General features: G+C 45.7%; 1 protein-coding gene, 1 long non-coding RNA gene and 1 pseudogene across 2 annotated transcripts; 2 read left to right on the plus strand and 1 right to left on the minus strand.

The window, feature by feature from the left end:
* Positions 1-8,313: 8,313 nt before the first annotated feature.
* On the minus strand, positions 8,314-27,097 carry LOC148686624 (uncharacterized). Its single transcript, XR_015948699.1, has 2 exons — positions 26,855-27,097; positions 8,314-8,619 (listed from the first exon to the last, which is right to left on the minus strand). It is a non-coding gene; the product is annotated as an uncharacterized LOC148686624 (long non-coding RNA).
* Positions 18,268-19,144, plus strand: LOC148686625 (uncharacterized; annotated as a pseudogene).
* Positions 27,098-47,926: 20,829 nt separating the features above from the next.
* On the plus strand, positions 47,927-51,258 carry IER5L (immediate early response 5 like). The gene has a single exon (XM_035114131.3). The coding sequence runs from the start codon at positions 48,093-48,095 to the stop codon at positions 49,416-49,418; it is 1,326 nt and encodes a 441-aa protein (XP_034970022.1). The 5' UTR covers positions 47,927-48,092; the 3' UTR covers positions 49,419-51,258.
* Positions 51,259-61,181: the final 9,923 nt, after the last annotated feature.

The raw sequence follows: 61,181 nt of genomic DNA on the forward strand, positions 1-61,181 counted from the left end.
ACTGGGAGACAGCAGAGGCAGGAAGAAGGACAGCCGCAGCAGCCTGGACGTGCCTCACTGGGGGATTTCGGGGATCCTCCTCAGCACCAGACAGGTGATCAGGACCTAGGACAGGGGTGCTCCGGTGTCCTGTCCTCCATAAGGAGAGAGGGTATTCTCATGGAGAGAGTCCTGATGGCCTGGCAGAAAGATGTGTTGGGCTTAAGGTTAGCCCCCAAGCCTGAGCTGCCACACTCCTAATGAAAATGTGTAACTATGCTTATGAATACCAGTTGCTGCAAGTCACAGGACGGAAGAGTTATATTGTGCTCACATCCTGCTTTTGGGTTTCCCACAGACATCTGGTTGGCCACTCTGAGAACAGGGGGCTAGGCTAGATGGGCTTTTGGGCTGATCTGGCAGGCTGTTCTAATGTTCTTAACTACAGAGTTCTCATGCAGCTGGTATCCAGAAGCATTACTGTCTTCAACTGCGGAGCCAAAGCATAGCCATCATGGGTAGGAACCCTTGATAGCCCTCTCCTCCTCCATGAATGTGTCTAATCCCCTTTTAAAACCATCCAAGTTGGTGGCCATCACTGTGTCCTGTAGGAGTGACTTCTGCAATTTAAGTTTGTCCTGTGTGAAGAAGGACTTTGTTTTATCTGTCCTGAATTTTCTGAGATTTAGCTTCATTGGATGCCCGTGAATTGTAGTGTTTGGAGAGGAGAAAATATTTACTCTATCCCCCTTCTCCATGCCATGCATCATTTTATGAACTATCAGGTTGCCTTTTAATGACCTTTTCTCTGAACTAAAAAGTCCAGTGGCCCATCTAGTCTAGTATCCTGTTCTCACAGTGACAAGCCAGATGCTTGTGGGGAAAATGCATAAGGGACCCAAGCACAAGAGCCCTCTTCTCTCCTGAGGTGTTCAGCAACTGGGATTCAGAAGCATTACAGCCTCTGACCATGGAGGCAGAGCATTGCCATTGTGGTTGGTTGGTAGCCATTGATAGCCTTATCCTCCTCCATGTCAAATCCCCTTTTAAAGCTATCCAAGTTGGTGGCCATCACTGCCTTCTGTGGGAGTTTAACTACGTACTGTGTGAAGAAGTACTTTAGTCTATTCTGAATCTTCCTGTGTATGTTTTTAAGGAGGCGGGAATTCTCAAATGGCGCTTCATAATCCCTTCTAGATTTCTCAGCAGGCAGGTAGTAGGAGGACAGGGCAAAGCTACATGCCAATATAGCATTCTGTGGAGGGGGATATGGTGGCTCCTATTAGAGACTGCCAATCTTTCCATCTACCCAACCCCAAGAAACTTTCCAGTAAAGCAAAACCAGTCACCAAATGTAGAGATCCAGACTGGTGGAGTATTCCATTCTCTGACATCATTGTCCCGACACCATATAAAGCCCATGGGCAAAGAAAGCAATTCAGCACCATGGACAGCTCCTAGTGAGCCTCATGCTCCAACAAGTTGGAAATAAATGTGGGGGCACAGGAAGGAGCCTTATACCGAATCAAACCATTGGCCCACCTAGCTCAGTGTTGTCCACACTGATGGGCAGCTCTCTGCTGTTTCAGAGAGGCAATACATCCACAGCCCTCCCTGGAGACCACCCATGTCCCAACGCCTTCTGTTTTCTGCCCAGAGTCTCATAGTCCCTTGCTATACGTTGAAGGTTGTGTGTGGCAATATTGTTTGTACCCACACGAATCAGAAGGAAGAGGCTGTGGTTAATGGGCTTTATAAGACGTGGCAACTTCTCTTTCACATTGTGAATCTTTGTACCTGGAAGACTGCACACCCCCTGTGACATCCTGTTACCTCCACACACTGCTCCCACTCAGTAGAGAGTCATGTACTACCAACTATACATCTCTTCCTTCTCTGGGGAGTGGCAGGACTCATTCCGTTCACCATATGTTTTACAGCAACCTCAATGTATTATGAAGTCTGCAGCTTCTGTCATTCTCCTCTGGCCCAGACTCAGTGTCCAAGGTGAAGGCATGGAATCTATTTTGCAGTGACATTGACAGCATGGCTCCTGACAGTCCTGCTTCTTCGTGTCCTGTTCCTCCAGGGGTTCATCTCCTGCAATGGGTGATCTTCCTCCTCCCTAGGGGCACCCCACCTGCTGTTCCAGGACTGTCTACTTCACTCTATCGAGAAATTCCTCATCTTACCTTGTATCTTGAAGTGAGGATAGGCAGGCTTCAAGTTTCTGTACCTTCTCTTCCTGTAAGTAAGGCAACCAGCTTGCCCTTGCTGCAGGTGTATTTTAGCACATTCTCAGGCAGGAAGACAAACATGGCACAGGTGTTGCAGGTTACTGCAGCAGCTCCCACGCCGTATAAATTGTGGGCCCACTGGGTCCTCTTTTCATCAGAATATGCATTTTCATTTACCCCAGTACAGTATGTGCATTTTTGAACCCATTTCTCATCCAGAGAACAGCTTTGGGGTAATATGGAGAGAAGTGTGAATTGTGGAGGGTAGCTGCATTTTGATTCATGCATTGGTGCAAATAGGGCAACTCAGGTAGATTCCATTGAAGATATCTCACACACACACACACACACACACACACACACACACACACACACCCTACCAGACAACACTAGAACTCATGGACATCCAATATGGCTGGATGTTGGAAGATTAAGGACAGATAAAATAAAGTCTTTCTTCATGCAGCACAGATTCAAACTGTGGAACTCGCTCCCTCGGGATGCAGTGGTGGCCACTAACTTGGTTGGCTTTAAAATAGGATTGGACAAATTCACAGAGGAGAAGGCTTGTCAATGGTTACTGGCCACAAGGGCTGCACTCTGCTTCTGCAGTTGGAGCCAGCAATGCTTCTGAATACCAGTTGCTGAAAACCACAGGAGGGAAGAGGGGTGCTCCTGTACTTAGGTCCTGCTTGTGGGCTGGCCACTGTGAGAACAGTGTATACCGGACTAGATTGGACCTCCTGTGGTCTGTTCCAGCAGGGCTCTTCTCGTGTTCTCCTTCCATTGTTGGAAGCAGCAATGTTTCTGAATGCCTGTTTCTGGAAAGTACCGGGTAAGGGAGTTGCTACTGTGCTTATGTACTACTTGTGGGTGGCATGTGATTTGCCATAGTGAGAACAGGATGCTGGACTAGATGGGCTCTTTTTGTGTTGTCACCCCTAATATCATCTTGTGGGGCCCTGGCAGGTAGCAACGTCATCCTGGAGCAGCTTGTAGAGAGCGTGTGAGTCAGAGGATTGAGCCCCAAGAGGTTCCTCTTGCGTGATTTGCTTTTTTTTCCCTCCACCTTCCTTTCTTGGCTTTTCCAACGAAGTCTTTATATATATACACACACACACACACACACACACACACACACACACACACACACACAGTATTCCCAACTCCCATATTTCTCTGAGTCACCGACTTGGCATTTCACTTTGCTGGGGCTTGTAATTCTGCAGAGCTGCCTCTTGCTCCCTCCCCTCCCTCCCCTCTTCTCCTCTTGGGGCAGATGAATGGGAGACAGGAAGAGGGCGGGTGGAGCCGGCAATCAAAGACAAGCCCCAGCAGACAATCTGGAAGCTGGATAGGCTTTTGCACCTGAGACACCTGGTCTATCTTGTGGATTAGCCGTTTAGCTCACTCCAAGGATTGGTGAGGCGGATGGCGATGCTGATGCTGCTCGTGGGGAGAGATCAGCTTTGCTTGCTTTGTGGCAGCTGCTCTGTTGCTGTTGTTGTTTTTTTCAAGCTAAATGGAATTGTTCTGGGTCTTTGCAAAGAGGGGGGGGGTCTGGGAAACTGAGTGGTGGGTTCCAGGAGACACCCAAAAACTATCCAGCAAGAACAGGTGCAGGAAGGAGGAATTATCACCTTAGAACAGGTTAAAGAGTTCACCTATCCCCATGTGTGTGTTTGCACCACTGTTCTAGGCTAAGCTATGCAGTTTTAATTCTGCTTAGAAATATGTCAGAGGCAAGCTGCCTCTAGATTATACCAGTTGCTGAAAATCGCAAGTGGGAAGAGCGTTGCCATTGCACGCAGATCTTGCTTCAGGGCCTCCCTTTGGGGCAACCTGGCTGGCCACTGTGAGAACAGGATGCTGGACAAGATGGGCCATTGGCCTGATCCAGCAGCCAGGCTCTCCTTATCGTCTTAGCATTTTGCACAGCAAAGGTCCCTTGTCCAGTTCAGGTAAAAAAGATAGGACAAGAAGTGATTGGAGATAGATCTCTCTATGCCTGGGACCAGAGCTGAATAACCTTTTACAGTATGAGGGCCAAATTCCATCATAGACAACCTTCTGGGGGCCACATGCCAATAGTGGGAGGAGCCACAGGCAAAAGTGGGTGAAGCAATGAATGCAATTTTAGCTTTGTACACTGGGCTAGTTTGCACATACCTTCACATATCCTTCTCCATCCAGGTGTGACATTTTAACTTTGTGTAGTAAAAATAAGAGGGATGTACCCATATCCGTACCCAACACACCCATCTCTCTTTCTCTCCTCCACCTGGGCAAGGAGAGGCATTACACACACCCTTGCAAGAGCTGAAGTGCACATCCCAGCCAGGCAAAAGCACTCATGGAAGGTGAGAAGCAGGACCGGTGGGTGGGTATGGCCTGGAAAAAAGTCATGAGGGCTAGATAGAGAAGCCGGGGAGGCGGGAGGCATTCAATTCCTGAGACTGAGGTTTCCCACCTCTTCTTGAGACCCTAGAGAGCTGTTTTCAGTCCTTGTATACCAGTAATCTTCAACCTTAGGTCCTCATGTGATCATCATCCTTGATCACGGGCTAAGCTGGCTGTGATGATGGGAGTTGTAGCCCAACATCTTATGGGGACCCAAAGCTGAAGAACAATGGCATAGATGATACAAGACTAGAAGGTCCCACAGACCAACATGGCCAGCAACGTTATTGCATTTAGGAAGCTGCCTTGTATGTGGGAGCAGGCAGGCAGCAGGCCGGGCATCAACATGGGGTGTCCTTGAGCCCCAAGCAGCCTGATGGGGCTGATCACCGCATCTTCCATGGGTCCCCAGTTACATTACCTCCCACTTGGATGCTTCAATTTCTCACATTGCAGATGAAGCAGATGGGCCTTTTGGCCTAAGTCTGTGAACGCAGCATTGATTACCTAGGCAGTGAACAGTGGATACCTTTCAGGCTACCTGCTTCCTTAAAATAATAAGAAATAAATGCAAAATATTCCTTCTGTGTTTCTTCTTGATCCTGCTGAGCGGGGGGGGGGGGGAATGCAGAGTCTCCTCCTAGAGGGGAGGGGGATTTCTCCCCCCCCTGCCTGCTCTCTTTGCTTCCTCTCTTGATGGCTAGATAGGAAATGGAGCGGTGATTTGGGTGTACAATGACACCTGGTGTTATTAGACAGCGCAGGACATCTGGAAAGAATGGATCTCTTCTCTCTGTGTGTCTGCTGCTGTGTTACCCGTTTCTGCTGGCAGCTTCTAAAAAAATGTCTCTTGCAAAGACTAAGAACTTGCAGAAACAGATGGTCTCTCTGCATCTTTGTAAGTGACGGCTCAGGACCGCAACACTTCAAGAACTGACTCTCCCCCTATGAACCTACTTGGACCCTGTGGTCATCATCATAAGCCCTTCTTCATGTGCCTCCTCCACAAGAGGTCAGAGGGTGGCAAGATGAGAACAGGCCTTTTCTGCAGTGGCTCCCTGTTTGTGGAATGCTCTCCCCAGGGAGGCTCACCTGGAGCCTTCATTATACACTTTTAGGTGTCAAGTGAAAATGTTCCTCTTCAACCAGGCCTTGTGTTGATTAACATCCTATATCCTATATAAACAGGACATTGCAGGAGGTATGCAAAGATTCACAATGTGACAGAGAAGATGCCACGTCTTATAAAGTCCACTGACCACAGCCCCTTCCTGTGGGTACGAACAATTCTGCCATGCACAACCTTCAATGTAGCAAGGGACTATGAGACTCAAAAGGCCTTGGGACACAGCTGGTCTTTTTGTCCCTCCCTCCTGTTGACGTCGTGGATCGGGAAGAGAGAGGAAAATACTGGAAGTAAACCACTGGCTGCACAGGTGGTGTCAGGGGTGCCAACTTGAATAAAATATTGGGGGAGCCCAGGTAAGTGCTGCCCCACATAATTGATCACTTGTCATGGTACACGCACACCATTTGAATGGCAATACCTATCAACGGGGGGGGGGGGGCTGGCTCCCTCAAACATTTTATGTTGGCAAAGCCCGCCCTAGGAGTTGGTTCTTATGGGTGGAGTCATTAAGAAATTGGAGAACAAATTGGAGAACTGGGCCAAAACTAACAACATGAACTTCTAAGGTTTTACGCTCAGCCAGGAAGAACCAGCTGCACAAATATAAAGTGGGGAACAGTTGGTTTGCCAGTAGTACATGTGAAAGGGATCTAGGGGTCTTAGTAGACCACAAGCTTATTATGAGTCAATAGTGTGATACAGCGGCAAAAAAAAAAAACCTAGTGGGATTGTAGGCTTCATCAACAGATGTATACTGTCAGATGAAAGGTAGTGTTCTATGCTGCCTTGGTCAGGCCACACCTGGAGTCCTGTGTCCAGTTCTGGGCACCACAATTTAAGAAGGATATTGATAAGCTCCAACCAAGATGATAAAGGGTGTGGAAACCAAGCCTTACGAGGAACAGTTGAAGGAGTTGGGTATGTTTAGCCTGGAGAAGAAAAGACTGAGATATGACAGGCACCTTCAAATCCCCAAAGGGCTGTCACATGGAAGATGGGGCAAGCTTGTTTTTCCTGCCTAACTACTTTAAGTGAATTCAGATCTCCAGGACCTGATGAGCTGCATCGAAGGGTAGTAAAGGATGCAATCTCACAGGGCCTTTGTCTATAATTTTTGAGAATTATTGGAGAACAGGTGAGATCCCTGCAGACTTTGGTGGGCAAATGTAGTCCCCATCTTCAAAAGGGAAGGGGAGAAAGTCCAGGTAACTACCAACTGGTTAGTTTGACGTTTCTAAGCAGAGGTTGGAGGCCCATCTATGATGGATGCTTTAGTTGAGATTCCTGCATTGCAGGAGGTTGAACTAGATGACCCTCAAGGTCCCTTCCAACTCTACAATTCTGTGATTCAATAAATAAATAAATGGGGAATAGGGAAAATGTGCTACTCTGCATTTATATTTAACCCATCTGCAGACCCTGTCAGTTTTCCTTGATTACTGGGCTCTGGGAAGGAGGTGCAAGGGCTCAGACAGAATCCAGAGGCCAGTAAGGAAGGCAATGTCACAAGAGGGTTCTGGGAGTGTTCAGGGGCCCTCCCACAACTTTCCCTGCACCTCACTGGGGGGGTGGCAGTTCTGGGGGATCCTGACTTTGCATGATTTTGCCTTTGTGTGCAGACCCCTAAAACTGAACCCTTGTGTAAATAGCATACCAACTATACATGCATTGTATCAGAGGAAATGGCTTTGCGAAGTAAAAGTGCATGTTAGGCAAAATTGCACAACAAAGATTTTATGGGAAGTTTGCACTAAAATGCTGGTGAGTTTCCATGAGGATTTATTTATTTATTTTTTTAAAAAATGCAGACCGATGTGAAAGTGTAGGGAACTGAATTTAAGACTTGGGAAATGAGTAACCAATCTCTATAGCCTGTGGACTGCTTCACTAAATTGACAGATTCACCCCAAACTGATGGATTCACCTGAAATAGATAGATTTGCCCATCGCTGCTGCCTCTGGGGTGCTTCAGACACAATACTAACTGCTAGGGCCCTCAAGCTGATGTTTTCATTATCTCTCCATTTTATTTAAGCTAGGGGTGTCCAGTGTCTGTTGTCTCAGGGGAACAATTTCCTCTCCAGACTGCAGGCCAAGACCTTGGGCAGGAGCAGTCCGATCCATACCAAACACTGGCAAAGCTCAGCAGTATGAACTTTGCTGTAATGATACCTACCACCAGGTGCTCACCATTCACGATGCATTTCAAAGAGAAAAAAAGCCAGTAAAAATATGGCAGAGCCAAAAAAAATTGAAGACAGATTTTAAACAGGCATACATGATTACAAAGTTGGGGGATTGGCAGTATCTTTATTATAGGAGTGAAAAGTCTCAGTGGGACCTAGGTTTCTTCAGTGCATTCTAATGCTATTTTCACTAATGTGTTCGTTTTTAATGCACACCTTTACCCCAGTATATGCATTTTTGTACACATTACTCGGCTGGAGAACTGCATTGCAAAATTCGGAGATGCATGAATTTTGATGGATGGCTGGGTTTGGGTTTGTGCGTTGTTTTGGAAAGTGTAAATCCCCACCTCACCCCATATCCCAAAAACATAATAAAACATTTTGTTGTTGAGTTTTAAATCTATTTCAGACATTGGCTGGAACAAGCTAGCTGATGAGCAAAACAGGCCAATAAGCCCTGATGGTGTCTGCTGAACAAGCAACTGTGTGTCTCTGAATATTCTGAATATACAGTGTTTCTAATAACTTTAAGAAATCCCAGGGACCACTGAATGGCACAAGGCTCGTGCATCAGCTGTTCAGGCTTCTGATTTGCTATCCAGAATAGGACCTTGAGTATCACCCTGTAGAGATGTCTGTTGCTGGTCCATGGGTAGCCAACATAGTGCCCTCCAGATGTTTGTTTCTAAAAAAAAAAAAATTTTTTTACAAAATAAATAAATAATCAAAGCAGTTAGCAACAATGATATATAAAATTTCACCATGAAATTTAAAATCATAAATCAGCTAGCTGCCATGGAAATATGTCTTCTTAACTGCCTGCACAGACCAAGAGGAATATAAAAGTTTTCAGTGGAAGTTTAAAAGTTGGCAGAGAAGGGGCTTGCTGGATCTCTATCTGCAGAGGATTCCACAGGACTGGGCCAATGACACAAAAGGCTCCATTTCTTGTTGTCAAATGAGCCTTGCCCAATTGGGGAATGACCAGTGATGTTCCTGCAAATGATCTCAGTGATTGAGCTGGACATAAGAGTTCAGGCCATCTCTGAGGCACCCAGGACCTAAGTTGCTTAGAGCTTTATGTAGATCAGTACAGCGCTGCTGTGCCACAACTCCCATAATTCCTGAGTACCGGCTATGTAGTTGGGGCTGGTGGGAGTTCAACATCTGGAAGGCACCACGTTGGCGACTCAAACTATAATCAGATATCTTGCATCTTGGTATAGGTGAGATGTGGGGCCTCCTCTTCCCAACAATGAGTCAACATCCCATGCCCTTGTCACCCCCTACATCTCCTTCCGATGCTTCTGTTTTGTGTAAAGCTGGGATTGAAAACCTACTGTCCTCCAGATCTTGCTGGCCGACAACTCACATCATCTCTTTGCACTGGGTGAAGAAGTCCTTTCTTTTATCTTCCCTGTATCTTCCTGCATTGCAGGGGGTTGGACTAGATGACCCTCAGGATCCTTTCCAACTCTACAATTCTATCATTCCAACCTTCAGCTTCATTGGGTGGCCATGAACTCTAGTGTTTGGGAAGAAACTTCTTTCCTCTTTCCACTTTCTCCATGCCATGCATGGAGCTTTATAAGTGTCTATCATGTTGCCTCTCACTCAGTTCAGAGATGCTGCAACCTTTCCCCACAGGGAGTAGCACCTCAGGGTCTTGATGTGGTTGAGGTTTCTCCACCTGCAGTTTACTTTCTGAAAACCAGCCACACAATTTCTCTCATCTAGTTTGGCCTTAGTCGCACACTGGTCTCTCCTCAAATTTTGGCCTTAAGAAGCAGAACCCTGGAGCAGGAAGCTAAGCAGCTGTGTAAGAGCAGACTTGCTTCCAAATCACATCATTGCATTTCTCTCCCACCTTTCCCTCTAAAGCAGGGGTCGGCAACCTAAGGCCCATGGGCCACAAACAGCCCACGGGGGTCATTTGAACGGCCCACAAGCCACCCCCGAACTGAGCTGCCTGCTTGGCGAGTCCCCGCGTGCTGTGCTAAACCAGCACAGCACAGGGACTCACTTCTGCTGCACCAGAAATTGTGTCTGCGCATGTGCAGGTGCCAAAAAATCACGTCTGCACAGACCCGGAAATCCGGCCCACGGAGGGATCTCCGCTGGAGTGAACCAGCCCAGGCAAGGTAAACCTTGCTGACCCCTGCTCTAAAGAGCTCAAGGTAGTGGACACGGTCCTTCTTCTCCAAGATTATTGGGGCCAGGGGACTCCCTGCCCCTGATGCATCCTGGAATAACATCCTCTGACCCAAGGACTAACATTCATTCCTACACCACAAGGTAAAATTCTCATGGGCAGAACTATTGCAAGAAAGGCAGATCTTTCTCTCTACGTACCCCTGTGGTACGTAGACCCACACCAACATGGAGAGCCTGTGTGGTGTAGTGGTTATAGTGTCAGACCAGGAACTAGGAGATATGGGTTCAAATCCCCCAACTCAGTCATGAAGCTCACTGGGAAAACTTGGGCCAGTTGTTGCCTCAGCTTGTAACATACCTCATAGAGTTGTTGTAGGGATTAAAGGAGGAGAGAGTAAACCCATGGACACCACCTTGAGCTCCTTAGAAGAAAAGGTGGGCTATAAATGCAATAATAAATAATGGTTTGGGCTACAGGAGCGTATATTTAGGATTGGGATTGGGCATATGCCCAAAGAAGATCCATATAATAGGAAGAGGGAAGAAATCCGTTCTGCAAAACTCAGCTGCACTTCCAAAACCAATAAACAAACTGTAATAATAATAATTAACAACATGAACAATTTACTTGCCTTTCATTCCAAGGTCCCAAAGCAAGGTACAACATTAAAACACAAATGTGTCCACCCCGCAGAATTCAGTTTTCACTGTTTGGATTTAGCTCACCACCCCAAAATGCATGTCACTCTCTGCAAAAAGCAGCATGTATCTAGGAAAATTTCATATAAATATGTACATATTAGTGAAAATACAATGAAAAGCCTTGTATCAAGGGAAATTCCTTGCAAAAGCATGGAGGGCAATTTTTATCCATTTTACTCAGATGAGACCCATTGAAATTAACAGACCTGGTTTAGCCACACCTATTCGTTTCAACAGATCTGCTATGAGTGTCAGGAACACTGGATACATTAGTGCTGCAGCAATAAAACTGCTAGCACATTTAGAAAGCGAAGCAGGGTCTGTATGATTTCTAATTGGATGGGGAACCTCATGTTGAGATTCCTACATTGTAGGGGGTTGGACTAGATGACCCTTGGGATCCCTTCCTGCTGTATAATTCTAAGATTCCATGAAAAATGTGTGGATAAGGTGAATGGCACATGAAAATTCAAACGAAGCTTCCTGCAAAATATATATACATAAAACTGTAATGTTTTATGTGTTCAGTGTTTATTTTCTTTCAGTTTTAAAGACTTCACTGGGTGATCAGAACATTTTACAAAGAGCTAAACAAATAACCAAGTGGCAACTTGCAGTTACAGATCTGTAACCCCTGGTTAGAGATTACTTTGGAGCATCAAAAAAGGTGCAATCCATGATCAGTCAAGGGAATATGAATATCATTTTTGCAGGAGCACATGTGGGGTAGATTTAGGATTGTAAAAAAAGAGCAAAAATTGACATACCCAGCTATCCTTGACATGCATCCTTAACACACCCCTCTAAAAAAAATTTCCATTATTACTATTATTTTTAATTATCCTCTTCCCTTTGATTTATTACATATTTCTTTCCAGGTGCTCAAAACAGCAAGCACTCTCCCTGCCCCGACCCACCTCCCCATCCAGCAGCTGCTGGTCTCTCTCTCTCTCTCTCTCTCTCTCTCTCTCTCTCTCTCTCTCTCTCTCTCTCTCTCTCTCTCTCTCTCTCTCTCTCTCTCTCTCTCTCTCTCTCCCTCCCTCCCTCCCTCCCTCCCTCCCTCCATATATATAAACACACATATGTGATCTGGATTTCCTTAAAAAGCTTGTTCGGAAGATAACCTGTTGGGGGCAACCCTGATACCCGCTGCACGCACTGGGTCTTCCTTCTCTCCTTCCCTTCTCCTTACCCTCTCCTTTGTCTCATGCCCTGTCACTCTCAAATCCACCCTGCAAGCCGCGGCCCCTCCGCTGTCAAGTTCCTGCGCGATCCGGAGGGACTCGAATTTCTGGTTGCTCAAAGATGCCAGCTCCTACTATTCAACTTTGCCACCCCTCCCTACACACACACACACCGCAAAAGAGCTCCGGTAACCATAGAAACAGACACCAATCGAAGGGATTCCTTTGCAAAAAAATAAAACAAATTAGAAGCTGTTGCAGCGAATAAAAACCTAAGACAGGCTCATAGACAGGTAAGGAAAGGGGAAACTTCTTTATTTTGGCCATTCAACAGCTGCCCCCTCCCCAACACACAAAATGTAAAGGAAAACAAACAAAGGAACTTCTTCCCTCCCACCCATCTAGCCACCCCAGGGACATAGAGCTGAAAAATGGAACCAGGATAAGTACATAAATGTGTACTTATGAGCAAGCACCAGACTACGACCTGGAAGAGACCATGGTTCGAATCCCCACACAGCCCTGAAGCCCTGAAGCTCTCTCTGTGTGTCCTTGGACCAAGCACTGCCTCTCAGCCTAGCCTACCTCACAGGGTGGTTGTGAGGATAACATGTAGAAGAAGTAATGTGTACCAGCCTGGACCTTTTAATAAAAAAATGTGGGAAATAAATGCAACAAATAATTTGTGGGGAGGAGAATCGGGGTGCCCAGTGAGGTTCATATAAGGTTCATGGGGTGAGTTGAACCAGGTTCTTCTCAGTCCTAGTCTAGCACTCTAACCACTGCCCATTACTGTGGTTTGACTAACATTAAACCTGAAGAAGAGATCAGCCAAACTCAAAAGGCTTCTCAATACTTTGTGACATTTTGGGTGGTCCCCAAAAGGTATGTTTCTGTCTACGAAATATATAAAGCCCTTCAGATCTTGGGACCAGTTTACCTGTGAGATATCACCTACCCCCATGCACGCCTACTTGTCTGATCTGTGGAACTGTCACAATCACAGGTGCCATATTCCACATTTGTAACAAGTCAATCTTTTAGTGTGGCAGAGCACTCATACTTTGGAACTCCCCGCCTAGTGACACCAGGCAGGCCCCTTCATTGTACTCTTTGGTGCATGCTAAAAGCATTTTTGTTTAGGCAACCCTATCCAGATATGTGGAGTGTTGATATTTAATCTAGTGTTTATTTTAATTGTTTTTTGACAATAGGGGTCCCATCTAGTCCAGCATCCTGTTATCACAGTGGTCACATGGGAAGCACACAAACAGGACCTGAGTGCAATAGCACTCTTTAGTTGTGTTTTGCACCAGGATCGGCCTGCCCATGAGGCGGACTGAGGCTGCTGCCTCAGGAAATGGAATCTCACAGGGCAGCGCCTACTGTATCAATTACATTTCTATGGTACGAGTCGAGTCTTTCAACAAATACAGCTCTATGGTCTTAACCCATCTCATATGTTAACACACACTGTTCTTGGTAGTTATGTTTTAACTGCTAAATCTCCCACTGATCTTGTTGGAAGCCAACACAGTTGTACAACCCTAGTAAGCAAGGCTTCGATGGAGGAGAGGCTGTACCTTTCTGTTTTGCCTCAGGTGGCAAAATGGGACTTGCCACCCCTGTTTACCACCACCTGCTATTCAGAGGTAGACTCCCCTTGGGTATGGAGGTTCTACTATCACAGTAGACCTCCATATGGAGAACCCTGTTGGGTTGGGCCAAAGGCCCATCAAGTCCAGCACCCTGTTATTCCAGTGGTCAATGAGATGCCCCATTGGGAAGACCTTAGCCCAAAGCCCTAAACAAATATGGAGCATGTTACCTGAAATGTGGGACTTTTGATGGTGCACCTCTTTACACAGGTGTTCCCTGGATCTCTCCACCTAAATACCCTACTTTAATTGCTGTGGGATTTTAATGAGGTTGTTTCATAGTCTATTTTAATTATGCATACGTATACATATATTTTAATGATTGAATGGAATTGTTGTATTATGAGCGTGTATAAGTTAATATTCTTCACTTTCTAAATCTTTCTGCCCCAAGGGCAGGGCCGTCTTTACCTAGGGGTGCAAGGGGTGCGGGGCACCTGGGCGCTGAATTCTGGGGGATGCCAGGTACCCACCGCTGAAGCCGCCTAAGCTTTTAACTATCTGTTAATAATAATAAATAATAAGAATAATAAATAATAAATAATTTTGATCAAGCTAGAAAAACAAAATACATATATACCTAGGTATTACCGAAATGTATACCTACTGTTTCACTAAAGGACTTTCGACTTTGTGCACTCATTTACCAAAGACGCGCCATGCCAGCAGCAGCGCTTGTCATTCACAATGGCGGTGCTTGTCAGACTCAACACGAAATTAACTCTTACATCAAAATAATATGCGTAAGTGTGGTGTCTGACATAAGCATAATAAAAGTTAATTTGGGGGCTAAACTAAATTTGGGGGCTCTGGGCAGATCTTTGCACCCTAGTTAACATATGCTAAAGACAGCACAGCCCAAGGGCCATATTCCATTCTCAACCACCATCCAAGGGCCACATGATAGTAGTGGTGGGGCCAGAGGCAAAAGCAGGCAGAGCAATGGATATAAGTTTCACCTTTGCACAGCAAACTTTTTATTTTTATTTTATTTTTTTGCACTTGCTCATGTGGCCTTCTCCATCCAAACTAGGAAGAGGCATGATCAGAGTTCAAGGACACATTCATTTATAGATGATACGCATGGTTTGCTCCCCATCCTCATTTAATCTCCAGAACAACCCTGTGAGGTAGGTTAGGCTGAAAGGCAGTGACTGGCCCAAGGTCACCTAGGGAGTGCTTCATAGCCGAGCGGAGAATTTGAAATGGGCCTCTCCCAGGTCCTAGTCTGATGCTCTCACCACTACACCACATCAAGCCAGGCCAAAACACTTGACATACAAAGGGGACCCAGCTCTATTTGGGGTGCAGTGGTACGAGTGCATGACTAGGACATGGGAGACCAGGGTTCAAATCCCCCACTTGGCCATGAAGCTAATGGTGTGACCTTGGGCCGGTCTCAGCCTAACCTAACATACATTATTGCTATGATGATTAATTGTGGGGAAGAACCATTAATACCACCTTGAGCTCCTTGGATAAAAAAGGGGGATGGAAATACGATAAACAAACATTTAAAAACAAGATTTTCAAGGCAGAAGTGGATGTCCCTGACCATGCTTTTAAAAACAGGTGAAGGCTGAGATGGGTTTCCAGTGATCCAGAGAAATTTCCTTTTCTGTGAGTGAGCCTTGTCCCTCAAACCAGGAGTGAACAGAACCCTCCTTTGGCTGAACACCAGCACCACTCCCCTTGCTATGATGACATCCAAACCAAGCTGTTTTCTACCAAACAGGCAGGAGCCGCTGTGTTACTGCTCCAGAAGGACATGGGAAGGCAGCTGATGTCCCAAACAGCCTGCATGGTGGATAAAAACGGATCTTCAAATATTTGCTCCTCCTAACAAACTTCCCCCAGGGCTTGGGGGCTGGGGTGTCACAGCTGCTGCCTTGACCACACACAAGAAGCTTTCCCCCTGCCAATACTTTTTTAGTAGCCTGCTTGCAAGGCCAGGGCCAGGGGTGGGACATGGGTCTGTATACAGGCCAGTTTCAGAGGAAGCAGACACCTCTCTCTCTTGCTTTCTTCCTACTTAAATGAAAATGTAAAAATACAGGGAATGATCTTAGGGAAATGGCTGTAGCTCAGTAGTAGACTATCTGCCTTGCATGCAGAAGGTCCCAGGTTCAATCCCCAATAACAGCTCCACATAGAAGTGGGAAGAAATCCTGCCTGAAATGTCAGAGAGCTAGATGGATCAGTGGTCTGAACCAGTACCTATGTTTCTATTTAATTCTATTTAATTTGGAGAACTATCTAAATGAGAAAAGCATCCCCATAGTAAATGAAAGTAAAGCGAAAATATTAAATGAACCAATTACAATGATGGAAGTGCAACAGGCAATCAAAAATATAAAACTAGGGAAATGTCCCGGGCCTGATGGCCTGGCAGCAATACACTATAAAAAATTAGAAGAATCCCTGGCCATACCACTAAAATCTCTAATGAATAAAATAATGAAAGAAGGTAACATACCAAAATCATGTTTCTATTTAATTCAGCCTTTTATTCTGAACTATGATGACTAGAATCTTACTTTGTTTTTATGGGAAGGGCCATAGCTCACTTGCAGAATATTTGCCTTGCACACAGAAGGTCCCCGGTTCTTTCACCACATCTCCAGATAGGGCTGAGAAAAATTTCTGCCTGAAACCCTAAACAGCCACTGCCAGTCCGTGTAGACAGTACTGAGCTAGATGGGGCAGCAGTCTGAATCACTACAAGGTACCTTCCTATAGGTTGTCTCCAATGCTAGCCCTGCTCAGAGCAAACTCATGGAAATGAATGGCTACAACTCAGTTATGTCCATTGTTAGCTTATTTTTACCATATTTATTTGCTGCTGTTTTCCAACAAAAGCAAAGCTCGCAGCAACTTACCAAGAAATGAATATTAAGTGCAAGAATAAAACAGTATAAAATGCACGACAAATATATTTAAAAACAGATCCAGCTCCTGCTAAAATTAAAATCCACAGGGCTGGGTAATAACATTTTTAGCTAGCACCTCTTGGACCGTTTAAAGTTTCAGAGTCAACTCCAAGGGCAGCCCCATGAGGAATGCATTGCAGTTGTCCAGGTGCCCTACAATGCCAATGAATTTTTGGGCAGATTTTTTTTAAAAAAATGTAAATCAATGCAGAACTGTGGCAGACCAAACTTGAGACTGGAAAAGCGAGAAATTGGATGAAACTGAAATCAACCGTCCATCTTTATACTGGATTCTGGTTGAGGCAGCATGACCATGAACTTCTGCAGCAATGGTCAAAGACTTGAATGTGCTCTCTCTCTCTCTCTCTCATCTCTGGAGCAAAGTAGTAGTTGCCTGTTGTAATTGCTCTGATTGTGGTCAACCTTGATGCAGCCGCTCCATCTGGAAGGTCTCTTCCTCTTGGTGGCTGTGGGGAAGGGGAGGGGTGTGCCGAGGCAGCTTGTTTCTTGCTGGGGGGTGAAGAAGGCTACCTGCACTGCAGCAGCCCCCTAGTCACCAGAGGAGGAAGTCTCCCTCCACTTCACCCCAGAAACTGGATCCCACATGGACGTGGCAGACCAAGAAACAGCTGCGACCCAAAACTGGAGGGGGAAACCACAAACCCCCTTCCTTTTTACCCTGGGGTAATGGCCGGGATTCTTACACAACACCCTGTGCCCTCCAAAGCAGAACAGAGAAGGTTGCCCATATATGGAGTTGGACCACTGATCCAACTGGCCCAATATATCACCAACACTGACTGGCAGCAGCTCTCTGTGGTTTGAGTCTTTCCCTTGGCTTTACCCAGAGGAGCCAGGGATAGAAGCTGGGACTTTTTGAATTTGGGGAGTGTGTGCTCAAAGTATGCCCCTCCCCTAAAAATATAGCAAGATTCTAGTCCTCTTGGGTCTGAAGAGAGGTACAGTATGGATTACAGTACATAGTAACACAGGAAGAAGCCTCAGTGCTTTTTTTCCTTTATAAAAATGTTAGGGGTACTCTCATTTTCCTACTCATATTGAAATACTGCCCCACAATGAGGCCAAACATAGATGCACAAAATGTTTAGGGGTATGCGTACCCCTGCGTACCCCCAGAAAAAAAGCACTGAGAAGCCTTATACCAAGTCAGGCCATTGGCTCATCTAGTTCTGAAATCTCCATATTGACTTGGTGGTGTCATGTGGAAAATGTGGCTGTTCTGATTTGAAGGACCAGAGAAGCAAAGTGGCCGGTCTGAATTCAGGGATTGGGTGCCAAGCAAAGGAGACACACAAGTGTAATAGAGATCTCTCCCCACCCACCTACCCACCCCGCCACAGAAGGTTATGTGCCCAGGAAAAGAATAGATCCCAGAATCTGAAAATATTTTGCAGAAATTTTTATTTTACTTTTTTAGTTTTTTAAAGTTGTTTGTTTGTTTGTTTCCTGGTAGCCACAAGATGCCTGGCTTTGTTCTATTTTGAGAGGATTAACTCCCCACTCTTTCCTCTACCCTTTCCAATGCAACTAGACAGCAACTAGGCAAAAGAGCTTTATTTTCTTGTGGAGATTTTTGGTGCTTTATTCGTTTTATTTTTGACACTTTTTCCTGCCATCATTTTTGTTCTCTGGGGGATTCCCCCCCCCCCCGCCGCCGCCGCCGCCCATTTTTTTCATTAAAAAAATGAATAGCCAGAATTCCATAGCTGAACGAACTCCTGGACTGCCTAGTTTCACTCAGAGCAATTTAATTCAGTGGAAAAAGTGTTTGGAAGCCAGATTCAGAGTGAGAAGAATTTCAGAAGCAAAACCCAGAGAAGATGGCAACAGCAGAAAGATCTAACACTGTCCCTTATTCTGGATAGTATTTAAGATACTCATATGGTTCACACTAACAGATATAGCTGCTCAGATAACTGAGAATTTACAAAAGGCTTTTGGATTTACAAGTAATGTTCTCATTGAGCATGGAGAAAAGATATATTTAAATTAAAGCTTAAATCCAAGAAGGACTGTAACAATCAAGTGGTAGAGTTCCTAGCCATTATTGAGAAGTTAGAACTTTCAGATTTCAAACTGGATGATTAACTGAAAGTTTGCTATTTCCTTGGGGTCACTAGGAAGAAAATTTGAAACTTTTGCCACTCTCATGGTTGGCAAACCAAGGTTAACACTAACTGGTGTGATTGTACACTTGAGAGAGGAGTGTGTGGAGAGAAGAGAAATCTCTCCAGCCAGGAATGGAAAACTCACTGAATCAAATTATGTGTCCCAGTCTCAGAGGACAGCCAAGGCTCCATTCAAAAGAGGTGTGTTTCATATCTAACAAAGAGAGACACATACCTATATAAAGTTTGTGAAACCCCCAAACCAGAAAAATCCCTTTCATTTAATCAACCAAGTCAAAATAAGAGGTGCATAAATATAAAGGAAGCCGTTTTCTTTTGCATGAGAAGAATCTAGCTGTAAACAGTTGTGATTCAAAATCTGGATGTTCTTCACATATAAGTTATGGTGAAGATACCTGTGTTCTCTTTGTTGCTGCATGGAATAACGCTTGAGTTAGAACTGTGGATTTCGTAAGTAAAGCTTATTAAACTTACTGAACAGTGTAGACTATTCATTGTGAGGGGGATAGAAATGGGAAAGCGCTGTAAGCAAACTAAACAAGATACCGGTAGATAAAAGGGTCTAATAGCCTATTCTTCCATGCTGTACTGCTACTTAACTTGCTGCCCCTTGCCATGGGGTTAGATTAAATCCATTGTGCCTAGACATTGCTATGCACAAGATGTGAAAAGTACAATGGATTGTGTCTATTTTCAGAAGCTCCACGTCCACCACAATTTTGAGTTTTGAGAAAAGAGGTGCAAGAGGTGATGCACTACAAGTTTATAAAATGAAGCCTGGCATGGAGAAACTGGGCAGAGAGTTTGGATTTGATATCCCGCTTCATCACTACCCTAAGGAGTCTCAAAGCGGCTAACATTCTCCTTTCCCTTCCTCCCCCACAACAAACACTCTGTGAGGTGAGTGAGGCTGAGAGACTTCAAAGATGTGTGACTTGCCCAAGGTCACCCAGCAGCTGCATGTGGAGGAGCGGAGACGTGAACCCGGTTCCCCAGATTACGAGTCTACCGCTCTTAACCACTACACCCCACTGGTTGGGTGTAGTGATTGGGTGATGTCTATACAGTACTCTGTTTCCTCCGTCAGAGGCAGTAATGCTTCTGAATACCAGTTGCTAGAAACCACAGGAGGAATTTTTGGAAACGTTAATAAGGTCCAGCTTATATTGTGTGGCTGTTCCCTTCCTTACTGTGTTGAGTGGGCTCTAAACCCAACTGGGATAATGAATCACCCCACTCTGAGTCTAAATGCCAAGCCATTCCTCTCCCTTCCTGCACCTCATACCTCTGTGTCAGCAGATATGGGGAAGAGGGCTTCAGGTGTTTTTTTGGGGGGATGATTATGCAGCAGCAAACATGCTATGATGAGTAGAAAGGTTTATGTTAATGTCTCATGGATGTTCAAGCCCATCTTTCAAAGCCAGGATGCCCTGGGGAGTATTTTATGAATACCTGGCCTTGGTCATTGAGTGGATGGTAGACAATAAACTACCAATCAATCCAGACATGGTGAGGGCACTCTTGGTAGCTGGTTGGCCTTCCCAGTTAGGAGGTGTTCAACATGCCCTGAATGGGGTTCCACTCATACTCCTTAAAGGAGCAGGCTCCTCTCTTGGTGGTCCTCTGAGACCAAGAATAGGGAAACTCAGAATGCACACACACACACACACACACACACACACACACACACAGAACTATGCAGCCCTTGGTCAGTTCTGCACAATATCATAGAATCATAAAATAGAATAGTAGAGTTGGAAGGGACCCTGAGGATCATCTAGTCCAACTCCCTGAAATGCAGGAATCTCAACTAAAGCATCCATAGCAGATGGCCATCCAACCTCTGGTTATAAACCTCAATGGAAGGAGAGTTCAACACCTCCCAAGGGAGTCCATTCCACTGTCAAACAGCTCTTACCATCAAAGTTATTCCTGATATTTAACCAGGATCTACTTTCTTGTAACTTGAAGGCATTGGTCCCACCCTCCAGAGCAGGAGAAGACAAGCATGCTCCATCTTCCATGTTCAACCCTTTAGATATTTGAAAATGGATATCATATTTCCTCTCAGTCTCCTCCTTCCCACCCAAAATATACCCAACTCCCTCAACTGTTGCTCATAAGGCTTGGTTTCCACACCCTTTATCACCTTGGTTGCAGCTTGTCATTATCTTTCTTAAATTGTGGTGCCCAGAACTGGACACAGTACTCCAGGTGTGGCCTGACCAAGGCAGAATAGAGCACCTTTCATCTGGACAGTATACATCTGTTGGTGAAGCCTAGAATCCCATTAATTTGTTTGTTTGTTTGTTTGTTTGTTTGTTTGTTTGTTTGTTTTTTGCTGCTGTATCACACTGTTGACTCATGTTAAGCTCGTGTCTACTAAGACCACTAGATCCTTTTCACATGTACTACTGGCAAGTCCGGTGTCCCCCATCTTATATTTACATTTCTCCCTTTTGAAATTCATTCCATTAGTTTTGGCCCAGTTCTCCAATCTGTTAAGAGCATCTTGAATCCTGATTCTGTCTTCTGCAGCATTAGCTACCCCTACCAGTTTAGTGTCAATATAGGAATTGGACCTCTAATGTGGTGGCATCTTGATCTGGGCATGCTTCCTGGTGAGGAGGCGGCAAGCCCAAAGCAGTCACTCAACCAGAGATGCCTCAGGCAGCCTCCTCTGAATCTGCCATCGGCCATAACTGGGAGTGATTGAAAGATCTGAGGATATGTGATGCTGATATATGGCAGATTATCCATCCCTAGCGAAAGCTGTCTAGGAAGAGGACAAACCCAGAGCAGAGACTCATGCAAAGACACAACTTGGAAGCCTCCCCTGGGTATTTATGCTGCATCTTTGCACTGGGAGTGCCTGTGTGATCCAATGGCACCTGGTGCACAGGCCCACAACACAACTATTTGCTCACCCCAGCAGAAACTGACTGGAAGATGGGAAAAGCATAAGCAATATCACCTCGTGCAGAGATGCATAGCAGCTTCCTCTGGCAATAAGCAACCCTGTCTCTCTCGGAACTGAACACTCCAGCAACAGTAGAGTTGTGGATTGAGAGGGTGAATATAAACCCAGATCTGTTACTCATGCTGTGACACAATTAGGCTGTTGGCATCTATGTGTCTCGGGAGACAATGGAGGAATGTGCCTTTGGGGATGAGGTCAAGCTGTTGGAAGGTTACAGTGCCTGCTGTGGCTGTAGGCTAATATGGGAGAGATATGTTTTGTTGCAGTTGGGGCAAATGAATGTGTCCAGTTGTGCATATGCAGATACACCATGGTATTTCTTCTCTCTGCACTCCTCTCAGCAGTCATTTCTCATCTGGTCACTGCTATGGATACATAGCTTGACTGCCTCCACCCAGGCACTGTGGTTGTCTGCAAGGGATTCCAACATGGCAGGGTTGATGTTGGTCGTGCAGATACACAACTAGGCACCCTCATCTAAAACTAACATTTTTAATCCATGTACTGTATTTATCTCTTGTGGCAAAATTGGTCATTCTTCAACACCACTTTAGCCTTCCTTGGCATGGTACACAGTTTTGGAAGAGTAGCTCTTCCCTGTTGTGTGATCCCTGCAATGACAAGAAACACAGCAATCAGGGTCCCTGGTCCACCGGGGGGAATTTCAACATAACCCAATTAACATAAGATGCAATCCTTTAGGAACGTTTGCAGAGACCATCTTGCTGAATCGCATGAGTCAGCTCTGATGCAAAATTCTTCTAAACCTATATCTTTCCTCTCCCATAAGCAACATATTTCCCCCTTTATTCCAGTTTGGCCACGAGTTCATTTCTCCTTTCCTCTGCTATTATTTGTTCATCTTCCTGCTGCTGTTTCTCTCCCCCTCTCCCCCTTTCTTTCTCTCTCTCTCTCTCTTTCTCTTCCTGTGCCTGGCGGCTTATGAGAGACACTACGGCATGAAAAGATATTCGCTCAAATAAAGTTGAATTGAACTATATTATTGAAAAAGTGACCTCCAGTGGTCAATGGGACATTCACCCATCAGCTGCAGGCAAGTAAAAAAAAAGCAGCTATTGCCGGGGACTTTTTCAGCCTAAGGGGGGGACAGTGCCATGGATGACCGCAATGTCCTCCCCAGTCAAGACCCCCCCCCATATATATTAATACTTAAAACACACACACACACACCAGAATTTTCAGTCTTGCAAAGGTGTATTTCACACAGGCAGCACTCAGTCCCCAGCGGCACATGGGTCACGATTGTAAGGTGTCATTCAAAAGGATCACAACACCTTTTATGCCACACACCCTTCCCCTCCCCACCTCACCTCACAACCCCCCACTCAAGTCCCATTCAGGAATCTTTCCTTCTAGATAAGTGGCTTGCGGGTTATAGGAAACTCTAAATAGGTAGTTTCAGAGGAACTGACTTGTTTCACACCATGGGATCCACAGAAATCAGGGACGTGCCTCCTGAAAGAGGCCATGATGCTGACCAGCATTGTGGATGCTCAAATGCCCAGGAGTCTGTGCTCTCAGAAATGAAATGTTTGCTATTTCCCTTCCAGAAGGAGCCATGATCCCAGGCAGCGAGCCTCCCATTTATTCAGATAGTTCATATCATATTCTGCTAGACTGCCTTTGGAATTTACACAGCAGCCTTGTAAGGTAGGACACAGCAGTGCTTGGAATGAACTGTAGATCAGTTTAACAAAGTTCACCAATTTAGTTCGAAAATCTCTGAATGATACCTGAAACCAATTCAAATAATTGTGGAGTGACTGGGACATGAATTAAGTTTACTGTATTTTGGGGAGGAGCTCTGAGCAATTTCCAGTTCATCTTCAAGTTAATTATTTTACGTAGGTTTTTTACTCCTTGGACTCTTTTGGCCTTTTAGCCAAAGGTCATAATTGTTGGGGGAAATAATTGAAAACATGCACATTCCACTTTCATGTGTTTTGACGTTTTCTTAGGATGCTTTCAAACAACACTTTATTCCATCTTCCACATCTTCTGAGTTTCATATCTTAAGTGATCTTTAACATGGCATAAAACCACTTCTGGTTTGGAAGGTTCCATGAACCAGGGGCCATCAAAAGAAAAGAAAAAGATTGATTCAATTTATTTCCTGACATTAAACCAGAATATTAACATCCAAAGAATGTGCCAGTCAGTAAATGGGTGGAGCCCCGTCTTGAGATGAGAGACAGTTAGCAGGGAAAAAAGGATGAGTTTTTTACTTTAGAATTGCAGTTGGCGATGATGTGAGCAGAAGGAAAAATAGTTCTTTTGCAAGCAGTTTGGAAGCTGGAGAAAAGGGGGTCACGGCACAATGTGGACTCTCGGTTTGAATCCAAGGAGGCAGCCATGGAAGAAACAGAACCCTCTTGGAGTGTAATTCTGGAAGCCCCTCCTTCCTAGGCTCAGGCTGTATATATGTGTAAATAAACCATATATCATAAAGACACCACAGTCTCCACTGTGTCTCATTTCCAAAAGCAAATACAAACCCTGAGTAAGCGTGCCTGGAACTTGGAATCTCACACTGCTGTTTAGATTGGGGTGTAACACTGTATTGGGAAGGGGATTCTGGGGAGGGAGCTCATAACTTTCATCAGATTCTCTAAAGTTCTGTGACCCAAAAGGAGGTTCAGAGTGACTGTCCTGGACATTGTACAAGCAAGTCACCCACCACGACCTCTCCTTGGTGCTAGGGTGACTGACTCGCTTTGCACAGCTATGTAAGAAGAGCCCACTGGTCAGGCCAATGGCCCATCTAGTCTAGGCAGGGCCAGATTTAGGTTTGATACAGCCCTAAGCTACTGAAGGTAATGGTGCCCTTTATATGTTCAGCTGTCCTTTGTCAACAACAAATGGTTGCTGTTTTTTGTGTTGAATATATGCTCTTTGGTAATTGATGGACCTAATAAGTAATTGATGGACCTAATAGACTGAGAACTGGACCATAAAGAAGGCTGATCGCCGAAGAATTGATGCTTTTGAATTATGGTGCTGGAGGAGACTCTTGAGAGTCCCATGGACTGCAAGAAGATCAAACCTATCCATTCTTAAAGAAACCAGCCCTGAGTGCTCACTGGAAGGACAGATCCTGAAGCTGAGTCTCCAATACTTTGGCCACCTCATGAGAGGGAAGACTCCCTGGAAAAGACCCTGATGTTGGGAAAGATTGAGGGCACTAGGAGAAGGGGACAACAGAGGACGAGATGGTTGGACAGTGTTCTTGAAGCCACAAACATGAGTTTAACCAAACTGCGGGAGACAGTGGAAGACAGGAGTGCCTGGCGTGCTATGGTCCATGGGGGCACGAAGAGTCTGACACGACTAAACAACAACAGCAGGTTTCTAAAACCATTTGCACATAACAAAATATGTATTTTATCAAAGCAATTGTTGAACTGAAATACAATTAAGAAGTAGTAAATTGGGGGGGGGGAGTGGGGCCCTAAGCTATAGCTTGTTTAGCTTATATGTAAATCCGGCACTGAGTCCAGCATCCTGTTTTCACAGTGGCCAACCCTCAAGCAGGATCCAAGCACAAGAGCCCTCTCCACTCCTGCTTTTTCTAGCAACTGCTATCCAGAAGCATTGCTGTCTCTCTCTACTGTGGAAAGAGCATAGCCATCATGGCTAGTAGCCATAAATAGCCTTTTTCTCCATGACTTTTTTCCAACACTCTTTTAAAGCCTTCCACGTTGTAGGCTATTATTGCCTTCTGAGGGAGTGGGTTGCACAGTTTAACTCTGCACTGCATGAAAAATGACTCTCCCCCCCCCCTCCCATCCTGAATCTTCCAACACTCAACTGCATTGGCTGTCCCTGAGTTCTAGTGTGATGAGAGAGGGAGAAAACTATGAAAACAGGATGTTGAACTAGATGGGCCACAGGCCTGATCCAGCAGGGTTTCTATGTTCTTACTATTTCCATTGCTCACAAATTATTTAATTAATTTTTTTGATTTGTATAGCTTTATATACTGCTTAAAAGCTCTACGTAAAATGGTATAAAATGCTCATTTAAATACAGCAAAAAGCAGAATTTAAAAACAATAGACACAATAAAATTATGAAAACACAGATAAATTCAAGATATTTATAAAAACCAATGTGCACACATCTGGGTGGACTTGCCTAACAAATGTGTTTTAGAAGGCATCAAAATCAACAGTACAATATCAATATGGAGGGAGTTCCTAAGCACGGCCACACATGCAAGAATAGGTGTTACAGAGAAGTGAGGGAGTTTGCATGCACACGAAAGCTCATACCAATGACAAACTTACAGTAGTTGGTCTCTAAGGTGCTACTGGAAGGAAAAATTTTTATTTTGTTTCTACTATGGCAGACCAACACAGCTACCTACTTGCTACAGAGAGTAAGTGATGCTATACTATAGCTCTGTGTTGTTGGTATAATTTGGAAAATTGGGTGGAAGTGCTTGGCCCATGTCTTGTGCAGCCCATCCCCTTAAGAAACTAGCATCCATCTTGAACTCCTTTAAAATATAAGAGTTTTTCTGACCATGGAATCTCACCCAGTAGCTCCTTAAGCTTTTTGAAATCAACCTTCTTAAAGTCAAGTGTGCATGTTTGACTACTCAGTTTTCCCTTGCCTCTGTAATAATGAAACCCAGGAGGTCACGATCACCTCCTCCCAAGCTTCCCAGTACTTCCACTTTGTCAATCAGTTCTTCCCTGTTGGTGAGGACCAGGTCCAAGATACGATTATCCGCTTCTGGGAAATGAAATTTTCAGCAAGGGATTGGAGGAATTTGTTGGACCAGCAGTTGAAGTCGTCCATCTCTACTATAGCTCTCCTTTTTGAATCTTTAGTAATCTGCTCTAGGAAAGCATCAGAGAGCATCATCCAAGTCTTCCGTCTGGCTTGGTGGTCTATAGCAGACACCCACAGTAAGGTCACTGCTGTTTCTCTCCTACAATTTTTACCCACATACTCTCAATCTGCCTTCCATGCTCCAAGTCACTGATCTCTTCACAAGTGCACACACATCCTTGAACAATGGAAAGCAGCTTCCCTTAGTATATTTAAGCAGTTTAGGGAGTTTACTTGCATATTCCCATAAAACCATCATGACCAATACAAAGCAGTTCACAGATTAAAAGTTCGCTCCTGGCTTACCTGCTAGTGTTCTCTATTCCTGGGCTCTTTATCAACAGCTCATTATTGGGAAAATCCAGAGCAAATGGAAGTGATGTGGGTTCTAATAGGATTCAGAGCATGTGCAAGAGCTGGGTAGGGGGTGGAGTTCCTGTCAGGAGCAATCAGATATTTGAAGTGCTCCTTTCGGGGCGCCTTCCATGTCTACACCCAGCTGAGACTCCTGGAGACTCCTGGAGCAAACCATCGCAGCAGGAAAGGCTGTCAGAAAGGGGGGGGGGTGTTGTTGGTTTTTTGTGAGAGCGCGAGACCAGAATCCAGGAAACCAGGGGAGGAAATCATATGATAAGCTACATTACAGGGTTCATTTCAGCAGCAGCAACAAATTTTATTCCATGATCAAATAGGAATGGGTTCAGAATTCGAATCTGTTCACATCTGAAAGTGAACTGACTTCATTCACAATTGCCCAAACTCAGGGGTTGAGCACCAATAGCTATGGAAGAGAAATGGAGCAATATATATATATATATATAATGGAGATATTTATTAGCAGACTATTATGAGGAAACCAAATTATCTTTATGATGTATAACTAAGGGGACCAAAAACAACAACAATAACCCATGCTCAGGGGCCACAGAATGCTGGCTGACAAAGGGTGGGGGTAACAACAATGCAATGGAGTATCCTGGGAGAGGGTAAGGGGTGGCTGGCTGACCTGAACACCTCCACACTGCAATATTTTGTTGCAACTCTCACTTTTTGTTGCTCTAACTTCCTTATAAAATTGAGGGCATGGGAAGGAAAACTGGCGATGGAGGGCGCACAGTGCTCTAGCCAGAACGGTCAGCTCCGAATGTGATTTTGCTCAGTGATTTAGCTCATTGCATGTCCGATTCTGGCTGTGCTCTGCTGTCCTTCAATCCCACCTTCGTCGCCAGTGTTAAATTGTGGGTAAGCAGCAGACGACACAGTGATTCTCCAAACAGCTCTTTATTTGAGTCAGAACTGAACTGAACTGAACTGCTGAGTCAGCCTGCTTTTATAGAGGCTGCCTCAAACAAATAATTCAAAGTTCCCTCCTAAAAACAACTGCCAAGGACCTGAGGGGAAACTACAATACATAACAGAACCAATGTAGATTTCTGGACCCACTCTACATTTGTGGTGGCTAAGACTGTACAGAACTGGCAAGCACCCTTTCAAAACCAGTTGTTTCATTTCAGCTATACTTGGGCAATGAGGTGAAATCCTTTGCGGGTGGGGGAGAGAATTGGAGCTGCCATTCTTTTAATTTTGGAGCATTCAAAAAAACAAGTATCTGCACAAGAACTTTATTTTTATTCTTATTACTACTACACCCATTGCCTCCAGGGCACACACTTCCAGTTGCTTTCAGCTGGAAACCCACAGACACAAACCCTGGTCCACTCTATGAACTCCTGCTAGAATCTCTTGCAAAGTATACCAACATTTTTTAATGTTCTGCACAGTGATCTGTGTCAGAGGTTCTAGTCCACACCTTTGAAAAAGACAGCAAGTGGGTACCGCCAGGCAGCCCTTTGGGAGAGGGATGTCAAAATAAAAATCTCGTCCTGTCTCCCCAATTATAAGCTGTTTGACAATGGAACGGACTCCCTCGGAAGGAGCAGGCTCGTTTTCTGCTGTTCTGGAGGGTAGGAACCAAACTAAGGAATTCAAATGACAAGGAAAGGAGATTCCAACTACGGTAAGCTTTAAGAAGAACTTTCTGAATGGCAAGAGCTGTTCAACGGGGGAACAGACTCCCTTAGAAGGTAGTGGAGACTCCTTCCTTGGAGGTTTTAAGTTGGATGGCCATCTAGCCGGAATCCTTTAGTTGTGGTTCTTGCATCGCATGGGGCTGGATTCAATGGCCTTGGAGTACCTTCGAACTCTACAATCCCATGATTTCCTTCCAGCTTCAGGTATGCAAAAATGAATCTTTCAAAGTTTTGATAACTCAGGGACAGGGGACTTTTGTCAGCCTGAGGGCCACATGCCCTTCTGAGAGTCACATGTCAATGAGGGTGGGCCATGTCACTGCAAGGCCAGCTCCAATCAAGCAACTCGCTCCAGCAGCTCCTGCTTGCAGGCTTCTCATAATAGACATCTAGTTGGCCACAGTGAGAACAGGATGCTGGACAAGATGGGCCATTGGCTTGATCCAGAAGGATTTCTCTTATTCTCAAGCAAGAACCAGCTTGCAATTTGCTTTTAAAAGCATCATGGCTGCACAGAGGTTGAATACACGCACTTCCCTGGGAGGAAATGTATTTCGTATAATCATAGAATTGTAGAGCCGGTAGGGGCCCCAAGAGGCATCTAGTCGAACCCCCTACAAAGCAGGAATTACAGCTAAAGAACCCCTGACAGATGGCCATCTGACCTCTGCTTAAAAACAGTGTAAGATTGGCTTTCGTTCTTAGTTCCTGGAATGCTTTCAGCTCAGGAGCCTGCAGTGCAAGAGCTGAAACTGAGCAGCCAACTAGGGCCTCTGCATGCCAGCAGGGGCACACACTGCGTGGGATGGGTCTGCTTTTGGAATAATAATAGGGGGTGCTCTGAGCACATCTCTAAGGCTCTCCCAGGTAAAGAAGAAGGGGTGTGGAGGATAAAACCAGCAGGCCTTGCTCTTTGATCAGGGTAAGGATGCAACTCAGCGGCAGACTATCGGCTTTGCACGCAGAAGTTCCCAGGTTCGATCCCCAAGGGCATCTGCAAGCAGACCTGGGAAAGACTTTCAAGCCCTAGAGAGCTATTGCCAATCAGTGCATGTGGTAGTGAGCAAGATGCAGGGGAAGGCAGTGTCCTGTGTTCAACCTTCAGAACCATGAGGACTAGAATCTTGCTTTATTTTTAGGGGATGGGCAGCAGCTCTGTGGTAGAGCATCTGCTTTGCACACAGAAGTCCCAATGCCAGGGATCGAATCGGCAACCTTCTGCATGCAGAGCTGGTACCCTACCTTCTATGGAGCCAGGCTTTGTTCCATTTAGCCCAGTCCTGTAGCACTGACCAGCAGTAACTCTCCAGAGTTTCAGGAAGTTTTTCGCCTGCCTTGCTTGGAATGCCGGAGGGGGGCTGGACCTGGGAACTTCTGCATGCAAAGCAGGTGCTCTACCACTAAGCCAAAGCGCCTCCCAGGAACAGAGGAGGCTGCGTTTTACCAAGTCAGACCTCTGGTCCCGCTACTTCAGAATCCTCGCTACTAACTAGGGACCTTCTGCATGCAAAGCAGCTGCTCTGGGAGGGGGGGGGAGAGATCCAAAAGTCCGATCCCTCCTTGCATCTCTTTCCAAAGCTTCTTCCTCCTGGATGGATCTCTTGCAGTTTTTTCCGTGGGCGAAGGCAGACAGGCGGTTACGGCAGCCTCCCGGAGGCTCATTGATCGCCCAAGGGCAGAACCAACCATACAAAAAAGGGGGGATTTATTAATTTGGGTTCTTTCTTTCTTTCTTTTTTCACAGCCCACATTTCTTGCTCTGAAAAGCGTCTTCGGCTGACGCGGAGGCTTCTCTAAGGCCCAAAGTGCAAAGCCCAGCCCGGCTGGCTCCTCCTCCCCCGCGGCGGCTCCTGCCCATTCCCTCCGGGTCCCCCCACGCTCCAGATGTAAAAAGGGAGGCGCCGAGATCGGGCAGAGACTCCCTGCGGGCAGTCGCGAGGAAAGGGGGGGCGAGGGAACTGCAATTCCCAGCATGCCTTGCTGCTCCCTTGCCATGGCAAACCTGGAGAAGGAAAAAGACCCCCTCGCTGGGGATTGTAGTTTTTTATTGATGAGGGTGATTTTTCTGGGAATTGTAGTCTTTTATTAATGTTGAGTATGATGGGAATTGTAGTCTAGTTATTATTAATAATGATGATAATTGTAGTTTATTATTATTTTGCTGCCAATTGTAATCTATTCTATGATTCTGCTTTTATTACAGTATTGGGAATTGTAGTCTGTTGTTGTTATTTTGCTGGCAAGTGTATATTATCATTTTGCTGGCAATTGCAGCCTATTGCTAATTAATATCAATTCGCTGAGAATTGCCGTCTGTGATTTTTATTATTTATATTATCATGAGAATTGTAGTCTCTTATTTATTATTATTATTATTATTATTATTATTATTATTATTATTATTATTTTGCTTGCAGTTGTGGTCGCCGTCATTATTAGTATTATTCACACGTGTGCGTGCGTGCGTGCGCGCGCGTTTTTAAAGTTCACCCCTAGAGGGGAGCGCCTCCTTTGGGGGTAGGGGGTGTCGGAGAGGGGGCGCCGAGAGGGCTCATGCGTTGCAACGCCGTGCAATTTAATTGCACCCCTTCCTCTCCCCCCCACCCCCGCGGCTCATCATTATCTCCAGTAGGATCGAAATTAGAAGGGGGGGAGAGAGAGAGGGAGAAAGAGAGGAGGGGAAACAGCTGCATTTCCCATTAAAAAGGGAAGGAGCGAGGCAGGCAGGTTTTTTAACCCTTCTGCTCCCGCGATTTTTAACACCCCATGGGCTGGTTTGGGTATGTATATTTGTGCTGTTAAGGCTGTGTGCCATCCCTTCTGCAGACTTAAGCCACACTGAATTCTCCGTAGACCTTTCTTTTTTCACACCGGGTTGCATGCCTGCCACCTTCTTCATATTTACTTCGGAGTAAACATCCGAAGTAAGCTTACTCTGGAGGTAAACATGCCTGAGACCAGACTGCAGACCACCATTCATTTTCATTACTATATGGTTCATAATACCCCACTTTTCCTCCATCCAGCTCTGTGGTGGCTCTTCTCCTCCCCTCCATTTTATCATTGCCACAGCCCCATGAGGAAGGCTAGGCTGAGAGGAAGTGGCTCAAGGTCAACATGCAGTGAGTTTCATGTTGCTGAGTGGGAGGATTTGAACCCTGGTTGTGCTAGCCCAAGACTCTAACCACTACACTAATCCACACAGCTGTCTTTGGAATGGGCCTGCCCAAACGTAGTGGGTTTTACTTCGGAGTAGACACTAGCTTGGGTTGTGTTGTAACAAAACCCACACACATTGTCATAAGGGGGGGAGCAACTCCCCAAATCAAGTAAATAAATAAAAACAATCAATTGCATCACAGATAACTTGGGTCTACCCCTCCCCAACATAAAGCTGCCCCCCCAAAAAAATCCTGCCTACGCCCATGGCCACACAACTCCACGAATGAATAAATTGTTGTTTAATTAAATGGCCAAGGGAAAGATTGCAAAGTATCAAAAAGTTCTTAAATATGAATTATCCTTTATTTTCAGCAAGACTTAAGCAGAGATCCTTATGCCAGTCGGTATCTGTACTGGATTTGAAATTGTTTTGAGGTTTTGTTTTTCATATATGGAATAGCTTTTAATCATATATTTATTGTAAGTTTATTGTTCTAACCAAAGGCCATGACAGACTTGAAGCAATGGTATTAATAAAATACCGTAATACAGAATGTGCCCACCCTTGGCTCATTTGGGTTCCAGGAGATGTGTGCACGGTGGGGTCCAGCTACCACTACCCAAGCCTCTGACCTCCGCTACGACACCCACTTTCTGAACCACGGCCTCCCTAGGGTGCATATCAGCTGCTAGTTAGGGGGTGGGACCCAGCCAGGCCACCTCTGGTGACAACCACAGCACCTTCCGACCCCTCTGGAGGGACCCCAGAACACCTTCTTCCTACTTTGTTCCTCTCCCACATCCTGGCTCCCCTGCCAGAGGTTGAGAAGAGACCCAAGCCAAACCCACCCACCTTCTGGGCAGCGTTAAGGTTGGGAGTGGGAGTGGCTTTTCTGATCCAGATGTTTAGGTGAAAGAGGAGCCTTGGGAAGGGCATCCCTACAGGGCTGGCCCATTTGTGGAACTGGGCACAGAAGCCCATAAAAGAGAAGACAGTTTGGCATCTCTCACACTGGGCAGTCAGTTCTAGTTGCTGTCTGTGGATGGCACCTGGCGTAGCATTAGCAATCAGCTGTGAGAATCTTGAATTGCAGGGGGTTGGCTAGATGGCCCTTGCAGGCCCTTCCAACTGTACAATTCTATGATCCATAATATAAGCAAACATCCATGATGTAAGAGACAGAAGATAACAGAGGCTCCAACAAGTTTAAATCTAGCTTGATGGCAGGTTAAACCTCCACATCACCAAAATGACTTGTAGTGATTTCTTCTTCAATTACAGTGGTACCTTGGCTCTCGAACTTAATCTGTTCCGGGAGTCCGTTCAACTCCTGAAACCATTCAAAAACCAAGGTGTGGCTTCCAATTGGCTGCAGGAGCTTCCTGCAGTCAAGCAGAAGCCAGGTCAGATGTTTGGCTTCTGAAAAACGTTTGCAAACCGGAACACATATACAGGGCCGGCCCTAAGGCAAGGCTGGGTGGCGCAATGCAGCAGGGCGCCAGGGGGCGCCGCGCTGCGCCCGCCAGACAGCCGCGCTGGGAAACTGGGGGTGCCGGAGGGAGTCAGAAAGCCCAAGGGTCACTGGTGCCAGAGCCAGTAGTGGGTGGAGCCAATGAGTGGAAGAGCTAACTAATTCCAGTTTTGTCTCACAGGTTTTCTGCAAGTGACAGCCCTGAGACTGAGGAGTAGGAGGAAACTGAACCCATTGCAATGCCCTAGATTAGTTGTAAATAAGGAGGTAGGAAGGAAGGTGGAGGCTAGCTGAGGGTAAACGGATCTTATTTATAGTTACAGGTAGGTAGCCGTGTTAGTCTGGCGTAGTCGAAACAAAATAAAAAAAATATCCTTCCAGTAGCACCTTAGAGACCAACTAAGTTTATAATTGGGATGAGCTTTCAGATACTGTACATGGTGTATCTGAAGAAGTGTGCATGCACACGAAAGCTCATCCCAATGACAAACTTAGTTGGTCTCTAAGGTGCTACTGGAAGGGATCTTATTTATATTTATTTAACCTTCACTACTGCATTTATAGTGGGACACAGCACACGGGTGGCACTGTGGAGTGGGATGCGGGTGGCACTGTGTTCTAAACAGAGCCTAGAGCTTGCTGATCAGAAGGTCAGTGGTTCGAATCCCCGTGATGAGGTGAGCTCCTGTTGCTCTGTCCCTGCTCCTGCCAACCTAGCAGTTTGAAAGCACATCAAAGTGCAAGTAGGTAATTAGGTACCGCTACAGCAGGAAGGTAAACGGCGTTTCCGTGCGCTGCTCTGGTTCGCCAGAAGCGGCTTTGTCATGCTGGCCACATGACCTGGAAGCTGTACGCCGGCTCCCTCGGCCAATAACGCGAGATGAGCGCCGCAACCCCACGACTGGACCTAGTGGTCAGGGGTCCCTTTACCTTTACTGTACTGCATTTATATCGCACAATTTTTCTCCAAGGAGCTCAAGGTAGCACACATGGTTCTCACCTTCCTCAGTTAATCCATACAACAACCCTAGTTTGCTTAGGCTGAGAGGCAGAGGCTGGCCCAAGGTCACCCAATGAGCTTCATGACCAAGTGAGTATGTGAATCCTGGACTCCCAGGTCCTACTCTGGCACTCTAAGCTCTACACCACACTGCCCTAATGGACCAGCCTGCACTGGATTGTTCAGATCTTTGTGGCTTATTGTTTGCTTCTTCTTCTTCTTCTTCTTCTTCTTCTTCTTCTTCTTCTTCTTCTTCTTCTTCTTCTTCTTCTTCTTCTTCTTCTTCTTCCTCCTCCTCCTCCTCCTCCTCCTCCTCCTCCTCCTCCTCTTCTTCTTCTTCTTGAATAACAGTTTAAAAACTGGGGTAGGGGAGTGGGCATCTAGAGGGCCAGCATAATGGATCTTTTGCTAGTGCGGCATTTTAAAATTCTGAAATAGTGTTTTAGGAACAAGCAAGCTGTTGCATGGCGGAGCTAGCATTTACACCTAAAAACAGTTCCAGCTGATCACTTTGTGATGGTTTCCCCAAAAACCTATTTAGCACGAAAAGCACTTCCTTGAAAAAGCACACACACACACACACACACACACACACACACACACACACACCTCAAGTTGCTCGCCAGATCAATTCAAAACAAGTGCAGATTACTCGCCCGTAGGGTTGCAAATGAAAAGACATGACGCAAAAGGAAAAAGGGTGGAGAGGAAGGAGCCGGGAAAGCAGACTTGGGTCAGTCTCTGCCTCTCAGCCTAACCTACCTCACAGGGCTGTTGTAGGGATTAAATGAGGAGGGGGAGTACCATGCAGGCCAACTTGATGTCCTTGGAGAATGCAACAACAACCACAACAACAACAGCAACAAGTTCCCCCACCCTGCCTTAGCTGCTTCAGAGGTTCAGGTGAGCCTTGGAAAACAGGGTCCACTATTTAAAAGAAGAAGAAGAAAAGAAACAAAGAATTGCCACAGTACAAATTATTGTTCGATGTAACATTTTTAAAAAACATTTTCTTGGCATGGGAAGGGATCAGTTCTATCCCATCCCCAAGTCCATTTACACATCAAAAGCTTAGAACTTTTGAGGGATGAGCAAGAGAGTGTGAAAGGATCCAAAAGTAATGCTGGAGGCTGGCTTAACCATTTCTGCAAAGTTGCAGAGCATCCCTTTTGTTAGGTAGATTGGCTCATTGTTTTCAGTTGATGGCCTTTTGAACAGATGAGGAAATACCTGAAAAGGGCACCCTTCCCTACCTCCCTCCCCCCTACCTCCCTCCCTCCCTCCTCCTCCTCTCTCACACACACACCCCTCCTTGCTGAAGATGCTCTGATCATGGTGTATGCCAGCAAAGAGAAATTGCAGCTTTTGAATCAAAGGCATAAGACCATAAAAAGAGTCTGTCTGCTGGATCTGGTCAATGGCCGATTCAGTCCAGCAGCCTGTTCTCACAGTGGCCAACCAGATGCCAAATTCTGGGAAACCTGCAAGCAATATCTGAGTGCAGCAGCACTCTCCAGTACTTGTTCCCCATCACCTGATATTCAGAGGCAAACTGCCCCCTGAGCATGAAGGTTCTGCTGTCACAGTAGACCTCCATATGGAGAAACAGTCCAGCAGTGGCCAACCAGATGCCTATAGGAAACCATCAAGTAGGACCTGAGCAAACCTGTACTCTCTTCCTGCCATTTCCAGCAACTGGTATTCATAAGTATTTACTGCCTCTGACGAGTAGTACAGTGGTACCTTGGTTCTCAAATGTAATCCATTCTGGAAGTCTGTTCGACTTCCAAAACATTCAAAAACCAAGGCACAGCTTCCGATTGGCTGCAGGAGCTTCCTGCACTCAATCAGAAGCCACGTTCGACATTCCGGAACACTTACTTCCGGGTTTTCGGCTTTCGGGGGCTGATTTGTTCGTCAACTAAGCTGTTCAAGAACCAAGGTTCCACTGTAATTGATAAGCCTCTCCTCAATGCATTTGTCCAATCCTCTTTCACATCCATGCAAATTGGTGTCCATTACTTCCTCCTGCAGCAGAGAGTTCCATAGTTTAACTATGCACTGAGTGACTATGTCCTTTCTTTTGCCTGTCCTGAATCCCCCAACACTTCATTGCATATCCACAAGATCTGGGGTTAGGGGAGAGGGAGAAAAATCTTTTCTATCCACTTTCTCCATGCTGGACTTGCCTTTTCTCTAATATAAGAATGAAAGATTAGCCTGTTAGATCAGAATCCTGTTCTCAGAGGATGCTGTTCTCACTGTGTATGGGGTCTTAGGGAAGGGGCAGAATCTCTTCTGGGGGACATGCTGTGGTCCTTCTGGGATAGTTTGCCCACCTTTGGTCCCCACCCTGCACACAGCTCTCACCTATGGCTCCTAGAAGCGGACAGCATCCACACCTTGGGAAATGGCTTTAACTGGCCAGCTAAACCTATGGGTCTTAAGCCCTAAATGAGTCAGGTGAGTTAGGGACCTGCATGCAAAGACAGGATCTGGCAGATTGAGCAGATGAGGCCAATGACAGGTCCAACAGTCATCAGGAAGGCAGTTTCTGCATATACAGTACTGAGAGGGGCAGATGGGGCTCGTCAACCTGGGAAGGTAGCCCACTAGCAGAAGGAAAACTCTAATCCTAAACTTCCACTGCCTTGCAGCCATATTCATTTGTGAGAAAGGCTTTGGGAGCAAACCCTGAGGAACAATCTGCACTCACTGCCTTGTGTGACATCTTCAGGAGATGAAAATCCTACACAAATCCAGAGTGGAGTCCCTAAGGTGGTTGGATGGCACCTTGTATGCCTCCTTCTGGCAACTCCCGCACCCAAGCTAGTGCCCAATGTACTGCTCTGCTTTTCTATGGACTACATCAGCAAGGCAGAGAGGCATATTGTGCTGCCTGGGCCACTTAGGACCGCCATATACATGCTCCAAGCTTGCGCTCTGGAGAGATCACTTTGGTGCTCCTAGTGCAGTGAAAACGGTGCTGGATGCAGCAGTTATGGGTTATAAGCCCAACCTGATTGATGTAAGGCACGAGTGCTACAGGTTGCCTTCATCAGTAAGAGAAATCATCATGTCTTACTGATCAGCTACTACGGTACCCATCTTAAGCCAGGCAGCCCTTGGACAATACATTTCTGAGCTGCCACTGTCCACCTGCTTCAATGGGTGCGTGCACCAGGCAGAAAATAAAATAAACAAACCTCTTGCACTTAGCAAGCTGTAACGTCAGGACCATGTGTCCTGGCTTGTCCTCCTGCAGGTCAACAACCATGAGCTAAAAATGCTCAACAATGATGTTGCCACTTTAAAGGAGATCAGACTCACTTCAAATGGCTGCCTCCAAGAGAACTACACCTTTTTCTGGCAAGGAAGACATCCAGAAGAACCATGTTTTCACAGTGTAGGCTTCTGTCTGTGATAGAACTGCCAATTGAGGGCTCAGAACACTTGCTTTCCCCCTACCTCTCAACCAGCTCCAGTCTGGTTAACATATTGAGTGTCTACGTTCCCACTGTGTGCTCTGGCATACAAACCAAGGACCAGTTCTACAAGGAACTAGACCAGGCTGTCAGGAGGGTCTCAGGCTATGAACACCTATTCCTGCTGGGAGTTTTGAATGCCAGAGTTGGGGGCGATCATCACAAATGGGGCAACTGAGTAGATCACTTTGGTATTGGCAGCATGAACGAGAACAGACAAAGGTTGCTTGAGCTATACTTGTATAGCATAGCCTCTGCGTCACAAACACTATCTTCTCTATCAAGGCAAAACACTGAATGTCTTGGATACATCCAAGATCAAGGACACTGGCACCAGCTGGACTTGATAGTCACTAGGCGATCGTTCGCTCCCACTATGTTGATTGCTACATAGATCACTCCCTGGTGGTGAGCAAAATTCATCTCCACCCAAAGAGGATCCATAGCACAAAGCAGAAAGTGCAGCCTTGAATCAACACTGCCAGAACAATCATATCTGAACTTTATGAACACTTCTCTCTGATTCTGTTCAGCAAGCCATACTAAACTGCCCCCAAGATAGTGTCAAAGCAAGGCGGAACTACATCAAAGAGGTAACCTACAACACCTTTGGCAAAAGAGAGCAGTAGATCCCCAACTGATTTGAGGCCAGCATGAAGAACGTGCAGCCTGATATCTCTGCAAAACATGAGGCTGTTGTGACCTTGCTTGCTGCACTGAGAAAGGCAAGAAGTGGTGCCCAGCAGATTGGCAGATGATGTGCCAATGACCACTGGCTAAAGCTGTGTCAGAACATTCAACTCCCTGCTGGCAGTAGCAGCACTCACAAAATGTATGAAGGCATGAAGAAAGCCTTTGGACCAGCAGTCAGGAAAACGGCATTTCTGAAAATCTTGTCTGGAGAGATCATCATAGACCACAGGAAGCAGATGAAGCAATGGGCAGAGCACTAGCAAGAACTGTACTCATGGGAAAACATGACACAGGACTCAACAGTATCCAGATTCTGCTTGTTTTGGAAGAGCTGGAAGCCCCCCCCCCCTTGATGAGCTGAAGAACGCCATCAACTCTCAGGTAAAGCCCCAAGACAGAATGGAATCCCAACAGAAGTGCCAAAAGCCAGATTCAATTCCTCCCTCATGACACACCTCCACAGCCTCCTCTTGCAGTGTTGGGAACAAGGATTTATGCCACAAAACATGCACAACTCCAGCATTGTGACCCTCTACAACAGAGTGGTCCAATGCATGGCTCGAGGGCCACATATGACTCTTGATGCCTCAGCAACATTTGACACACACCCACCCAGCCCTCCCGCTTGCCTTTCCAAAACCAGGTAAGAGAGGTTCTGGGCTTTGGGAAGGAGGTATGAGGGCTCTGACAGAGTCCTCCCTCCTCCTTCCCAAAGTCTAGTGAGCACTTTCCCAGATTTGGGAAGGAGATGCAAGGGCTCTAGGACCCTGCCAGAGACTTATGCAGCCTTACCAAAGACCAGCACCTCATGTAGCTAGCTTTGGGAAGGCAACAAGAAGGCATCAAGTTTTGGGCTCACTCCCCCAACCCACATGCAACAAAGCACTGTGCAGCCCAAAGGTTTCATGCCCAAGTACACTTGCAGTCCACTTGGTATGAAAAGTTGGACCACCCTGCTCTACTACAAGAACAAAGGTGACCGCCATGACTGTAACAACTACCACTTGTTGGAAAGGTCTATTCCGAGTCACAATGCGGCTTTAGAGCTCAGAGGTCAACATGATTTTCCCACTGTGTCATCTACAAGAGAAATGCTGGAAGCAGAGATACCCCATGTACATTGCCTTCATAGACAAAGGCACTTGAACTCGTCAATCAAGAAGGACTCTTCACACTGCTCAACAAGATAGGATGCCCACCTTAGCTCCACAAGATGATGTGTCCTTCTACAAGCCTGGCACCAACCAATATGACAGCTCATCCTCAGGCACCTTCCCTATAAAGAGGAGGGGAAAACAGGGCTGTGTTTTTGCTCCAACTCTCTTTGGCATATTCTTCTCCCTGTTGCTTTTATACACCTTCACCTTGACAGAAAACGGTGTTGACATCCATGCAAGGAGTGACGGGGGTCTGTTCAACCTGGCATGTCTCATAAAATCATAGAGTTGAAAGAGACCACAAGGGCCAACCCCCTGTCAAGCAGGAAACACCATCAAAGCATTCTTGACATATGGCTGTCAAGCCTCTGCTTAAAGACCTACAAAGAAGGAGATTCCACCACACTCCTTGGTAGCAAATTCCACTGCTGAACAGCTCTTACTGTCAGGAAGTTCTTCCTAATGTTTAGGTGGAATCTACTTTCTTGTAGTTTGAATCCATTGCTCCGTGTCCGCTTCTCTGGAGCAGCAGAAAACAACCTTTCTCCCTCCTCTATATGACATCCTTTTATATATTTGAACATGGCTATCATATTACCCCTTAACCTTCTCTTCTCCAGGCTAAACATACCCAGCTTCCTAAGCTGTTCCTCATAAGGCATCATTTGTTTCCAGGGCTTTGACCAGTTTGGTTGCCCTCTTCTGGACATGTTCCAGCTTGTCAGTATCCTTCTTGAACTGTGGTGCCCAGAACTGGACACAGTACTCCAGGTGAGGTCTGACCAGAGCAGAATACAGTGGTACTATTACTTCCCTTGATCTAGATGCTATACTCCTATTGATGCAGCCCAGAATTGCATTGGCTTTTTTAGCTGCTGCATCACACTGTTGACTCATGTCAAGTTTGTGGTCTACCAGGACTCCTAGATCCTTTTCACATGTACTGCTCTCCATTCCAAAAGAAAAGTGTGCCAGGTCCTCATCCAAGGGATGTTCCTTGCAGATGATGCAGTCTTGATAGTGTGCTCTGGGGAAGCTCTACAGGTGATGAAGACTAATATCTTGGGTCAGGACGGCTCCAGCACTCCATGAATCAGCATTGGTGACCATGAGCTTAAGGTGATAGACGATTTTATCTACCTGGGCTCCATCATAACCAGCAACATCTCCATCAACACTGAGCTGGACAGGTGTACAGGCACGCACACACACACACACACACACACACACACACACCAAAATTTACGTGCATTCTACTTGCGTGCGACCACATATACATGTGGCGCCTGGAAAAAATTAAATAATTCAATTCATGCCCAGAAATGGAGAGAGCTGGAGAGTTCTTGTGGCTTGTGAGGAGACCCTCCCCAGAACTCGAAGAGGATGTCACTGAGGGTGAAAGAAGCCCCGAAGAGACCTGGGGCACAGCGGGACTTTGTTTACGCTGCTCAGTCTCCCTGCCTAACAGCTGATATGCACAGCAGCACAGCAGCCGCTTTCCTGTACATCCTCCAGCCTCCTGTCGGCCCCAGAGCTTCAGTTCTAGTTGTGGCTATTTTCTGATACAGCTTTCTTTGGGTATGGATTGAAGAGAAAGAGGCAGAGAGGGCATTTAAAGCGTGTTTGGAGGGTACTCACTTTACGCAATTTCACTAATGTGGAATGTAAACCCCGAGTAAGCAAGGACTTGCCTGTATTGGCAAGGCAGCTACGGCAATGGCTCACCTCTCTAAAAGGGTATGGGAGGATGTGATGCTAACATCCAATACAGTTGAAGGTCTGCTAGGCTTCGTGTTGAGATGTGGCGGCAACTTACACCGGCCAGGAGTGACGCATCAACACATGTGCTGTGTCAGGAAGATTTGGGGCATCCCGTAGCAGGACAAGCGTCTCAAACAAAATTGTGCTCTCCTAAGCCCACATTCCCATCACGAATCATGGAAATGGAAGGTACCCCAAGGGTCATCTAGTCCAACCCCAGGCAGTTCCGGAATCTCAACTAAACCAATCCAAGAAAAGTGCTGAGACAAGGAATGACCACTGGGAGGAGCACGGAGAGAAGAAACACCCCCGGTGCATCTGCAGTAGCACAACCAGACACAACAAAGCATGCCTCTCTCATATCGGTCTCTACAGCCACGACAGGCACTGCGACCTTCCAACAGTTTGACTTTATTCCCAAAGGTTCACTCTTCCACTGTCTCCTAGGACAGATGGATGCCGACCCGCCAGGTGCCTGTGGTAAGCCCTAAATGAAACACTCTAAATGAAAAAACCCCAAATGTTGTAACTCTTTTTTCCCTTTTCCTTTTTTGTCACTACACATTGGTATTGTCAACAGAGGCGAAGAGTAAGAGGGCAAGTCCCATATGTTGTAACCTATCCTCATAAGAAAATAAGAGAAAACAACCAGGGAGCTAGTGTAGCATAGCATCTGGAGTGTCAAAGACCAAGACCTGGGAGAGACCAGGGTTCAAATCACCACCCATGAAGCTCACTGGGTGACCTTGGGCCAGTCACTGCCTTTGAGCCTAACCCACCTCGCAGGGTTGTTGTGGGGATTAAATGAGGAGGGGGGAACCATGTAGGCTACCTTGAGCTTCTTGGAGAAAAAGGTAGAGCAAATATGCAATGAATCAATATCAATCAATCAGTAACTACGAACAAGTAGCAATCAAGGGGGGAGGGAACGAAGAGTCTTAAATCCTGCACTGCATTTCCTGCATTACTGACGCCACCCCAATGGACACGTGAAAATATATGCTGTCCTGCTCATGAGGAAGGGTGGAAACGGATCAGAGAACCTGGGGAGTTTATGAAGGGACTTGGGCGACAGAGCCAGGAGATGGTTATCACACACACAAAGTCAGGAAATGGATACAGTCACCGCTCAACTGGGAGGGTGCAGGATGAGGGCAGCAAACAGCAGACACTCCAGCTTTGGGAAGGAAGCAGGGCAGCTGTCACACTGCAGAGGGACTTCCTGCAGGGGCCTCTGGTGACCCAGGGGGAGGAGGCAACAGCTGCAGTCAAATGAGGATCTGAGAACACGCTTTTTTCCTGACAGCCTGCAGCACCCTGGATCCAAGTTTGTGCCAGAGCTGAGCTCTGGCGGGAGGACTAGGATCCTGCCACACCTCCAATCGTAGGAACACAGAAGCTGCCTTGTATATCAAGACCACAGGTCCATCTGGCTCACTATTGCTTGACACTGACTGACAGTGGATTTACAGAAGTTGCCTTTCTTGAGATGCTAGACCTCATAGTTCTGGATGATGGGCTGGTTTAGCTAACAGAGGAAGCTGCCTTATACATGTCATGTGTTAAGTCCACCTGGCTTAGTATTGTCAACAAGGACCATCACTGGCTCTCTGGGTTTACAGACAGGGAGGTCTTTCCAAGTCCTACCTGGAGATGCCAGGGATCAAACCTTCTGCGTGCAAAGCAGGTACTCTGCTCACTGAGCTATGGCCCCTTCCCCAAAGGAAAGGCAATCTGGTAGGCACTGTATACGTGGACTGTCAAAATGCTTTCGACAAAGTTCCTCAGCAAAGGCTACTGAGAAAGCTTAACAGTTGTGGATGGCCCATCTAGTCCTGCATCCTGTTCTCTCAGTGGTCAACCTGTGGGAAACCTGCAAGCGGGACACAAGCTCAACAACCCTCTCCTCTCCCGCTGTGGTTTCCAGCAACTGGGATTCAGAAGCATTGCTGTGTCCAGCTGTGGAGGCAGATCATAGCCATCATGGCTAGTAGCCATTGATAGCCCTTCTCCTTCCACCTCCATGAGCTTGTCCCATCCTCTTTTAAAGCCACCTAGGTTGCTGGCTATCACTGCCTCCTGTGAGAAGGAGTTCCATAGTTTAACTATGTACTGCATGAAAAAGAACTTCATTTTATCAGTCCTGGATCTTCCAGCATTCAGTTTCATTGGATGTCCACCAGTACTAGTGTTAAGGTCCTGTTATTGATTAGTAAGTGGTTAAAGAACAGGAAGCAGAGAGAAAGAACACAACTGGACAGTTCTCACAATGGAAGGATGTCAAACCCCATTCCTGCAACTCTAATTCGTTTTCACTGTTTTTAATACAGCACTGTTGTAACCCACCCTGGGACCTACAGGTGAAGAGTAGGTGTTTTTGTTTTTAGTTTTTTTAAAAAAAGATTGGCCCCCAAAAGAACTCAATAAAATGGATGAATAGGCAACAAATTAGGAGTGCATAAAGACATATCAATGAATGTTGATGGGGGGTCTGAGCTGCACAGATGTCTGGGTCACAGAAGATAACCCAATAAATACTGCAGTTTACCCAGCTGCGAAATGGGCAGATTCCGTGTTAGGGATCATCAGCAAAGGAACTGAAAACCTAAATGCAAATATTGTGATGGTGTGACTAACCAGACTTGGAACATGACAAAAAAATCCTTTGGCACCTTAAAGGCTAATGCGCCTACTACAGGCATAAGCTTTCATGGACTCAAGATGGGTGAAGTGAAATCTTAGTAGGCAGCCATGCAGGAGAGAAGAGTTGTAAGGTGCAAGTTGAATGGCAAGCAAGATCCAAACATTACAGTCAGTGTGATAAATGGAGGTGAAGCGTGTGCTTAACATACACTGCCTTTACACTGGCAGATTAGTGATAATTTACTCAGCATGGCTGATAAGGTTGTATCCACTCCTGTTATGGGAAAGGAACCGTTCACCAAGAAAATATCCTGGCATTGGTAAGCTAATTTCCACATGCAGCACAAGAAGAAGAAGAAGAAGAAGAAGAAGAAGAAGAAGAAGAAGAAGAAGAAGAAGAAGAAGAAGAAGAAGAAGAAGAAGAAGAAGAAGAAGTTGTTGTTGTTTAAAAAATATGTTGTGTTAATTTAACTCACAGGTGGACTGGAGCAACTCCACTACAAGGAAAGCTTGCAACATTTGGGGCTTACCACTTTAGGGGGAAAATATAGGACCCCCATCCCATATATATATATATATATATATATATATAGGATGTAAGGTGTGGAGAAAATGGAGAAAGAACTCAACCCAGCTTTCTTGTGAGTAGAACTTGTACACTGGGAAGCCAATTAATCTGTTAGAGCAGTCATTTAAAGAAGGGAGAATCTTCCCATTTTGAATTCCCTCTGTCCCTCAGTTTCCCTGCCTTAAGATCACTTTGCCATGTTACTACATCAGTTTGCATTATTAAAAAACAACCCACCAGCATTTTAATCTACCTTATTCCTAATGTACACCCATTTTGTCTGCAGTTTTGCCTAATGCACACCTATTAGCAAAACCATTTCTTGGGTCTTATTTTTCCCTAGCACAGTGCAAATTTATATCTTATTTTTGCTAATATATGCATTTTGTACACCATTTTTTATGTTCGTTTGGCGAAATTCAGAGAAGTGTGAATTTCAAAGGATAATGTATTTTGGTTCACAGATCCTTTCGGAAAGTGAAAATCGGGGAGCTGCCCCTCAAAATGTAAATCACACTAGGTGTCTCCTCTTAAACCTACTTTTCTTAGGCCACAATCTATTTTTAAAAAGCACTTTGTAGGCTCTAGAGAGTTATAGCCATTGAATGCAATGGAGCTTAAGGGGGAGGGAAGGGTATGGACAGGGTTGTATTATTAGGATAATATATCCTGGAAGAAAATATTGGGAAATGTGAAGGATCTTGCCAACACAGTACTAGCATATGTGGTTAATAAAATATAATAAAATGAAAAGCCATGGTCTTTCACCCCTCAGACTCTGCCTGGGAAGAGAGATTTTAAGACATCTTTGCTCTCCTTGGGGGAAACTGTCAAAATGACTTGATCGTCTAGAATGACATCTGGAAACAACAACAACACAAATATAGCTTCTCATTCATAGGGACCCAATACTTAGCTGCTGGTAACAACTGCTCAGGAGGATTTACGCACCACAGCAATTGGTTGGGAAGAAGTATATATTGTGCAGCCACAATACGGGTTAGCAAATGGGTGGCTTTACAGAAGATTCTAGCTTCCTTAAATATGAATAAAGATGGGGAGTGTTGCACCCCCAGGGGGGCCAAAAGTCCTCAGAGTCAGCAAGCACTAGAAGCATTTCCAACACTTCCATGTAGGAAACTGTACATGCCGTGCACGCTCATAATGTGTGGGTGTAAGCCGCAACAGCCAGGAGTGCAAGCAGAGAGAATAGTCTCCCTCGGAAACAAAGGCAGTTTTGTAAAAGGGTATTCCCCTTGAAAACATGCTGTGCAGTTTCACCAATTTTCCAGAGGGTAAGGGAGGTGAGAAGTGGGGCAAAAAGGTTTTCCCATTCAGAGTGAGGGCGAAAAAAAGAAAAAAGTTATCCCATTCAGAGTGAGTGTTTGCTCATTCTGAGTGTGGAGAAAACGTTTGCCCATTTAGAAATCAGCCCCTCACTCTGATTTGGATTCGTGATGTCAGCACACCCTAAAGAGGAAGACATCCCAGGAAGAATGTTGAGGTAGTGCCAAAATCTGCCCTCCAATTCCTCAAAAGTTTTCTTCCTCTGTAAAACAGTGGGGGTTTTTATTACAGCATTTTCCTGTTTGCATGCAATCATCTGAAACATTGCACAACACATTGTTCAGGGTGTTCTGTTCAAGTTAGGATGAAGACAGGTGTGTACTGATGCTGCTTCAATGGTCCCCTTTGAGGAGCCCTTAGCTGCTTCTTCCCCTATAAGGGGAGGAAATATGAGCAGGAAATATGAGCAAGAGGAAACATGACAGAAGTTTATAAAATTATGTATGGCACAGAGAAAGAGGATAGAGAAAAGTTCTTCTCCTTCTCTCACAACACTAGAACTCATAGACATCCAATGAAGCTGAATGTTTGAAGATAAAAGAATAGGACTTCTTCATGCAGCACATAGTTAAACTATGGAACTCCCTCCCGCAGGCAGTAGTGATGCTTACCAACCTGGATGGCTTTCAAAGAGAATTAGACAAATTTGTGGAGGAGAGGACTATTAGCCACAATGGCTATGTTCTGCTTCCATAGTCAAGGCAATAAATGTTTCTGAATACAGGTTGCTGGAAGCCACAGGAGAGAAGAGGGCTCTTGTACTCAGGTCCTGCTTGTGGATTTCCTGTTGCGGCATTTGGTTGGCCACTGGGAGAACAAGATGCTGGACTAAGTGGGCCCACTTTGACGTGATCCATCAATACTCTTTTTATGCCCAGCTAAGTTTTTTTGGGTCCATGAGTCTCGGTTCCTTTGCTTGCAGCTTCCTATATCTCCAGGTTTTGGAAAGTCCTCAACAAAGAGCTTTTGGAAGTCTTGTTATTTAATTCCCCCCATTCTCCTGCCTCATGAACTGCTACTATCATGTTGTCTTGAACCCAGCTTTCTGCACTTGATATATGGTCTGTGCCAGAACTTTGTTACATACAATGGAATTTGAAGGAAAAGGCAACTTAAGTTACTGTATATTCCTGCGTATAAGACTACTTTTTAACCCAGGAACATCTTCTCAAAAGTCGGGGGTCGTCTTATACGCCGGGTAATATTTCTTATACCGCAAGTATATCCCAAACTCTATATTTTAACTGGAAAAGTTGGGGGTTGTCTTATACGCCCAGTCGTCTTCTACACCGGAATACTTTCTCTAGAAATTGTTTGCCGTGTACCTGCACAGAAAACAGTAAACAAAGTGAATGATAATGATGATAGTCCCTATTCCTTTAGAGAATCACTTTCATTTTCATTTTCATTTTTTAAATCTTTTTAAAGTTCTACCTGTGATTGTTTGTTTCTTTTCAGGATCTGGACTCATCCCTTGAAGAAATTTTTCATTTCTTGAGCCATTCGGGTGCCAACGCTTTTGCACCTGCTTGCCAAGCGGAGGGGAAGAGAGAAACGGAGGCGGATCGCTGGCTCCAGAGGCCCCTCCCCCTCCGAGGCCCCTCCCCCTCGCCCTCCGTCCACATGGCGAGGGCTTCACCTGAGACGGGGAGCCAGGCGTCCGGGGAAGCGCGCACACTCTAGGTGGGTGGAGGGCTATCCGTGGATCGGGCCCTTTCAACCCACCCACCCCCGACGGGGGCTCTGATCCCAGGCTTCCCCGCTGGCCCGGCTTCCCCGCTGCTCGCTCCCGTCTCTCTCTCTCTCTCTCTCTCTCTCTCTCTCTCTCTTTTCTCTCTCTCCAGAGAACCTTCCAGCCGTGCCAAAAAAGCCTGCTAGGTATTTGAATAGCACAAAGGAACCGCCGCGCCTCCATTGGCCGGCTGGTCCTCGGCGGGGCGGGCGCGGGCCGCCACTCGAGCCGAAAACCGTGCTTCCATAGGCCGGGGGGCGGGGCCGAAGAGGATCCATAAATAGCGGGGGTCGGCTAAGCAAGGGCTTATTGCCCGCTGCATTCACCAAGCACGGTCGACAGTGGAGGGCGGAGAGAGAGAGAGCGAGAGAGCGCAAGGAGGGGTGCGGCTCTGCGCCTGCCCGGGGATGGTGAGCTGTGCGCCGGGCTGCTAAGACGGAGAGAGAGCCCCGCTCCAGGCCGGGCTCGGGGTGGATGTGGGCCCGGGGACGGGAATGGAGTGCGCCCTGGACGCCCAGAGCCTGATCAGCCTCTCGCTGCGCAAGATCCACAGCTCGCGGACGCAGCGCGGCGGCATCAAGCTGCACAAGAACCTCCTGGTTTCTTATGTGCTCCGCAACGCCCGGCAGCTCTACCTGAGCGAGCGCTACGCCGAGCTCTACCGCCGCCAGCAGAGCCACCACTACCACCACCCCCAGGAAGGCGGGCTGCTAGCCATGTCGCCCGTCGGAGGAGCAGGCACGCCCGCTTCGCTGGGCGAGATCGCGGCGGATTTCAGCCCTCTCCACTTGCCCGTCGAGGCAGCCGACGAGGCGGACGACGGTCTCCAGCATGGGCAGCTGCGGGGCTGCGCCTTGGCTAGAGGGGGCGGCGAGTCGGCTCTGGAGATGTCCGGGTGCGCCCAGGACGAGGAACCTTTGGCCGGGCTGCCTTCGCTCATGCCGCCCGCTCAACCCCCGGCAACCGTCTCGGGGCTCTGCAGGGACTCTCCGCTGGCTTTCTACCACCGCGCCGCCACGCCGCCGGCGCCCGGGCTGCTTTACGCAGTGCCGGGGAGCTGCGACTTCTCCAGCGGAAGCAACAGCGCCAACACAGGCTCTGCTGCGCCGTCGGGGCTGGTCCCGGCTCCGTCCCCCTCCGCCTCTCCGCACTGCTCCAGCCGCACCACTGTTTTGGACTTGGACACGCACGTGGTGACCACGGTGGAGAACGGCTACTTGCACCAGGACTGCTGCTCGCCCTGTCCTTGCGGCGGCGGCGGCAGCCCAGGCGCCTCGGTGATGGGCGTCCCCCCCAGCCCGGGCTACAAGCGCAAATACTACCCTGGTCACGAGGCCGTGGAGGAAGGAGAAGAAACAGGAGGTTGTGGGAGACGAGGAGGAGGGGGGTCCGTCGTGGGGACGGCGACCCCCATTGGCGGTGTGGGCGGTGGCGGTCCCCCTCCTCCGTCTCACCCCGCCTTCGCTCCCTGCCCCAAGCGCGCCCGCTTCGAGGATTTCAGCGCGGAGCAGCCCCCGACGGCTCCTTCGCCGCCGCCACCACCACTTCTGACGGCGCCCCCGACGGCGTCTCCTCCCCAGGACTCATCCAACATCTCCAACTTGATTTCCATCTTCGGCTCCGGTTTTACCGGGCTGGTAAGCCGGCAGCAGCAACAGTACCCCTACCAAGTCCACCACCAGCAGCAGCAAACCCACCACCAGCAGACGCCCCAGCAGACGCCGCAGCCGGACCCCGAGCAGCCCTTGAACGGGCAACTGTGTAGCAAGCAGGCGCTGGCCAGCTTGGGGGCTTGGACGCGGGCAATCGTGGCCTTCTAGCCGGGACTGGGAAAGATCTGACGGGGCGGGAAGGAAGAAATGCCTGCTGCTTGGCTCTTTTGGTGGGGGTGGGGAGGTTGGAGAGACCCTGAAACAAAGACTGAAGTTGTGGGGGGTGGCTTGGGGCAGTTGACAAGCCAAGCGAATGTTTGTTTGTTTTCTAAATTGTACCATAGAATTTACTTCGAAGATTCTTGCGCCTTTATTTTTCCAGAGATGATGAAGAAATAGTACCTATTTAAACAAAAAGCCCCAACAACAACAAGAGTTCTTTTGTGTCTTCCCCCCACCCCCTGGATGGTGTTGAGTTGTTTTTTTCTCTTTTTCTTTAACTCTTTCCAGGCTTTATTGTATTTCGTTTTTATTTGCCCCCCAAAAACATTGGTGGGGAGGGGAGGAATGCAGGAGGTGAAAAGATGGATAAGGAGAATAAGCTGTGTGTGAGAGAAAAAAGAGTTTACTCCCAAGGTTAAAGTGCTTTAGGGAAAAGGTAGTTCTGGCCATTAAATTGTGGATGGGAATAAGACTCTCCAAAATTGGGGGAGAACTTGAATACCTGAAGCAACTCCAATCTCCCCTCCCACAAGGAGTGTTGTAGAACTTGACACGTTGACTTTTTCAATTGAGCCCAGAATAGTCTGCAAAACTATGGGCTGAGTGGGGGGCTTTTATGCATTATTGTTATTATTATTATTTTATTATTATTATTTAAAAACATTTAAACCAGAAAACTGGCTGCGTTTCTTTAGCAATCTAAACCTTCCAAAATGCATTTTAAAAGGGGTGGATTTCTATAACTTTTCTTCCCCTTCCTGTCCCCCAAAACAGACACATTTGTATGGGGCTGGGCTGTTTCCCTTTGTAGTCACTTGAGTTCTTATAAGGGGAAGGTGGGGTGGTCCTTCCTAGTTCCTGCTAGGGGTTCATGAGTTTTTGGATAGTGGAACAGACGGGGGAGGGGTGGACTCTCCTTCCTTGACCATCTGTCAAAGATGCTTTACTATGATTTCTGCATTGCAGGAGGTTGGAGTAGATGACCCTTGGGGTCCCTCTCAACTTTACAATTCTATGAAATCCCCCCCAAAAAATAATAAAAACTTGCTAACATAATATATATATATAGTTGAAAACATCAACAGAGTGAACAACTTTTCCTGGTTGAAATCTGGATGATGTGATTAGGTATATGTAGCCTAATTTCATGTGAGGGTCTCTTTCCCCTTTTGTATTCTTTGCCATTCCTTGAAGTATATAGTTCTGTCCAACACTGCTCTTTAAAAAAAAGTTTGGGGGAGGAAAGGTGGGGAGTGTTGAGATCTCAACTACTTTACCCATCATACATAGCGCTCTCACAGGTCCTGCCTCCCTCCCTTCCCCCCAAATGTGTGTGTGTGTGAATGCCACAAGTAAATGTGTTAACACTATTTTCATGTCTTTTAATGTGGTGGGTGGTTTGTTTTTCCCCCTTCTCAAAAGATTTTGAACTCTCCTGATGCAACCAGCAATTGTTTGGTCCTATGTGCAAAACAAGGTCTGTGTTTCTGTAACCCTATTCTTCTTTTCTTTTTTTCTTTCAAATAAACTTTGTGTTCTTTTTATTAAAGGGAGAAAATAAAGAACCTTTTGTTGTAAAAAGGTGGATTTTTCTGCTTTTGCCATCCAGCTTTCACATTAAAGCACTGTGTGTATTAAAGGACGCATCCCTAAGCATTATTTTTCCCCTCTTTGTATCTCTGTATATTTTTGTGTGTGTGCATACTGAATTGTATATCACCGGGTAAAACTGTTCAGATTTGTTTAAATTTATAATCTTAATAAAAAGTCCAATTATAAAAAAAAAGTGTGTGTACCTTCACAACTCAACCCTGAAATAGACTGGCTATAGATGGTAATTTTTAAAGACTTGGTATCAAGCAGAGTTCACAGCCAGATTCAAAACTCCCCTTCTCTCTTGGAGTTAGATCTCATTGGGGTTATATCCAGCTGAGTTTTAACTGTGGGAAGACCCACTGAAATTAATGGACCAAGGGTATTCATGTTCATTGATTTCAGTGGGGCTACTGTAAGAAGAGCCAGCACTGAATCTAAGCCACTAATTACAAAAGTGGCTACTCTCAAATAAAGTTTCTTATTATACACATTTTTTGAGTGTCTACTCCCTTGATCTGAGTTAAATAAGCATTGGGTCAGGATGTTAGGAGAGCATTCTTTGAGACTTCTAAATCCAATAACTGATTTGTGAAGATTTATTCCTGAAACATCTGTGATGTTAACTTTTTTATACATTACACCTTTGGGGGAAAGACCCTGAACTCATCACAAGATACAGGCAAAGTATTTGCTTACTCCAGCTGCTTAACCAGAGTTCCCTTGGGTTGGGAGAGTTTAATTCATCACCCAATACTTTTTAACAGGGGCTCTCTTTATTTGTAGGGGATCCATCAGCAGGGAAGGGAGACAAAACTCTCTCAACACCAGGAGGAAAAACCCAGTCTGCTTCCCCTGATCCCAAACATGTTTTCTCCCCCCCCCCAAAAAAAGCCACCAGCAAAGCAGCTTACTCCCAAGTAATCTCAAAGCTTGCTTATTTGTTTTAAAGATGAATATATTTGGAAACTTAAATCAAGGTGTTTGCAGGGAAACCTTAAAATGGCATTTGCACCCTTGTGTCTAAGATGTACTTCTGAAGTTTTAGACATCCTGAGGTTTTGCTTTTTTTATAGCTGGTTAATCTCTGCTCTGTGCCACTTGGTGGTGTATATGAGTGTGTGTTTTCCACAGATACACGCGCACACCCCTCTTCCAACCAAATGAATGAAGGTAATAAAAATATTTTCTGACCACCTACAGGCTGACCTCAGAATGCTTTTAATTTTAATTTTATTTAAGCTCCGGCTTCCAGAGCAGCTTCAGAGGATCGTGGGGAGGTTTATTTTTGTTCTTCGGTTGCTCCCAATTTAAAGGTAAGAAATTGCTATCTTACCTGGGGTGTTGGTTTTTTCCCCGGGGGCCCGCATTTATTCTCGGTTGTTTTGCATCAACCGCGTTTGCATTTGAAGATCCTACCTTGCGCTTGCTACCTTGCGCACACACGCTTTTACTCCAATCTTTAAGGTGGGGGGGGAATCTTCCTTATCACTGAGGTTTTCGTTTTTTACAAAAATAACTTTATTATATAAAACCTCTAAAACCTGTAACAGGGTTGATTTTATATAAAACCTGTAACAGGGTTGATTTTTATCACAACTAATCGCCTGTTTTTGTTTTTAAAGCAAGATGTGTAATTTCATCCCCCTTTTTTAAAAAAGTCGGGATTTATTTTTTAAGTAATAGTTTGTTTTTCTCCAACTAAAATCTTTTTAACAGCGGCGTGGGTTAGACACCTAGGTGTTTGGCTTAACTAAGGTAGTTGCTAGAGCTCCTCCTAGTGTCCAGCTCTGGGAATGGCTGCAACTTGCTTTATCAGGTAGAAAGGACCGGGGCGTTTTTTCCCCCGCCCCCAAAGCACATTTTTGCAGGAGGATGTTTGGGTGAGGTTGGGGGAAGCTGGAAGCAAACGGGATTTTCGCTTCAGTTAAGACTGGAGTGAATATGTTCAAAGTAAAAGGTTTACCCACCCCACCCCCCAAAAAATCTCCCATATAAGTTGCATTTTAAAAAAGCAAACCGACTTTCCACATCAAATGAATAAAAGTGGTCCGGGAGTTTGGATGAAATTACTCTACAGCCCTGCAATTAGGAATTGGTTAGCACTTCCAGCACCCCTAACCATTGGTTGGGTTGGCTGCTGAGACTCATAGCTGAAAGCCCTTGGAGGGCAGCAAGTTGAGGAAACACTGATTTAGGTGTCACCCTTTCCCATATGTGCTAACACCTTTGAAGAATCAAAGTGATAAAGTGCTTCTGAGCACACAAAGAATATTTTGAGCAAGTATGCTGAGTGCCACAGTCATATATTTTGAGAAATTAAAGCACTTAGAATCGTAGAGTTGGAAGAGAACCCGAGAGGTATTGAGTCCACCCCCCACCCTGCAATGCAGGAATCTCAACTAATGCATCCAACCTCTGCTTAGAAACCTCCAAGGAAGGAGAGTCCACCACTTTCTGAAGGAGTCCATTCCACCGTTGAACAGCTCTTACTGTCAGAAAGTTCTTCCTGATGTTTAGTTGGCATCTCCTTTCTTGTAACTTAAAGTCATACCCTGTGGAGTGGGAGAAAACAAGCTGGCTCCATCTTTCACGTGACAGCCCTTGAGATATTTGAAGATGGCTATCATATCTTTGCTCAGTCTCCTCTTTTCCAGGCTAAACATTCACAACTCTCTTAACTGTTCCTCATAAGGCTTGGTTTCCAGACCTTTTATCATCTTGGTTGCCCTCCTCTGCACACGTTTCAGCCTGTCAATATCCTTCCCAAACTGTGGTGCCCAGAATTGGGCACAGGACTTCAAGTGTGGTCTAACCAAGGTAGAATAGAGCAGTACCATGACTTCCTTAGATCTGAAGAAGTATCTGAAGAAGTGTGCTTGCACACAAAAGCTCATACCAAAATATAAACTTATTTGGTCTTTAAGGTGCTACTGAAGGAATTTTTTTATTTTGCTTCGACTCAGACCAACATGGCTACCTACCTGTTCCTTAGATTTGTTGAAGCAGCCTAGAATGGCATTAGCATTTTTTGCTGCTGCATCACATTGTTGACTCATGTTAAGCTTGTGGCCTATTAAGACCACTAGATCCTTTTAACTCTTACAGTGGTACCTTGGGTGACAGACACTCCAGGTTACAGACACTTCAGGTTACAGACTCCGCTAACCCAGAAATAGTACCTCAGGTTAAGAACTTTGCTTCAGGATGAGAACAGAAATCGCGCGGCGGCCCCATTAGCTAAAGTGGTACCTCAGGTTAAGAACAGTTTCAGGTTAAGAATGGATCTCCAGAACGAATTAAGTTCTTAACCCGAGGTACCACTGTACTACTGGCAGGCCAGATGTCCCCCATCTTATATTTGTGCTGCTAGTTTTTCCTGTTAAATGTAGATCCTTACAATTGTTCCTACTGGAATTCTTTTTTTTTTTTTAAGTTTTGGCTCAGTTCTCCAAATTGTTAAGGTCATCTTGAATCCCAATTCTGTCTTCAGTGGCATTGCCTACCCCTCCCAGTTTGGTGTCAAGTGCAAATTTGATGAACATTCCCTCAATTCCTTCATCTGTCATTTATAAAAACGCTGAACAACAATGCCCAGGAAGAAACCCTGTGGCACCCCACATATGACTTTCTTCCAGGGTGATGAGGAACTCTCGGTGAGCACTCTTTTGATTCAGTCAGGCTATCAGCTACAAATCCACCTAAAAGTTATCTCATTCAGCCCACTTTTACCAGATTTTCTGGAATAATATCATGTGGGACTTGGGCAAAATCCTTTCTGAAATCAAGATACACCACATCCACAGCATTCCCCTGAACCTCCAAGAAATTAGATTTGTCTGGCATCATTTTTGAGAAACCCATGCTTAAGAGAGAGGTCTACCCTTCTTACATCTGTTTCATATGTTAATATAAGATCTTCACATATTTACGCTTCCCTAGAATACAACCATATGACTTTCGAAATTGAGAAAATCATTAGGCATCCCTGGCACATTCTTAAAGACATCCCGGGGTGTGATAACATCCCCTTTTTTGCCAAACGATGCACAACATCATTAAAAGATATATTGGTGCAAACGGATTTAAAATCCACACTCGCACAACACACATTGTCCTCCACGTGTTTTTTTCAGATGTAGGCATTGTACCTCTTGTAAATATGCTCTACAGGTAAAGGAGTTTACTAATAAAGAAAGTTTTACAGGCATTTGCCACATGTGCTACTCCACGTGTAATTTACGTGATTAAATGTCCCTGTGGTTTGTTGTATGTAGGTCATACTCTCAGACCTATAAAAGTAAGAATATCAGAGCACCGTTCTAGGATTAGGTACAATGTAATAGATGCTCCTCTAGTACAACATTTTATTGAAGCATCTCATTCGGATGAGGACCTGACTTTTTTTGTAATTTGGACGTATTTGGGTCCTGTAGAACGAGCTTAAAAAATCCTCATGCAAAAAGAAACTAGTAGGTTTATTTTCTTACTTACTGTAATATTTTACACCCCTTAGGTCTGAATACTGAAATTGATTATAGTTGCTTTTTATGAGTAGGCACTAATATTGATATGTAGAAGTATGGAGTTCGTTTACTTCTGTGGGGTGCATGGGTCTCTTTAAGAAATAAGTTACAGGTAGGTAGCTGTGTTGGTCTGACGTAGTCAAAACAAAAATAAAAAATTAAAAAAATTCCTTCCAGCAGCACCTTAAAGACCTGCTGGAAGGATTTTTTTTTATTTTAAGAAATAAATTGTGTATCTGTGGATTGCTATTACTTTGGACCTGAAAATTGATTACAGTTGTGGATGAGTTTGTATTCATTTTACATGTATAACACCTAAGCATTGTTTAATTTTGTTTTACTTTCTGCTGGGCTACAAGGGTCAGTTTAAGAAAGAAATTTTGTATCTGTGGATTGCCTTTGGAATAGGATTCTGTGGAACTAAAACTAATTGTTATGTGGATTGCTGGGACTTTATGAACAGACACAGGTGGAACAGACACGTACAAATGTTTGGACCTGATCCATGAACTGATATGAACTGATCCACTGGGTCTTCTGCTTTTTACATTGAATTTTATGATTCATTTCTGTTGAAATATTATATGATACAGTGAATAGTATACTTTATTTTGGAAGAGTACAGCCGGTTACATCTCATGTGGTTATTGGGTCTTAATAACCACAACATCCTTTTCTAAGAGCTCAGACTGACCGACTAATGATGTTTTAGGTAGGACATTTCCTGGTATTCATGTCAAGCTCACAGGTCAGTAGTTACTTGGGCCCTCCCCCCCCTTTTGAAGATAGGGACAACATTTGCCCACATCCAGTCTGCAGGGACCTCACCTGTTCTCCAAGAATTCTCAAAGATCAGAGATGATCTCCACAGGCTCCTTCTGTCCCCTTGGGTGCTGCTCATCAGGCCCTGGAGATTTGAATTCATTTAAAGTAGATAGATGTTCCCTTATCACCTCTTTTCTTATCTTGCGCTACAGCTCCCTCGGCATCCTTTGTTCTGTTATCAGCAGGTTGGACATTGCTTTCCTTCTGGGTGAGGACAGAAGCAAGTAGGTGTTGAGCAATTACACCTTCTCTCTGTCACCCAATAGCATTTTCTCCTTTTCCACACAAGGGATCTCTTCTTGCTTGTTCTTCCTCTTCCACCAAACACAGCCAAAGAAACATACTTATTATCATTATCATCCTTTGTTAGGGAAGTCTATGGTCATAGCAGAACCTCCACAGCCAGGGGCAGTCTACCTCTTGAGTACCAGGGGGCACAAGAACTGGAGGGTGCTGTTGCACTCAGGTCCTGCTTGGGGACTTCCTGTAATAGGCATCTGGTTGGTCACTCTGAGGATAGGATGCCAAGCTAGAGGGCCCCCTTTGGCCTGATCCAGCAGAGCCACACAAAGCCATTCCGAATGTGTGCGTGTTCCAGTCTATAAGGCAGGGATGGGGGGGGGGAATCTGTGGGCCTCCAGACATAGTTGTCTCCCATCTCCCATTATCCCTGACCACAAGCCATGGTGGTTGGTGGGAGTTGGAAGTCCAACAGCAGCTGAAGGCTGCTGCTGACCCACACAAGGTATCTTTCAGTCTTTGCCATGTGAATCCATCTCTACAAAGCTGCTTTCTGTTTCCCAGAGCCAGTCTCAAGCCTGTGCCTCTCTCTTGCCTAACTTGCCGTACAGGGTTGTTGTTTTTGTTAAGGTGACATAGGAGGCATGTGGTCTCCTCAGAAGGAGGGCAGGGTGAGATGGTAAGAAAGTGTGTGTGTTAAAAAATAGAGTGGTTTACAAGAACTGGAAATAAAACCATACAATTAAAAACTATGTAAAATGTTTAAATCAGAAATCATTTAACTATTATAGAATGATGTATTCTTAATTCTTAAAACCCAATATATTGTTGGATGCATTCTGTTGAAGAGGGAAAAGAAATAAATTTTGAAACTGGTAAAGCTGTTCAGTTCCTCCTTGTATAAAATCTCATTTTTCTACCCTTTCCTATGGTTTTGGTACGACCATTTCCCTTTCTTTCTCACCTATAGGTGTATTTTGGGAAATAAAAGAATTGTAAGGTTTAATTATAATAATCCTATTTATAGAAGTATAGGTGTGTGTGTATGAGAGAGGGGGACAGACAAAGGCCTGGATGCCTAGCAGGGTATGTATTCAGAGGCTCCAGCTGATGAGAATGGACCCCCTCTTTTCTTCTTCTTCCCATCTCCTTCCTCCAGGGAAATCAAGCATCTCCTCTTTTCTCAGGGTGAAAGTTACTTTCTGGATGCTGCAACAGACGCAGAATGAAAGACACTGGAGGCCCCCATGCGTCACCATGTGCCTCCCAAATGTGCCTCCCAAAGCATCAATGTGCTCTGCTCGCTTGCTCCCACCATGGACTTGAGAGCACTTTGCACAGATCCTGTTCAGCAGTGAAATCCATTTATTTTATTTTTAAATAAAACAGACAAATGGGTACAGACGTGCACAGTCGTGCAGGCAGTGCAGGAACAGAGTTTGCTTCTTGACAACAGTCTCCCTCTCTCCTGAAAGCCCAAACCCAGCCTTATATGCATATTCATAAGCATCTGATAAATTAATCATGATGTCAGTAACACTCAGGCTGCTAGGGAGGCGACAGGCAAATTTTGCCCTCTCCCCAGCACCTTCCCCTCATATTGGCTTGCCGCTTCCTTGATTTTTGTTCCTGGTTTCCAAACACTGCTCTTTGGCCTCTCTCCCAAAGAACAGTGATTGAATTAGCTAAATAAAATGAGCTCATCCTTGGATTTTTTTTTTAATGGGGGGATTTGTTTGAGAGCACAAGGTCAACCTCTGCTTTCTGCCCCCCCCCCCTTCAGAATGGATAGTAGTAGATATGATAGTCATCCGAACTGAATTTGCCCATTCCCTTCCATTTTAGTTCACTGATGCCCAGGATGTCAATATTTATTCTTGCCATCTCATTTTTGACCACATCCAGCTTACCATTATCCATGGTTCTTACATTCCAGGTTCCTATGCAATATTTTTCTTTACAGCATCGGACTTTCCTTTCGCTTCCAGGCATATCCGCAACTGAGCGACCTTTCGGCTTTGGCCCAGCCGCTTCATCAGCTCTGAATCTATCTGTACTTGTCCTCTGCTCTTCCTCAGTAGCATGTTGGATGCCTTCCGACCTGAGGGGCTCATCTTCCAGCATCATAACTTTTATATGCCTGTTGTCTTTGTCCATGGAGTTTTCTTGGCAGGGATACTGGAGTGGCTTGCCAGTTCCTTCTCCAGGTGAATCACGTTTAGTCAAAAAACTCCACTATGACCTGTCCATCTTGGGTGGCCCTGCATGGCAAAGCTCATAGCTTCTCTGAGTTATTCAAGCCCCTTCGCCACGACAAGGCATTGATCCATGAAAGGGAAACTCATGTTCTCGAAGCTACGAACATGAGTTTGACCAAACTGCGGAGGCAGTGCAAGACAGGAGTGCCTGGCGTGCTATGGTCCATGGGGTCACGAAGAGTCGGACACGACTAAACAACAACAACAGTAGGAACAGACACCTAAGCATGTAAAGAGTGTATTTTCATCCTCCTGGATACACATAAGATGAAGGCATGGGGTTTTCATGACCAATAGCATGATGAGCTGCTCAGCTGATTCCACTGTAGCTAGTCAATTCCTGATAGCTACAACCTAATGATTAAGGCTGTTCCATGTGGTCTAGAAAGGTGACCTTTGGCACCCGATTACTTTGATTGCTTTAAAAGGATTGCAAAGAAATTGACTGTTTGTTCACCCTTGTCTTAAAACAGAAGACTAAGAAGTGGCTTAGATGTCTTCCACACAACCCGGAAAGCAGAAATATGGTAGCCCATGACACCCAGATGAATTAGCAAGGGTCCTTCTGTAGGCAAAGCATGAGCTACAGCCCTTCCCCTAAAAATAAAGGTTCTAGTCCTCATTATTCAGAAGGGCTGGATTAAATGAGAACATGGGAAGCTGCCCTACTTAGGGTTAGAGGACTGGTCCTTCTAGTTCGGTATGGTCTAAACTGATTTGCAGTAGCTCTCCAGGCTCTCAGGCAGGGAACATTCCCATACCTACCTGGATAGGCCACTGAGGACTGAACATGGATACTGAGCTATTATAGAGGTTCTGTTGCCTGTTCATGCTCTTAAGCCAGCCTTTAGGAAGGCAGAATCCAGGTGGCATCTGGGGGTTCATAACTACAGCATCATGCTTTATTTTACTAAGAAAATAGACTATCTAGTACTTTCTGTTTTCTATTTTTAAAAATCCCAAATGGATTAGTTCCTCCTCCCTGTAGTTTGACTAGGAAATAAATCCCTACTTTATGGGGTCTTCTTGTTTCGAACAGTTCATTTAAAAAAAACCCCCAAAAAACTAGTTTGCTCCTTAAAGCCAAAGCAATGACCAGCACCACAAACAGAGGAAAATGCAATTTGGATTTGACTCATTTGCAGCTCAAAAGGTCAATGTGGGTTTTTGCACAGAAGAAAGCTCCAGTTAAATAAGATTTACTCCTGAGTAAGCAGACCTAAGATTGCAACCTTCAAAGAGTCTCTTCCCTGATAGCCTCCCGATAGCAATGGCTGATGAAATCAACTTGGAACTCTTGATTGAAGGGCTTGAAAAAGTAAACAATTCTTCCAAAAGTCATTTCGAAAAAGTTTTGCAAAACACTCCTTTGGATCAAATCCCTGTTGAAATTTCAGTTTGAATTATATCACCCCCAGAGGAATGTTACAAAGACTATGCAACTGTTGCATAGTTTTATCTAGAGCTGTTACATTTAGTGGTTTAAGTGCTTCAAAACATAGTAATATTTGAAGAGCCCTGCTAGGTCAGGCTAATGGTCCATCTAGCCCAGCATCCTCTTCTCAGTGGCCACCCAGATGCCTCAACAGGAAGGTCCAAAAACAGGATTTGAGAACACTCCCCACTTGTGATTTGCAGAAACTGGTACTCAGATACATTACTGCCTCCAACAGCAGAGGCAGGCTATGAATGAGGTCATTGGCCCATCTAGTCCAGAATCCTGTTCCCACAGTGGCCAAGCACAACAGTACTCTCCCCTCCTAAGGTTTCCAGTAGCTGGTATTCAGAAGCAATTGCTGCCACCCAAAATGGAGGCCGAGCATAGCAGCAGGCAGAAAAGAGCCAGTGTGGTACAGTGGTTATAGCAGCCTTCCTCAACCTTGGGTCCCCAGGTGATGTTGGACTACAATTCTCATCATCCAATGATGGGAGCTGTGGTACAACAACATCTGGGGACCCAAGGTTGAGAAAGGCTGTGTTAAAAGTGTCAGACTAGGACCAAGGAGACCAGGGTTCAGCCCCCACCCCGCTGCCATGAAGCTCACGGGGTGACCTCTCAGCCTATAACCTACCTATCAATGTTGTTAGGAATTAAATGAGGAGGGAGAGAAGCATGTATAGCCCCTTGAGCTCCTTGGATAAAAACAGGCATCCCCAAACTTAGGCCCTCCAGATTTTTTGGACTACATTTCCCATCTTCCCCAACCACTGGTCCTGTTAGCTAGGGATCATGGGAGTTGTAGGCCAAAACATCTGGAGGGCCGCAG

This window comes from Zootoca vivipara, chromosome Z2 (assembly GCF_965207765.1).
Source record: "Zootoca vivipara chromosome Z2, rZooViv2.hap1.1, whole genome shotgun sequence".
Lineage (NCBI taxonomy): Eukaryota > Metazoa > Chordata > Lepidosauria > Squamata > Lacertidae > Zootoca > Zootoca vivipara.

What these genes read in the sequence shown, in the direction of transcription:
- IER5L (XM_035114131.3), top strand. Translation starts at nt 48,093, where the DNA reads ATGGAGTGCGCCCTGGACGCCCAGAGCCTGATCAGCCTCTCGCTGCGC.